At 44.8% G+C, this 72,089-nt stretch overlaps 3 protein-coding genes and 2 long non-coding RNA genes across 7 annotated transcripts; 3 read left to right on the top strand and 2 right to left on the bottom strand.

The window, feature by feature from the left end:
• The first annotated feature begins 1,557 nt into the window (after positions 1-1,557).
• LOC125535425 (acyl-[acyl-carrier-protein] desaturase 7, chloroplastic-like) lies at positions 1,558-3,157 on the top strand. Its single transcript, XM_048698479.2, has 2 exons — positions 1,558-1,688; positions 1,801-3,157. The coding sequence occupies exons 1-2, from the start codon at positions 1,579-1,581 to the stop codon at positions 2,918-2,920; spliced, it is 1,230 nt and encodes a 409-aa protein (XP_048554436.2). The 5' UTR covers positions 1,558-1,578; the 3' UTR covers positions 2,921-3,157.
• Positions 3,158-26,491: 23,334 nt separating this feature from the next.
• Positions 26,492-29,814, bottom strand: LOC147983536 (uncharacterized). 2 transcript variants are annotated; one of them, XR_015614984.1, is made up of 4 exons: positions 29,752-29,814; positions 28,086-28,136; positions 27,333-27,467; positions 26,492-26,741 (listed from the first exon to the last, which is right to left on the bottom strand). It is a non-coding gene; the product is annotated as an uncharacterized LOC147983536 (long non-coding RNA). The 2 variants fall into 2 exon arrangements; XR_015614985.1 differs by lacking the exon at positions 29,752-29,814 and adding an exon at positions 28,925-29,731.
• A 5,235-nt stretch (positions 29,815-35,049) lies between these two features.
• Positions 35,050-36,649, top strand: LOC147983535 (acyl-[acyl-carrier-protein] desaturase 7, chloroplastic-like). The gene is made up of 2 exons (XM_087543007.1): positions 35,050-35,180; positions 35,293-36,649. The coding sequence occupies exons 1-2, from the start codon at positions 35,071-35,073 to the stop codon at positions 36,410-36,412; spliced, it is 1,230 nt and encodes a 409-aa protein (XP_087399133.1). The 5' UTR covers positions 35,050-35,070; the 3' UTR covers positions 36,413-36,649.
• A 21,395-nt stretch (positions 36,650-58,044) lies between these two features.
• Positions 58,045-63,233, bottom strand: LOC147983534 (uncharacterized). Of its 2 annotated transcripts, none has more exons than XR_015614982.1 (4): positions 63,171-63,233; positions 61,505-61,555; positions 60,752-60,886; positions 58,045-60,160 (listed from the first exon to the last, which is right to left on the bottom strand). It is a non-coding gene; the product is annotated as an uncharacterized LOC147983534 (long non-coding RNA). The 2 variants fall into 2 exon arrangements; XR_015614983.1 differs by lacking the exon at positions 63,171-63,233 and adding an exon at positions 62,344-63,150.
• A 5,236-nt stretch (positions 63,234-68,469) lies between these two features.
• LOC147983533 (acyl-[acyl-carrier-protein] desaturase 7, chloroplastic-like) lies at positions 68,470-70,069 on the top strand. The gene is made up of 2 exons (XM_087543006.1): positions 68,470-68,600; positions 68,713-70,069. The coding sequence occupies exons 1-2, from the start codon at positions 68,491-68,493 to the stop codon at positions 69,830-69,832; spliced, it is 1,230 nt and encodes a 409-aa protein (XP_087399132.1). The 5' UTR covers positions 68,470-68,490; the 3' UTR covers positions 69,833-70,069.
• Positions 70,070-72,089: the final 2,020 nt, after the last annotated feature.

Here is a 72,089-nt window from a genome sequence, read left to right as displayed (position 1 = left end):
TCCATATTAATCCTACTCCATATCTAATACTAGCAGATGTTCTGAATCAACCCATATGTACCGTGCAGCCATGAATCACTTATGTGGAGTTGTGGACTATGCATTATTGCATTGCATATGCGACCGGGATTTAAAATTTTACCAAAACTTTGGCGGCAACAATTTTTTTCTCATTTGGTTAGATAATTTCAGTTGTACATAAATTCAAGGTAAGTTGAAAGATAAGTTTTTCAAACTATATATTTCCAGCCCACTGGCAGAATTGCTATCCCAAACTGAAAGATTCTTTCACTCACTTTGCCCTTTCTAATACTGGTACACAATCACACACAAAATTCAGGCACGTATACAAAATGTAGTCTGTGATCCAAATTAACTAACGCTACCTCAGGTCAACTTTAGTACAAAGTTGTACAATATATTGTTAATTGGTATGGATCAGCGGGAGGGCGAACAAAAGTTTGTTTGTCAATTTAAATGGTTATTCTCTGTGCTTGACTCATAGTGTGAAGCTGGTCTATAAATGTAGTCTCCGATCCAAATTAATTAACGCTACCTCAAATCAGCTTTAGTACAAAGTTGTACTAAAGTAGTGTTAATTGATATGGATCGGAGAGAGTACGGAGAAAAGTTTGTTTGCCAATTTAAATGGTTATTCTCGGCGATTGACTCGTAGTGTGAAGCTGGTCTATAAATCATTATTTTGAATCGCATTAGCTAAATGACAGTCAACTGAATTTCAAATTGGGGTCAATCGATTTTTGAGAGTTCGCGGAGGAAAGAAAAGAGAAGAAAGGGGCTCATCGGAGGGCTACCCCATTATCTATCTTAGGGTTTAGCATGGGGGCGATGGTGGGGCTTCGCCGGAGAAAAAACTTGACACCGGAGGGGGGAGGGGGGGAGAGAGTGGGGCTAGATGGGTGGCCGGGGGTGGTGGGGGGACAGTTCAGGGGAAGGCGGTCGCGGGTGGCGGGGGCCGGCGGTTCGACCGGCGGCCCCTTTGGCAGTCTGCTGAGGAGGAGGAAGAAGGGTTATGCGCCGTAGGATCTTTGTCCAAATATAAAAGTCACATGACTTGCATGTCGCCATTCCCTTTTTACTCCCGGCACTTACTCATGGTGGAGTGAAGCTGTAGGCACTTACTAATGGAAGAGTGAAGCTAGCTGCTCTATAAACTAGATGATGCCCCGCGCGTTGCTGCGGGAATTGGTTGCAATATATTTCAATAAGATTAGATTGTGTGAAATATAAATTTTTAGATTAACAACACATGAACCAAAATTAAACATGCATATGACTTATTATATGTGATAAAATATTTATTGAATTTAAGTTGAACAATAGAATGATAATTATTCTCCCATGCATGGTTGCATGTGGTGGTGGGTCTTTATCATGCATGGTTGTATGTTATGGTGGGCCTTATCCCATCTATAATTGTATGGTGATGTGGCATGCTTGCATGTTAAGATAAATAGGTTAGTGGGGATCAATCTCTTAGGTATATAAGATATGTGCCAACCACGCAAAAGAAGATGTACTCCGCTTCCATCTTGGTGGAGTAGAGCAGAGCGCGGTATGGCGGCCTCATGGCTCCTCAAACATCCTTGTCCACCAGCAAGGCCATGGACAAGAACAAGGAATGCTACGGGTCTCCGTCTCCAGCAGGTGACCACCATCACTTACCGGTACGTACATACATACTGTATGTCCTTCACTTCAGGCGAATCTGTGATGAATTAAGTGTACGTAGGACTGTATAAATGCATGCAATTCAATAGATCGCTGGATTTTTCGCAGGCGAACCACGTGCACTGGCCGCAGCGCCGCCGTTGCGGTTAAGCACGAGGAGGAGGAGGGCGCTGACCAAGAGTGGCTGGCGTACCTGGAGCCGGCCAAGCTAGAGGTGTTCGACCAGCTGGAGCCCTGGGCCGAGGCGAACGTGGTGCCGCTCCTTAAGCCCGCGCAGGTGGCGTGGCAGCCGACGGACTTGCTGCCGGACCCGGCGTCGCTGGGCGCCGACGGCTTCCACGCGGCGTGCTCCGACATCAGCGCGCGCGCGGCCGGCCTGCCCGACGCGCACCTCGTGTGCCTCGTGGGGAACATGGTCACGGAGGAGGCGCTGCCGACGTACCAGAGCATACCCAACCGCTTCGAGGCCGTGCGCGACCTCACCGGCTCCAGCGGCACTGCCTGGGCGCGCTGGATCCGCGGCTGGTCTGCCGAGGAGAACCGGCACGGCGACGTGCTCAACAGGTACCTCTTCCTCTCCGGCCGCGTCGACATGCGGCAGGTCGAGAGGACCATCCACAACCTCATCCAGTCCGGCATGGTCATGAACGCTGCGCGGAGCCCCTACCACGGCTTCATCTACGTCGCCTTCCAGGAGCGTGCCACCTCCATCTCGCACGGCAACACAGCCCGTCACGCCAAGGAGCATGGCGACCTGGTGCTGGCCCGCATATGCGGCGCCATCGCCGCCGACGAGAAGCGCCACGAGCTGGCCTACACGCGCATCGTGGGGAAGCTGTTCGAGATCGACCCGGACGGCGCCGTGCGCGCGCTGGCGTATATGATGCGCCGCCGGATCGTCATGCCGGCGTCCCTCATGACAGACAGCCGCGATGGTGACCTCTTCGCGCACTACGCGGCCGTGGCGCAGCAGACCGGCATTTACACCGCCTCCGACTACCGTAGCATCTTGGAGCACCTGATGAAGCAGTGGGGGGTGGAAGAGCTGGCGGCGGCGGAACTCTCCGACGACGGGAGGCGTGCGCGGGAGTACGTGTGCGCCTTGCCCCACAAGATCCGCAGGTTGGAGGAAAAGGCTCACGAGCGCAGCGGCCAGAAAGCCCAGCCTGCAACATCGGCCCCGTTTAGCTGGATCTTTGATAAGCCTCTCAACAACAGCATGGGGTAATCAAATTATTACTTTCATATACCCTAAATATCGTTTAAATCATTATTTTTCGATCCAGCCTTTGAGATGAAGTATTCTTCATCTCTACTTTGCCACTGTCGGCGCCACTATGAGTACTTTTTTTCTGATCAGGTTGAAGTTATGAGTATGGTATTGTACTACTATATTTTCGTAAGTTGTTTTATCACATTCTAAAAATAAATATAATACAAGGAGAGTGAAAGTTGTATTCGTGTATGTCTATTTATCAATGTAACATCCTAATTCTTTTTTTCTTTGGCTGCAAAATGTAACATCGTAATTCTAACTGAGAGTCATCCAAAGTCCAAACTAACTGAAATTAATAAGTGATCCTACGTCCATCCTGCAAAAAGAATTTATCATCCTTTCTTTCTTCACTAAGAAGCGACTAGGGTAAGCATCAAACCATTTCCCGCCATCCACCACCGTGGGCAATGAGTTTCTGGGCTCCCCTCCTGTGCAAGCCTCTTCAGCATGTGAGGTGCAGGAATCTCGGTGCCAGCTCGTAGATATGTTAGGGTTAGGGTTCCACAGTGGCACATCATTGATGGTCGCACCAATAACATGTTGAATTAGTTTACCATGAGCTTTTTCTCCAGTTTGACAGTGGCGTCCAGGGCTCATGAGCGTAGATTCCTGTAGTCCTTTCTAGAAGATGGGGCTGGAGTTTCCGTGGTATGTCGACGCACTAGCGCCAACAACTTTTCACTGCTGTTTGGTCCTCTGGCTGCATCCCTATCACGTTGTTTCATCCTCGGGGACCGGCAAGATGCTCATGAGATATAACCCAAGTCTGGCTCTTGAATTTGCGACTCTTCCAATTGTGACGGCTTCTTTTCCATTGCACTAGTATGGCTGAACCGTGAATACCATCCGCATCAACAACTTTAGGTTGGCTCTATTGATGGAGTTGCATGCGGGCGCCGGGGGGAGGGGGGGGGATGGATGTAGGTCTCATCATGGATTTTTGATGTAATTTTATTTGTTTTCTTGAGTTACTTGCACTTCTAGTCTAGTTAATCCAAGTTTTTATTTTTAAAAAAATCCCAAGTTCATACAAAATAAACTACTAGTGAAAAATAATAATTTGCAAAAAAAAAACTAAGCTTCACCTCGCATGTTAGAATATCAAAAATAATTTCACAAGAAAGTGTATGTAAATACAAACATAAGCAAGATTTTTTTTTATAGAGAAAAGATGTGAGCCCGACTTTATAAATAAAGCCACAAAGCAAGATCTGAAACACATAGATGTAACTATAGGAAGGATAGGTTCAAAGAGCTGCGCATGCAGTAGGGAATACAGTAGGAGAAATGCAGACCAATAACCTATGGACAATGACTAAAAGAAGGAAACAACATCACGAAAGCGTAAGGCCGACTGGGAGTCCCGATCTCGATTGATAAGTTCAGCCACCATAGCCTTCACACGATAAATCGGGAGCTCCATCACGTCCTTGTCCCCAGAGGCAGAGCGTGACACAAAATATAGGAGGGGCCGAAGGTTTACAGTGCCAAACAACGATATTCAAGTGCAAATAAATAACATGATCTTTCAGGCTTCGTAAGCGTAGAATAATTAGAGAAGTACCATACACTAGTATATACTCCCTCCGTCCAAAAATACTTGTCAGGAAAATTAATAAAAATGGATGTATCTAGAACTAAAATACGTCTAGATACCTCCATTTCTCAGACGAGCATTTCTGGACGGAGGGAGTACATATCTAAAGAGATAACGGGATGGAACCGAAGAGCTAAAGAGATATTTTAGGAGGGAAAATAATTGGAGATTTCTTTTAGAGTAAAAAGAATTTGAGAACTAGGTGGGATTTTTTATCCTGGGGATTGGAAATTCTTTACCTGGCAGATTGGAAAGATTTTTTTAGGCATGTCAGATTGGAAAGTGGTAGCTAGTAGGTACTTGTTGGTGCATTGCACTGCACGTTCGGCCACAGTGCACTGCCCACAACGCAGCAAAAATAGGCTAGGCCTAGTAAAAACAGCCGGATGGAATGGATCTAATGGGCCATATACACTGCTAATTGTATTTTGCATTTTTGGAAGGTCGGCCCATGGCCCTGTATGGTCCCAAGAGGATCCGCCTGTGCTTGTCCACAGCTTTAACCGACGGCTTCCACTGTTGTAAAAAGTTAAGTAATTTAAATAGACAATCAGCATGCATGATAGGCTCAGATATGTTCAATCTATATCTATATTTATATCTGTACCTATGTATATATATATATATATATATATATATGTATATATATAGTTACTATTCATCACCCAGGGTGCAGAATAAGTTATTCTTCATTCGAGATAATCTTACAATTGTTTCATAAATAAATTAAATTTCGAATACAAATAGTTATATTCATAGTGATTCCCTACATAAAATTTGGCATAAGAAAACAAAAATATAGGTCATAAGACAAGAAATATAGCATTTAATGTATATTTTACATTATGTTTTTACGGTGATTATATATTCTCTTACGTTCTCTTTTTACATTTGAAATAAGATAAAACTTATGGAACGTAAAATTATGGTGCATTGATGATAAAATAGAGGGAGGTGAAGAATAACTATTCCTCACACAGGATGACGAATAGTCAATCCCCTATAAATTTTACGTTTCGTAAATTTTGTCTTATTTTCGACGTAAAAATTGATCGTAAGAAAATATATAATCGTCGTAAAAAATATTTTTTATTATGTAATATTACAAACGTAAAAATATAATGTAAAATACACATAAACTGCAAATTTTCTTGTGTTTTGACCTATATTTTTTTTTGAATTCCAAACGTAATTTAATTATGAAATGATCGTAAGATTACATTGGGTGAAGAATAACTTATTCTGCACCCTGAGTGATGAATAGTATCTGCAGTAGCTATAGTCAATGCTATCCGCACCTTTTGTTTGCATCAAGATTAGCACCTTTGGCAGGAGGGGAAGCCATCGACCAAAGGGGAAGCCATGTGCACTGCTTTTCAAGTTGTTGGACGAAAAAGGAAGCTTAGACTCTGCATGGTCAGATTTATTTGTGGTTTGTTTGCAGCTGTTTTTTAACATTGAGACTAGCGCATGGAACATTTTTGGAAAGCTATTACGTAGGCTTTGTTTACTTGCTATGCTCAAAGGGTTCCATTTTTTTTAGCAAAATGACAGGCCATCATCCGTCTATAGAGTAAAGGTTCAGAACTTTTGAATGATGTGGCTGAAAAGAATCGTGTGTCGAGCCTGAAAGACATCATCAATTGAAACCAAGTTTATCATAAAGGAAATGCATCTCCATTTACTTCTGTGTCTAGCTGCAATAACACGGTGATGGGCGTTGCTTGTGAAATTACCTTTTTCTTGCATTTTCAGTATACGCACGAATCGGGTCAATGCGCACAGCCAGGTCATTTCCCCCTTTTTTTTGCACCTTTTTGGTCTTTTTCTGCATGAAGCTCCTGTTTCCGATTTCTTTTTATTGGACAAAAACTGCTGAAAAGGTGACTACGTTGTTTCGAATGGTAGTATTAGAACGTCAAATCCTTCTATGCATGTCCGTGCGTACAGTGTCAGGTGAGTGTTCCTCCCATATACAGTATAATGTTGCTAGAAACAAATTACCATTTAGTGTGTGATGTAGCCTTGTCAAGATCTATATGACATCACTCACCCCTTCATCTCCTGCATCTACGTTTACATAGATCTTCAGAAGAAGGCAAGTGTGTTGTCGCTTAACATATTTGAAAAAAATGCTTTAATTTCATCGTTGCGACAGGGTAGGCTCGGACAAGCAGCTATGGAGCGACGTACATGAGGATTCAATATATATAGGGCAATACAATCCCGTCCATAGGATCAGTAACACTCTCTTCAAATCAGTTTTGCGTGTTTTCTATCGTTCAAGAATCGTTTAAGTACCACAAACTAGCTGTTGACCTGAACCTGATAACAATGAGCTTGAAAACAGTGCGTCATTTGATCTGCTTCAGTCGGAGACGGGTGCTGACGAAGATCAACGAGGGTACACACTTATAGCCCGTTTATTGGAGCGCAAGTATCGATTGGGAACCTCTTCACCACCATTGACGACAACCTCTTTCCATTATTTATACTCGACCAATGGATATAGAGAAGCCCTCCTGTGGGTCCACCCTGTTCATCACCAGTTTTTCAAAAGCGATTGGTCAACTTACTAACCCCAGCATGTGTGGTGCTCCGTGCAGTCACATGCCAACATGCCATGCACCCATGTGAGATACACTGTAGCGTCATCCTCTGACTACGCTTCCCGGCCCTCGGGTCAATCTCCATTGTCTATATACTTGTCCAATGGATATACACAGGCCCATATGCGTCCACCCTGTTTGTCACCAGTTTTATAAAAGTTACTGGTCAACTTACTAACACCAGCGTGCGTGGTGCTCGGTGCAATCACATGATGGTTGATGTAATGGTAGTTGGTTCTGAAAGTTTGAGTTAAACATCCTGCAGTATGTAGATTCTCTGCCGCTGGACTCGGCGTCGGCGTCAGCTGCTCTGGGCGCGTCGTCATTGTCTGAAGCGGAGGAGGATGAGGACGAGGTGATGATGCCCGCCATGCGACGGGCCTCGGGAACTGCTCCTCCTGGAGTCGTGCTGCTCTCTCCGCCGCTGTCGACCGCTGCCTTCTCATCTTTGCGGCGATGATGTCAGGCGTACATCTCTGTGGACGTGTACGAGAGGCGGATGGCGGTGCGGAGGTCCTTGTCGTCGTCACTAGCCGGGGGAAGTGGCTGTGGCGCGGATCTGCTCGATCCTCCCATGGATACGCGGTTGTTAGCTGCTTCCGCCGCCCACTTCTTTGCGAGCCGATACGCGCAGCCCACGGACTCCGGTTGCGGTTCCGCCGGCAACATCACCTAGCGGCACTCTGGAGGGGTTGGTGCGGGCGATGCTGAGTGCTACTTGGCAGGGGCCGGAAGGGAGCGCGACGGACGAGCGTGGGGTGCGGCAGACGTACTGCTCCCCACCCGGCCAGCCACCGACGCCCCAGAAGAGGAGCCACCGCCCCGATACATCAGCGAGCAGCGGAGGGCAATGCGGAGAGCTAGCTCCTCCTCGTCGGGTGTGGACGAGCCATCGGAATCCTTGGAGGCCTTGAGCCACTCCAGTAGGTCGGATTCACTGTCAGATATGGCGGGGGAGAGCTGAGGGCACCCATCAATTCCCCCCGTGTCGTCTCCTCTGGCGACTCGGGGGCAAGCCCTACCGCGCCGCCGCCGGCACCTCCCCCCACCCCTCCTCTGCTTCGCCGTTGCCGGAGGGGACGCGGGCTAAGCCGCGCGTGCCCCTGGGATGGTGGCGGCGAGGCTCTTGCGGCTGGGTTCACGCAGATCTGAGGCGGCTGACTCCCATCGTGGTGGCCCGTGTGCCGGCTGGCTCGGGCGTCCGGCGTCGGATCCAGGGCTGCTACCTCCCGTCGCGATGGCCGGTGTGCCGGCTGGCTCCTGTGGCCACGTCTTGCGGTGCAGGCAGGCCCATCGTGGGCGCTGGGGGCGGATCTGGGTCGCCCTGCGCGACGTGACGACACCGGGGGCGCGGTGCCGGCCTCCCGTGCTCTGGTGGTCTGTCCTGGGCGGGTGCGGCGACATCCTTCGTGTGGCCCCGCTGATCTGGATGTTTGCCGGTGGTGCGTTCCACTGGACTGGCTGGATCCGGTTGGATCGGCCCGTGGTTGTCCGGCTTGGGCAAAGGAGGGTGGTGGTGAGTACTGCTAGTGGAGGTGGTGGTGATGGGAGGTGGTGGCGGTGCTGCTGCAGCAGGTCTTGATCTCACTAACTTCTATTGGCGCCGCGGGCGCTTCGGGTCTGGTCTCCGACGGGTGCGCGGTGGCGCGTGTGGGGCGTGCCGCCGCACCTGATGTATGGCTCCAGCTCGGACCATGGTGGTTCCTGGCCTCGGGTAGTGCTCCTCTGCTCCTTGCCGGCATGGTGCACGGCAGGGCATGGCGGCCTGCGCTGCGTCCAGGGGCCTGCGTTCGATCGGCCGTTGATGGATCTGGCGCCTAGTGCTGACGTTTGGTGCCGGTGGTCTCCGCAGGGTGCGGTTGGCTCCGGTGGCTTGTCGTGCTTCTTCGTCTCTCGAAGGGTTCGATGGTGGTGGTGGTCAGGTGCTGTCTTGTTGTAGGGATGTGCTCAAACTCCGGATGAGAACCCTGCATCGACTATGTCGATGCCGGCGGCAACGACGTTTATGGATGTCGTTTTCCTTGCAGGAGGTGCCGTTGTGGAGCTCCAGCACCTACAACTTCTTCTTTGTGGTCTCCGGGTGAAAACCTAAGATCAGGCAATGCTGGATCGGATGGCGGTGTTGTGTCCTCGGCAACACTACCTCCTCGGAGGCATCATCTTGGAGACCCAAACGATGGCTTCTGTTGTTGCGTGTGGTTGAGGGTGGCCCGCGTGCTGGTGGAGCTGGGGCCTGCTCAGGACCGATGGTGGTGTGTTCTTCTTCATGTGTTTCTCTTTGGCTGCCCTACGTGTGGTCTCCGGCCTGGTTCTATGCATGCTCATGACCCTGTTCTGTTGAGGCGAGCCTCGGGCTCTTGGACTTGTCTTGGTTCATCTTTGCTCAATGACGACGCAATGACGCCTCCCCGACTTGCTAATCGTCTTGAACTTCCGTGGCGGAGCGCTCAGTCAAGGTTCGTGTTAAGTTTTGGCACAAGGTTCGTGTTAAGCTTTGGCACTCGCTGATTGTGGATGCTCCTCTGTTGTGCCGTGGGGTTTGATACGCACACCGGTGCGGTGCGTTAGGCTGTTTGTAGAGTCTTGGTATTGTGATCCCTTGACGCACCCTTCATCTACCTGATCCTGTTAGTATGCTAGCTAGGTCTTGCCTTATGTTGGGCGTCCTGCTCCTCTCCTTTCCTTGTAACACTTGTTACTTGTCTGGTTTTCGGCTCAGTTTTCCTCATAAACGGGGTCATTTTGTTAAGGTTTTCGATCCGGTTTTCCTTATAAACTGGATCACTCTCCTGGCATTATGGCCACTTTGAGCAATATATTCATGTGGAGGGACTCCTCCCCCGGTGATTCTCAAAAAAAAGATATGGCGGGGGAAGATGAAGTGGATATATTTCGGGGAGAAATGGAGAGGCCGGGAGTGTGCGGACTGAGTTTGATTAGGGTTTGCTCATCGGTCGTCATATATTTGTGGAGGCTGGATTTGGGTCATTGCGGGCCATAGAGGACTAGGCCGACGTGGCGGGCGCGCCCGGATGCCCCCATATCTGCCCCATATTTGGGCTGGATATGAGGGGCACCCGGTCAGCCCGGGCGTTTGAGGTCAGTTTGAGGCGCCCGTGTAGGTCAATTTTTTGTGACCGGTCAGTGACCGGGCGGGCCTCCCAGACGTTTGAGGAGGGTTTGGAACGCCCGGCTGTAGATGCTCTTAGATAGCCATGTCCTTCACAGGCTCAGCGTCATTTTGATCCAAGTTCACTCGTTCCCGGCTCTGGTTACATGGGCGGCAACTGCAACTCCGGTTGCTCTGCCTCGTCCTCCGCCTCTGTGTCAAGTTCGGCGAAAATCTCGTCGGCCCGCCCGTTCCTGCCGGATGAACTATCGGTTGGCCTTAAATAGGCCTTATCCTGGAGTACTCCATGATGGCGTGCTACTCCGCCATTTCCGCCGCTTGGGTGACTACAAACACCGCCATGGTGTCCTCCATGCTGAGACGCGTAGTCGGTGCCAACTCGTCTCTCATCCTCCTCCAGATCCGGCACCTCCATCCGAACCTGCTGCTGCTCCAGCTCCTCCTCCTGCTCCTCCTCGTCCGGCTCTCGCGAGTCCAGAGGCAGGCCGACTATGATGCGGGCGGTGCACCTCGCCTAGATCTCCTCCTCAAACTGGAACAGGCGCCCACAAGTGTAGGTGTTGCTCGCGGTCGACGTTCACCCCATAGTAAAACCGCATATAAGATTGGCCTGAAGTTAAAATTTGTAAAGTTTGACCAGCTTTATAGAGAGAAAAATCAACAGTTTTCTAAAAATCTAGATTTGCCCAAAAATCAAACATTGACAAGTACAAAATCCACAAAAAAATATTTTTTGTGAAGATAAGTTTCATATTATATTACTTTAGTATTGTTGATGTTGATTTTTGATAATGCAAATATCGTCAAAACATTACGGAGTTTGACTTCCGACAATTCTTATATGCAAAGGTGGAAAGGACGTAAGGAGTACATGAAATCTACTAGCATACAGAATTCGGATGATAAGTACTTGTTTGGGCCGTCAGGAAATCAAGTGTGGAGAACAAATTCTATCGTGTGAGCAACTGAGCATGTTGGGGAAATGATGGGTGGTGCACGAGGAATTTGTCTAAACTCTGACGAAAAAAGAATTCTGAACTCTGAAGTTGTTTCCCTAGTACTCCACGTCCTCTAAGTATGTATACGTTCTACTATCTACTAGCGGGATCCTTTCCTCGGTTTTGATAGGCGTAGAGGTTGGCCGGATCATGGTTATGCTGCGACTATTTATCCGGATATGTATTTGTGCTATGCCGAATTCTAACATATGTATGTCCGGATAATACAACTGTTTAGGCCGTTGAAAAATCACGTGCTGCAGTCAATGCTATCTACACTTTTTGTTTGCATCAAGATTAGCACCTTTGGGAGGATAAGGTTTCGATTTTGTGAATTATTGGTGTGCTCATTGACCAAAGAGGAAGCCATGTGCACTGCTTTTCAAGCTGTTGGACAAAAAAGAAATCCTAGACTCTGCATGGTCAGATTTATTTGTGGTTTCTTTGCAGCTGTTTTTCAACATTAAAACTAGCGCATGAAACATTTTTGGAAAGCTATTACGTAGGCTTTGTTTGCCTGCTATGCTCAAAGGGCTCCATCTTTTTTTTAGCAAAATGACAGGCCATCATCCGTCTATAGAGTAAAGGTTGGGAACTTTTGAATGATGTGGCGGCGTGGCCGAGGCGGCGCCGGAGCGGTGGGCGTCGCGGTTCCGGCGGGTCTGCATCTACTGCGGCAGCGCCAAGGGGTGCAAGGCCAGCTACCAGGACGCCGCTGGGAGAGAGAGAGGGAGCTAGCCATGGCCGCCGTTGCGCCTGGACTCAATCTGGAGCTCAGCCATGGTCAACATAAGTACTAATTTGTCAGCCATGGTCAGCCTGGGTCACTGTCAAATGGGCCCATGTGGTCAGTCTAAGTACTAATTGGTTTAGATTTAAGTCAGTGACTAAATTTTAAAAAAGTTTAAAAAATTGAGAATATTTATTGAGATTGACATGTGGGCCCTACATGTCATAGCGGTCAACATAACAGTCAATCTGACGGAGTTGGCCATTGTGCCACATCAACGCTTACGAATGGGCCCAACCTGTCAGAAAGGGGTTAGACGAGCCGAATCAGCCACTTTTCAAACATGGTAGTTTTTAGTTAAAAATTAGTCAAAAAATGGTAGTTTTCGGCACAAATTTGTAAAATGGTAGCTTGTAGGCACGGTTGCGCGAAATGTGTTAGTTTTTTGTTAAATACTACATGCATGCCGTGACTTCAAAGATGTCATGGCTGTCCGTGTGGCAGAAAATGACAATGTCGTCCGCATAGAGAGATATGCTCGAAGCCGCATGCTGAGTAGTAAGGCCCTCCACTATGTGTTCGGTGCCAGAAATTTAAAAAGTTTGCCATATACACTTCGATGCCAAATGTAAAAAGTTTAGCACCGGCACCACAACGTGAAGGATTTGGCACCCATCCACCTCTAGCCCACCTACGTATAAACTAGTAATATATCAGCTTAAAGCAGTGTCTCGCCGGTGGTGCCTCGCATGCAAAAGTACAGTAGCTGCCTAGTTTATTGCCTCAACGAAATATGGCGTCGAAGCAAGTAGAGGAATCGATGCCCTGAAATTTTTATTTGGCATCGGCTGGGCTATGTAGGGCACCGGTGCCAAATGTTCAAAAAGTGAATTTGGCATCGGTTTTGGCCTACATAGTGAAGGGCCTAAGGCGATGGAGGAGGCTGAGATCCACCGCGTGTAGCAGCATGGTGTTGAGGACGTCTACACAACCAATTCAAATCCCTCCCTCCTGGGCCTGGAACAGTTTAAGACATCTCAAATTGTAGTCTAGAATGTATTGAGGAGACATGTAAAACAAGCCACATGTATGTATATATATATATACATATATATATATCAAAGACAACCATTTTCTTGGTTCTAAATAGCATAATACCGGATGATAAGTACTTGTTTGGGCCGGAGGGAGTATGACTCAACTTTTCCAACATGGCATTGAACGTACTAGACGCAAAACAAAAAATTAGATAGTAGAGGCGGTGCTCAAGAATCGGACCTGGCAGCTCGTTCCTCGGCCGGCTAACTGCAACCTCATTGACTGCAAATGAGTTTTCAAGCTCAAATACCGTGCTGATGGTTCTGTTGATCGTCACAAGGCGCGGTTGGTCATAAAGGGGTTCAAGCAACGCCATGGAATCGATTATACAGAGATGTTCAGTCTAATCATTAAACACACAACTATTCGATTGATCTTATCCATTGCAGTTTCACACGGCTGGATGCTTCGTCAGTTAGACATGCAGAATGCGTTTCTCCATGGTATTCTCGAAGAAGATGTCTACATGAAACAATCCCCGGGGTATGTTGATCCACGGCTTCCGCGTCATGTGTGCAAACTGGACAAATCACTGTCTGGTCTCAAACAGTCTCCCCGCACTTGGTTCTCTCGCCTCAGCACAAAGCTTCTAGAGCTTGGTTTCCATCCATCTCTTGCTGATTCGTCTCTGTTTATTTATCAGCAAGGGGGGGTGTGCATCTACATGCTGATTTATGTCGACGATATCATCATCACCGGTTCGTCAAGCCAAGCTATAACTGTTGGGGAACGTAGTAATTTTAAAAAAATTCCTACGCACACGCAAGATCATGATGATGCATAGCAACGAAAGGGAGAGTGTGATCTATGTACCCTTGTAGACCGACAGCGGAAGCGTTAGCACAATGCGGTTGATGTAGTCGTACGTCTTCACAGCCCGACCGATCAAGTACCGAAACTACGGCACCTCCGAGTTTTAGCACACGTTCAGCTCGATGACGATCCCCGGACTCCGATCCAGCAAAGTCTCGGGGAAGAGTTCCGTCAGCACGACGGCGTGGTGACGATCTTGATGTTCTACCGTCGCAGGGCTTCGCCTAAGCACCGCTACAATATTATCGAGGATTATGGTGGAAGGGGGCACCGCACGGCTAAGAAAACGATCACGTGGATCAACTTGTGTGTCTACGGGTGCCCCCTGCCCCCGTATATAAAGGAGTAAGGGGAGGAGGCCGGCCGGCCCTATAGGCGCGCCAAGGAGGAGTCCTCCTCCTAGTAGGAGTAGGACTCCTACTAGGAGGGGGAAAGGAAGTGGGGAGGGAGAAGGAAAGGGGGGCGCCCCCCCCCTCTCCTAGTCCAATTCGGACCAGGGGGGAGGAGGCGCGCGGTCCACCCTGGCTGCCCTTCTCTCTCTCCACTAAGGCCCATATGGCCCATTACTTCTCCCGCGGGGGTTCCGGTAACCCTCTGGTACTCCGGTTTTCTTCGAAATCACCCGGAACACTTCCGGTGTCCGAATATAGTCATCCAATATATCAATCTTTATGTCTCGACCATTTCAAGACTCCTCGTTATGTCCGTGATCACATCCGGGACTCTGAACTAACTTCGGTACATCAAAACTCATAAAATCATAATATAACTGTCATCGAAACTTTAAGCGTGCGGACCCTACAGGTTCGAGAACAATGTAGACATGACCGAGACATGTCTCCGATCAATAACCAATAGCGGAACCTGGATGCTCCTATTGGCTCCCACATATTCTATGAAGATCTTTATCGGTCAGACCGCATAACAACATACGTTATTCACTTTGTCATCAGTATGTTACTTGCCCGAGATTCGATCGTTGGTATCTCAATACCTAGTTCAATCTCGTTACCGGCAAGTCTCTTTACTCGTTCTGTAATACATCATCTCGCAACTAACTCATTAGTTGCAATGCTTGCAATGCTTATGTGATGTGCATTACCGAGAGGGCCTAGAGTTACCTCTCCGACAATCGGAGTGACAAATCCTAATCTAGAAATACGCCAACCCAACATGTACCTTTGGAGACAACTGTAGAGCTCCTTTATAATCGCCCAGTTACGTTGTGACGTTTGGTAGCACACAAAGTGTTCCTCCAGCAAACGGAAGTTGCATAATCTCATAGTCATAGGAACATGTATAAGTCATGAAGAAAGCAATAGCAACATACTAAATGATCGGGTGCTAAGCTAATGGAATGGGTCATGTCAATCACATCATTCTTCTAATGATGTGATCCCGTTAATCAAATAACAACTCTTTTGTTCATGGTTAGGAAACATAACCATCTTCGATTAACGAGCTAGTCAAGTAGAGGCATACTAGTGATACTCTGTTTGTCTATGTATTCACACATGTATGATGTTTCCGGTTAATACAATTCTAGCATGAATGATAAACATTTATCATGATATAAGGAAATAAATAATAACTTTATTATTGCCTTTAGGGCATATTTCCTTCAGTCTCCCACTTGCACTTGAGTCAATAATCTAGTTCACATTGCCATGTGATTCAACATTAATAGTTCACATCACCATGTGATTAACACCCATAGTTCACATCGTCATGTGACCTACACCTAAAGGGTTTACTAGAGTCAGTAATCTAGTTCACATCGCTTATGTGATTAACACCCAATGAGTACTAAGGTGTGATCATGTTTTGCTTGTGAGATAATTTTAGTCAACGGGTCTGTCACATACAGATCCGTAAGTATTTTGCGAATCTCTATGTCTACAATGCTCTGCACGGAGCTACTCTAGCTAATTGCTCCCACTTTCAATATGTATCTAGATCGAGACTTAGAGTCATCCAGATTTGTGTCAAAACTTGCATCGACGTAACTTTTTACGACGTACCTTTTGTCATCTCCATAATCGAGAAATATTTCCTTATTCCACTAAGGATAATTTTGACCGATGTCCAGTGATCTACTCTTAGATCACTATTGTACTCCCTTGCTTAACACAGTGTAGGGTATACAATAGATCTGGTACACAGCATGGCATACTTTATAGAACCTATGGCTGAGGCATAGGGAATGACTTTCATTCTCTTTCTATCTTCTGCCGTGGTCGGGCTTTGAGTCTTACTCAATTTCACACCTTGTAACACAGCCAAGAACTTCTTTCTTTGACTGTTCCATTTTGAACTACTTCAAAATCTTGTCAAGGTATGTACTCATTGATAAAACTTATCAAGCGTCTTGATCTATCTCTATAGATTTTGATGCTTAATATGTAAGCAGCTTCACCGAGGTCTTTCTTTAAAAAAAACTCCTTTCAAACACTCCTTTATGTTTTGCAGAATAATTCTACATTATTCCCGATCAACAATATGGCATTCACATATATTTATCAGAAATGTTGTAGTGCTCCCACTCACTTTCTTGTAAATACAGACTTCACCGCAAGTGTGTATAAAACTATATGCTTTGATCTACTCATCAAAGCGTATATTCCAACTCTGAGATGCTTGCACCAGTCCATAGATGGATCGCTGGAGTTTGCACATTTTGTTAACACCTTTAGGATTGACAAAACCTTCTGGTTGCATCATATACAATAAATCCATTAAGGAATGCAGTTTTGTTTATCCATTTGCCAGATTTCATAAAATGCGGCAATTGCTAACATGATTCGGACAGACTTAAGCATAGATACGAGTGAGAAACTCTCATCGTAGTCAACACCTTGAACTCGTCGAAAACCTTTTGCGACAATCCTAGCTTTGTAGATAGTAACACTACTATCAGCGTCCGTCTTCCTCTTGAAGATCCATTTAATCTCAATGGCTTGCCGAACATCGGGCAAGTCAACCAAAGTCCATACTTTGTTCTCATACATGGATCCTATCTCAGATTTCATGGCCTCAAGCCATTTTGCGGAATTTGGGCTCATCATCGCTTCCTCATAGTTCGTAGGTTCGTCATGGTCAAGTAGAATGACCTCCAGAACAAGATTACTGTACCACTCTGGTACGGATCTCACTCTGGTTAACCTACGAGATTCGGTAGTAACTTGATCTGAAGTTACATGATCATCATCATTAGCTTCCTCACTAATTGGTGTAGTAGTCACAGGAACAGATTTCTGTGATGAACTACTTTCCAATAAGGGAGAAGGTACAATTACCTTATCAAGTTCTACTTTCCTCCCACTCACTTTTTTCAAGAGAAACTCCTTCTCTAGAAAGGATCCACTCTTAGCAACGAATGTCTTGCCTTCGGATCTGTGATAGAAGGTGTACCCAACAGTCTCCTTTGGGTATCCTATGAAGACATATTTCTCCGATTTGGGTTTGAGTTTATCAGGATGAAACTTTTTCATATAAGCATCACAATCCCAAACTTTAAGAAACGACAACTTTAGTTTCTTGCCAAACCATAGTTCAGATTGTGTCGTCTCAACGGACTTAGATGGTGCCCCTTTTTAACGTGAATACAGCTGTCTCTAATGCATGATCCCAAAACGATATTAGTAAATCGGTAAGAAACATTATAGATTATACTATATCCAATAAAGTATGGTTATGACGTTCGGACACACCATTATGTTGTGGTGTTCCAGGTGGCATGAGTTTGTGAAACTATTCCACATTGTTTTAATTGAAGACCAAACTCGTAACTCAAATATTCGTCTCTGCGATCAGATCGTAGAAACTTTATTTTCTTGTCACGATGATTTTCCACTTCACTCTGAAATACTTTGAACTTTTCAGACTTATGTTTCATCAAGTAGATATACTCATATCTGCTTAAATCATCTGTGAAGGTCAGAAAATAATGATACTTGTCGCGAGCTTTAATATTCATCGGACCACATACATTAGTATGTATGATTTCCAACAAATCTGTTGCTCACTCCATTGTTCCGGAGAATGGAGTCTTTAGTCATCTTGCCCATAAGGAATGGTTCGCAAGCACCAAGTAATTCATAATCAAGTGATTCCAAAATCCCATCAGCATGGAGTTTCTTCATGCGCTTTACACCAATATGACCTAAACGGTAGTGCCACAAATAAGTTGCACTATCATTATTAACTTTGCATCTTTTGGCTTCAATATTATGAATATGTGTATCACTACGTTGGAGATCCAATGAACCATTTTCATTGGGTGTGTAACCTATAAGGTTTTATTCATGTAAACAAAACAACAATTTATTCTCTTACTTAAATGAATAACCGTATTACAATAAACATGATCAAATCATATTCATGCTCAACGCAAACACCAAATAACACTTATTTAGGTTCAATACTAATCCCGAAAGTATAGGGAGTGTGCGATGATGATCATATCAATCTTGGAACCACTTCCAACACACATCGTCACTTCACCCTTAACTAGTCTTTGTTTATTCTGCAACTCCCGTCTCGAGTTACTAATCTTAGCAACTGAACTAGTATCTAATACTGAGGGGTTGCTATAAACACTAGTAAAGTACACATCAATAACATGTATATCAAATATACTTATGTTCACTTTGCCATCCTTCTTATCCGCCAATCACTTGGGTTAGTTCCGCTTCCAGTGACCAGTCCCTTTGTAGTAGAAGCACTTAGTCTCAGGCTTAGGACCATACTTGGGCTTCTTCACTTGAGCAGCAACTTGCTTGCTGTTTTTCTTGAAGTTCCCCTTTTTCCCTTTGCCCTTTTCTTGAAACTAGTGATCTTGTCAACCATCAACACTTGATGCTCTTTCTTGATTTCTACCTTCATCGATTTCATCATCATGAAAAGCTTGGGAGTCGTTTTTGTCATCCCTTGTATACTATAGTTCATCATGAAGTTCTACTAACTTGGTGATGGTGACTAGAGAATTCTGTCAATCACTATCTTATCTGAAAGATTAACTCCCACTTGATTCAAGCGATTGTAGTACCCAGACAATCTGAGCACATGCTCACTAGTTGAGCGATTCTCCTCCATCTTTTAGCTATAGAACTTGTTGGAGACTTCATATCTCTCAATTCGGGTATTTGCTTGAAATATTAACTTCAACTCCTGGAACATCTCATATGGTCCATGATGTTCAAAACGTCTTTGAAGTCCCGATTCTAAGCCATTAAGCATGGTGCACTAAACTATCAAGTAGTCATCATATTTAGCTAGCCAAACGTTCATAACGTCTGCATCTGCTCCTGCAATAGGTCTGTCACCTAGCGGTGCATCAAGGACATAATTCTTCTGTGCAGCAATGAGGATAAACCTCATATCACGGATCCAATCCGCATCATTGCTACTAACATCTTTCAACACAATTTTCTCTAGGAACATATCAAAATAAACACAGGGAAGCAACAACGCGAGCTATTGATCTACAACATAATTTGCAAAATACTACCAGAACTAAGTTCATGATAAATTTAAGTTCAATTAATCATATTACTTAAGAACTCCCACTTAGATAGACATCCCTCTAATCCTCTAAGTGATCACATGATCCAAATCAACTAAACCATGTCCGATCATCACATGAAATGGAGTAGTTTCATTGGTGAACATCACTATGTTGATCATATCTACTATATGATTCACGCTCGACCTTTCGGTCTCCGTGTTCCGAGGCCATATCTGCATATGCTTGGCTCGTCAAGTATAACCTGAGTATTCCGCGTGTGCAACTGTTTTGCACCCGTTGTATTTGAACGTAGAGCCTATCACACCCGATCATCACGTGGTGTCTCAGCACGAAGAACTTTCGCAACGGTGCATACTTAGGGAGAACACTTCTTGATAATTAGTGAGAGATCATCTTAAAATGCTACCGTCAATCAAAGCAAGATAAGATGCATAAAAGATAAACATCATATGCAATCAAAATATGTGACATGATATGGCCATCATCATCTTGCGCCTTTGATTTCCATCTCCAAAGTACTATCATGATCTCTATTGTCACCAGCATGACACCATGATCTCCATCATCTTGATCTATATCAATGTGTCGTCACGTGGTCGTCTCGCCAACAATTGCTCTTGCAACTATTGCTATCGCATAGCGATAAAGTAAAGCAATTATCGGGCGCTTGCATCTTATGCAATAGAGAGACAACCATAAGGATTTTGCCAGTTGCCCATAACTTCAACAAAACATGATCATCTCATACAACAACTTATATCTCATCATGTCTTGACCATATCACATCACAACATGCCCTACAAAAACAAGTTAGACGTCCTCTACTTTGTTGTTGCAAGTTTTACGTGGCTGCTACGGGCTTAGCAAGAACCGTTCTTACCTACGCATCAAAAACCACAACGATAGTTTGTCAAGTTGGTGCTGTTTTAACCTTCACAAGGACCGGGCGTAGCCACACTCGGTTCAACTAAAGTTGGAGAAACTGACACCCGCTAGCCACCTGTGTGCAAAGCACGTCGATAGAACCAGTCTCGCGTAAGCGTACGCGTAATGTCGGTCCGGGCCGCTTCATCCAACAATACCGCCGAACCAAAGTATGACATGCTGGTAAGCAGTATGACTTATATCGCCCACAACTCACTTGTGTTCTACTCGTGCATATGACATCTACGCATAAAACCTAGGCTCGGATGCCACTGTTGGGGAACGTAGTAATTTCAAAAAAATTCCTACGCACACGCAAGATCATGGTGATGCATAGCAACGAGAGGGGAGAGTGTGATCTACGTACCCTTGTAGACCGACAGCGGAAGCGTTAGCACAACGCGGTTGATGTAGTCGTACGTCTTCACGGCCCGACCGATCAAGTACCGAAACTACGGCACCTCTGAGTTTTAGCACACGTTCAGCTCGATGACGATCCCCGGACTTCGATCCAGCAAAGTGTCGGGGAAGAGTTCCGTCAGCACGACGGCGTGGTGACGATCTTGATGTTCTACCGTCGCAGGGCTTCGCCTAAGCACCGCTATAATATTATCGAGGATTATGGTGGAAGGGGGCACTGCACACGGCTAAGAAAATGATCACGTGGATCAACTTGTGTGTCTAGGGGTGCCCCCTGCCCCCGTATATAAAGGAGCAAGGGGAGGAGGCCGGCCGGCCCTATAGGCGCGCCAAGGAGGAGTCCTCCTCCTAGTAGGAGTAGGACTCCTACTAGGAAGGGGAAAGGAAGTGGGGAGGGAGAAGGAAAGGGGAGCGCCGCCCCCCTCTCCTAGTCCAATTCGGACCAGGGGGAGGAGGCGCGCGGCCCACCCTGGCTGCCCTTCTCTCTCTCCACTAAGGCCCATATGGCCCATTACTTCTCCCGGGGGGGTTCCAGTAACCCTCCGGTACTCCGGATTTCTCCGAAATCACCCTGAACACTTCCGGTGTCCGAATATAGTCATCCAATATATCGATCTTTATGTCTCGACCATTTCGAGACTCCTCGTTATGTCCGTGATCACATCCGGGACTCCGAACTAACTTCGGTACATCAAAACTCATAAACTCATAATATAACTGTCATCGAAACCTTAAGCGTGCGGACCCTACGGGTTCGAGAACAATGTAGACATGACCGAGACATGTCTCCGATCAATAACCAATAGCGGAACCTGGATGCTCATATTGGCTCCCACATATTCTACGAAGATCTTTATCGGTCAGACCGCATAACAACATACGTTGTTCCCTTTGTCATCAGTATGTTACTTGCCCAAGATTCGATCGTCGGTATCTTAATACCTAGTTCAATCTCGTTACCGGCAAGTCTCTTTACTCGTTCGGTAATACATCATCTCGCAACTAACTCATTAGTTGCAATGCTTGCAAGGCTTATGTGATGTGCATTACCGAGAGGGCCCAAAGTTACCTCTCCGACAATCGGAGTGACAAATCCTTATCTCGAAATGCGCCAACCCAGCATGTACCTTTGGAGACACCTGTAGAGCTCCTTTATAATCACCCAGTTACGTTGTGACGTTTGGTAGCACACAAAGTGTTCCTCCGGCAAACGGAAGTTGCATAATCTCATAGTCATAGGAACATGTATAAGTCATGAAGAAAGCAATAGCAACATACTAAACGATCGGGTGCTAAGCTAATGGAATGGGTCATGTCAATCACATCATTCTTCTAATGATGTGATCCCGTTAATCAAATAACAACTCTTTTGTTCATGGTTAGGAAACATAACCATCTTCGATTAACGAGCTAGTCAAGTAGAGGCATACTAGTAATACTCTGTTTGTCTATGTATTCACACATGTATGATGTTTCCGGTTAATACAATTCTAGCATGAATAATAAACATTTATCATGATATAAGGAAATAAATAATAACTTTATTATTGCCTCTAGGGCATATTTCCTTCAATAACATCACTTGTTAGTAGTCTGCATGAAGCTTTTGCTTTGAAGGACTTGGATGACCTTCATTATTTTCTAGGAATTTGAAGTGCATCACCAGGGGGAGTCTATACTGCTGAAACAGACCAAATACACATCCGATCTCTTGAGGAGAGCAGGTCTGGTTGACTGCAAACCGGTTACTTCGCCAATGTCTACTTCGGAGACTCTGTCCCGAGAAGGAGGACAACTTCTGTCATCAGAAGGAGCCACGAGATACAGGAGTATTGTGGGGGCATTGCAATATCTGACTTTGACTCGCCCGGACATCAGCTATGTCGTAAACAAAGTGTGCCAGTATCTTCACTCGCCAGCAGAGGAGCATTGGACAGCAGCGAAACGTATCTTGCGATATTTGAAGCACACAGCCGACATAGGATTGAAAATCAGCAAATCCACGTCCACCCTGCTAAGTGTTTTCTCTGATGCTGATTGGGCCGGGTCGACTGATGATCGGCGCTCTACCAGCGGTTTTGTGTTGTTCTTTGGCTCTAATCTGTGTCTTGGAGCGCGAGGAAACAGGCTACGGTGTCTCGGTCGACTACCGAAGCCGAGTACAAGGCGCTGGCAAATGCAACAGCAGAGTTGATTTGGCTTCAAACTCTACTTGGCGAGCTTGGCATTCGGCAATGGAGACCACCGGTGTTGTGGTGCGACAACATAGGAGCGACATACTTGTCTGCTAATCCGGTTTTCCATGCACGCACCAAACACATTGAGGTTGACTTCCATTTTGTTCGGGAACGAGTAGCGCGCAAGAGATTGGACATACGCTTCGTGTCATCTCAGGACCAGCTAGCTGATGGCTTCACCAAACCGATTGGCGCTGCACAGCTTCGACTTCTGCGTCACAATCCCAATCTCTCGGGAGCTAAGATTGAGGGGGAGTGTTAGCAGATATACATGATAGCTGTGATTAGTTAGTATCTAGTAGGTAGTTAGATATTGTTAGCTAACTTGTACTACACGTACATATCTATAACCGAGCATATCTTTCTGTTGTACATGATCGGTTATTGTACTCTGAATATAAATAGCAGCCTGCGCCATCTGTTTGGATGTGCGATCCAATCTATCGTGTGTGTTTACGGTGTAGTGTAACATCAAAATTTCGATTCCTCGGGCACCCCTACCCACATCACTATTCAATATTCATTTCAATCACATTGGGAAGCACGACAAGGCCTGCCATCATTTTACTATCTTGCACTTCAGCCAACTCTTTGCCGAATTGGACCGGCAGCTTTGCCGGGTTTTTTTTTCGTGAATACGTAAGGTTGCGTATCATTTTATTGATAGGTGGAAAGGAGAAGTACAGGGTAGCACTCACGGGGGCGTACGCTCAACGGCGTCCCCAGGAATGCGGCGCGAGCATGAAGGAGGATGCTCAGCCTTTATACACACGATCTAGGTTATAGGGATAATAGATGCTAAGCCTAGGGCGCCGGCTCTGGACCAAAGCCAGGCCTCCTCCTTGATGGTGTGAACAAGGACGTCGGTAGATGGTCGGAGGTCGTCGAAGAAAGCGGCATTGCGATGCTTCCAGATGCTCCAAGCGGTGAGAGCCACAAGGGAGTTGAGGCCTTTTCTCAGGCGAATAGTTTTCTGTTTGGCTTAAGCGGCACATTGGTTCGCCCATGCATTTAACAAATTCGGCCCTGATCGATATGCAAACCTAGCAGAGAGACTTCAGCAAATGTTTCCTTCCCGGCACGTTGGCTTGCATGCACATGGCGCAGTAATGTGTGTACCAAATCTAGAAGTAGTTGCCCATGTTAATTCCTAGCGGATATTCTTAACCTATCCGTATGAGCAGCCAAGAATCACTATGCATAATTGCATATATATGCAACCAGGATTCATAGGAAAACCGGGGTTCAAATTTTGATTGGATCCGTATGAGCATGACTCGGGCAGCAGAGATTGAGCTGCTGCGCACAAACGATTGTACCTACTATGTCAAGCAATGAAATATCTAGTTCACGAAAAGATAAATATGTTCAAACATGTCAATCAGGCCACGTCTACAATAACTTGCTTCTTCTTAATTGCTACTAGTGGTTGGGGCGCACCCTTGGTGTGCCGCGTGAGAGGAAGCTAGGGCGGTGCTAGGTAGGGTGCGCCCCTTTCACTGCTTATCTGAACCAAGTACTGTTATTGGACCAGACAAAACAATGCAAATGCAACATTCATAGAATGGTCTGGCACCAGGTTTCAGCTCCCTTTTTGGATCTGGATATGCAATTCTTGATAAACTTATTATATTGATGCATCACGTGAGAAAGAAACTAAAATGCCATCATAGACAAGGACATCAATATAATAGCATCGGTAGATGCCGTGTTGGCTCCAGCGGCGACATTGCCATATACTCTGACATTCGTACGCAGTCCGTATTGAAATCTCAAAAAAGTCTTATTTTTTTATTTCATTTGTAAGAAGTCGAACTGAAGAGGAGAATATCTCTTACATTACATATGTCTTCACCAAAGCGCTCTAACATGCAATGCAAGTAAGAGGTAGTTGATCTCCCTACACCAAAAGTTAACAAATCAATTTGCAAACAAAAAAGCTGAGATAAGTTCCAAATAATATGGTATAAATTTTTCTTAATTAACACAAGAATACAAAAAAGGGATATCCTCATGAACAACAGCAGAAGGGAAAGCCTAAAATGTTTTCTCGGAACTAATGACCCAAAGTACTGAAGTAACCTCTAAACTTCTTCTTGGACAACTGAACTGACATATCTTTTAACCGCAAAAAGAGAAATGACAGTACAAACTATATGCTATCAAATATGGCTAGGACCATACATCAACATTAAAATCCTGGGAGTGGGCACTCTCAAGATATTTGTTGCACAACACAAAACTGATTTTAATATCATAGCCGACTTATCTGGAAACCAGTATGTACAGAAGCTGTCATATACAAAACATTCAGAACAAACATAATAGCTATTGATCTCAAAACTTAATCGGCAAACACAAACACAGTAATGCTAGCTAGTACCTTTGAAATGCAGAGGGGGGTATTCAAGATGGGATGGGATTCATCATCAAATGGACCTATAAATGCATCATGGATGACCAACCATAATACTGAAGTAATCAATGCATATTTATGAACCACCTTGAAATTAAAACAATGATGTGTTGCAGAATGTATAGCCACTAAAGTAGCCAGGAAAACATATTAGCTCTTTCTAACAACATACATATATTATCAGGAAGCATCAAGCACATATTAAACTACTAAAGTCTCTTGCTGCAAAACATTCAAAGAAACATCTTCATTGCCCTGCTACTTTGTTGAACTGGATTCGCCAGCTACTTAGATGCTCGGTTTGAAAAAAAGTATTCATCAAATAGCAGCGACTATTATGTCCAAACAAACACTTGTCAAGACAATAAAAATGGCATATTGCATAAACAACAATAATAACTCATCCTGAAGTTGCTGACCAAAGTCTTAAAAGAACACCTAAATCACCATGATGTTTGAACTTCAAAAACGGCTGGTTTAATTGAGACCAAAATATCTTAAGCATGCAGGAATTAATAAAAAAATAGCATAAAGTGGGATGTGTTTATCGCAGTAATGGTAGGGATGTGATGGAACCAAATGGTCCAAATTGGAGCTTTGACTCTCCCAAGGCTCCTATCTAATGATTTACGCCACCAGAAACAATTCTGTATATCTATCTTGCCCAAAGAATCACCCATGGGGCTGTGGTTCCCTTGGTTTATTTTCTAGCATCAAAGCAGGCTTCAGCATGTATGTATGCAATTTTTTAGGGGAAGTAAAATACAGAATGGTCTACAAAAGACTGAAACCGTTGAGCTGCCGGTCACATTAACTAAGAAGGTCTGGCATCCATAAAGAAAACACAGGGGCAGACCTCAGACATTGAGCAGCAGAATACATTGACCAGCAAAACCACAATCGTAACCACAGTTGGAATAAAAACAAACACAAGACGTGCGAAGCATACATAGTAGCAAGTAAATACGCAAAGAACAACAGAAACCAAACTGTCAAACACACAGAAAAAAATTAAGAGGGTCAAGAGGAGTTAGTGTGATACCTCAACAGGAACCAAAGACTAAAGCCAAATTCCAAACGTGAGAATGATCAGTGCGGCACATGCAAGAATGCACAGAAATTGATCCTACTCCTGATCAACTACTTGGCCTTTGCGGTAACCGCTGAAATAGTTGCTGATGCTCCTTTTAGCCTAGTTATGGAATCATTAAGCTCGACAGTCCTTCTTGAGCCCTTCTCTCCATTGGCAGGTACGTTTTCAGCACCGCTAGGTCCTGCAATACAAAGAAATGCCACAGGAAAGGAAATCAAATGATGAAAAAATGAATCACCAAGAGGATTGACCTATGAAGCTAAATCTGTTTTCTAAATTCTGGCCCTCGTTAATGACTACATTTTCTATTCATATGACTCTGTGTACTTCACTGTTGTTAGATACCACAAAGCTCTCATCGGGCCATTCTTAACATGAAATATCTTCACCTTGATGTAAGCACAAAGTTGATTATGTTCTTAACCATTTCTACCACGAGGCATATGTTCAGAAGAACTGACACTCGCTTGCAAGTTAACAAACTGCATAGGCACACATGTTGTTCCCCTGAGTTGACAAAAAAATGGAATTAGCATGTCGGGGAAAACAACACAATTAAATGACAATGGATTTATTTTACCAAAAGCAAATTATATGCTTTTCCTGGGAATGTTGTTGTTGCTTAATATGTTTTAATGCTAGCTTTCATCCCATGATTGATAGGAATGAAAAAAATTGAAATAGGAAATTATTTGGTTAAGAAAAGATCGACATGCGTGAGTGTCCTTAGTTCTTAGGGAAACAGAGAGTTCTTAGGGCTCAATACTATTACCTAAGTGCTTTTACCAACAATTTCCCAAACACCACCATACTGGTTCATGCCCAGAACTGAAGCCACCTTGGAACTGCTATCTTCATGATGCATTATACCCTTGAGGGTCTCCAGGTTCGTTCGCTACAGCTCGTCCTGTGCGCCGTCGTCATCGAGGGGTGAAACAGAAATGCCAATCGATCAGACCTAAACCCAAACCCTAACAAACAAAACAAGGGAAATATGAAGCTCCTGTAGAAACACTCCCCATCTCCGATCACTGGTCTAAATTCTGAATAGCCATCAAGATTGTTCATCCCATTAGAAGAAACAATATAATGATTCCTTACTTCGGAGATGGGTTGTGTCTGCAACAACCACACAAATACGAGAATTGAAATTACAGAGTACAACATGGAAACAACATATCTAAAAATGTGATGGAAAGTTTGTTTTTATTCCAATTTTCGGTTTTTGAAACCACTATCATATATAATCCCATCACCGATATTGATTTGTTGCTGTTCAATAAGAAAAGAAGAGTATATATGTTATTGTCTAATAAACTCAACAACAGTACAAGTATGATTTAGATTCCATCAAACTATCACAACCAAGAGTTAACATACAATTTAGTATCCATAAAAGAGAAAATAGTCCTTCTGAACAGTTCATCGTACAGTTGAATCAAAGTATCTTGTGATCTAGGACTTTCATCCTTATATTTCACGCACTTAAAATTCGAACATCACATTAGGCAAAATGGAGACAAACCTGGTGCCGCACATGTCCCGAACATATTTGCCTTCCTTCTCTACAAAAAATCTATTTGACAAGAAATGAAGAAAACGAAGTTAAAAGTCCATATATCCTGCCAGTCTTACAATTGTACAGAATCAACAAGAAGTCGAGCATTTTCCTTTTCCCAGTAAAAAGAAACAAGAATGTAATAGCAAGACCACAAACGTTCAAGTCCAAAGCTCTTTATTTTCGGGAACTAATAAATGGAAGTGTAAATGAAATTAGATTCTGAGGTTTCTGAAAGAGTTCGAGGTACCAATCAACCAAATGCCGAAACTTCTCAACCAAATCCTGAAGTGGTCAGACATTTTGCATGTAAATGACAAATGATTTAGAGAAATTATGCTTGGTTATGCCGTCTTGAACTAATGTCTAGACTAAATCTTTTGATAGCAATATCTGTTTACAAAGGAAGTCGTACATTCGACTTCAGGCCCTGTTACAAAAATATTGCAGTAATCAGGACATGACCTCGTGATTTCCACAAATTTTACAGGGAAATTGCAACAAGATAGCCATGCGCTTCAATATACAATGCCAGATTTATGAAAGACCCACAATCAACAAGGATGTGTGTACTGCTGCCAACATTTGCCCAAGATTCCTCCTCTACTCTAGGACGCCACATGATGCACTAACCAAGATTCCTTGCCTTGATTAAACTAATATGTCCAGAATTAACATTAACAAGCAGAAATCAAGAATCCAATTCCAGTTTCTATGCACATAAAATAGTTAAGTACAGGAATGCTCATATGGTCATACTACCCAAGAATCACAAGTGCGAAGATTAAACAAGATTCAGGTCATACCCTGTTCTTGAGCCAACTCCAGGGCGATTTCCCCTTTTCAGGCCTGGGTCTCACCTCCTACTCCATGGAGTTAGCATCAGGATTCACACATTTTGTATTAGCAAGGTGAAAGGACTAACAAGATTGAAAAATGTGGATGTGTCCAAATCCTATATACTCTTGCCGATTTTTATATGAACTGAGCTTCGACTTTCGAGGCTTTGTAGTCAGATTCAAACGTTTAGGTAACAGATGGCCAAAGGCCCAAACTTCTCGACCAAACTCCAGGATGGAGTAAGAGACCAAAGGCTTTTGCATAAAAGTGGTCGAGGATCTAGACAATGTACGTCAAGTTAAGTAATACAGTGCAAGCATTCAGATTAACTTCTCCTATAATACGAGTCATTTACACTGAAAACTGATTCATTTTGAGTTAAGGATTTGTTGCAAAAGTATCACAACAACCATTGCCACGACATGATCCTCATATCTCCCCACATTCTCCACTTGCAGCAAAATATGTCATCACGCTGAGTAGGAGAATCAATTAGCACAAGACTGGAAACCTAAATCTTGAACAGTTTCCAATAATCACAACAAGATGCTCGTTTGTCTCTAAATTCACACTGCACCACAAGAAGAACCCCGAGTCATAATCATGAAATACCTAATCAAACGGTCCCCAACATTTGCCCAAGATTGCGCGTGTATTACTCTAAATCATCCCCAAGATTTCAACAAACTGAAGAGATCACACTTCCACACCCTGAACAAGAAAATCATCACAGTCCCATACTCCAAATCACAATTCAGCAAGCAAGAAGACCAGATTCAGATTCAGGCTATACCTTTTCCTTTCTCAGGAGCGCATCCTTGGCGTATGACGATTCCACCTGCTCGAGAAGAAACCAAGTAAGGCTCAAGAACGCACTCTAGTAACTCCAAGAAACAACATCGCGGAAGCCCGTCACCAGCTGCTCCTTGCCTTCCTCCATGATAACCGCCCGCTGCTGTCGCAGGATATGGTGGAACTCCAGTTCCTAGTCGAACGACCCTGTCACGTTCCTCTGCACCATCATCCTCATCCCCGCCGTGGAGATTGACCCAAGGCAAAGGCGAAGTCGGGGAAGCTGCTCGCGGAGCTTGGGGGAAAAGGTGCCGGAAAGGGAACGGCGGCAAGCCTGCCCTTCCTGTCGACCCACGCCGCGGCGGAGCTCGACCCATCGACGCCGCCTCCGAGGTAGTCGTGGGAGGGGGTGGAGGAGTTGCTGCTGCCCGCGGAGCTCGGAGGAGAAGGAATCATGACCAACTCCTTGCCCTTCCGAGGGTCCACCACCGTGGCGGGGCTCGACCATCGGTGCCGCCTCCGGCCTGCTCGAGGTGGAGGGGCGTCGCGCGGGGAGGTGGCTGGTGGCGGCGTGAGGAGAATAATCGAGGGAGAGGAGAGAAGGCGGCGGCGTCCTCAAGCGAGAAGGGGGTCGTGCGCAGACCCTTGGCTAGGTAGGTTTTGCCCGACTGCTTTCGATCTCGTAATTTTTTTCTACCGCTAATCTATACCACTGTATAGTGTACGAGTTTTGAATGAATCTAGAATAGCAATCCTGATCGTTGGTGCTCTCAATCTAACGGTTGGGAGCAGTGGGATTTGCATGAACAGTGGCTGCTTCAAATCCATGTCTGATATTTCTAAAATTCGCTGTGTGACCCACCATCTAACCATGCTCTGGATCTTTCCACTATGGGCTGGACTACACACTTGCTCCTTTAAATTATTTATTAATTCGTACTACCTGGCTACATGTATGCATCGACCGCTTCACGAGAGACTGGCATGTGAGCCTAGCATTGCAATGTTGTATACATGATGAACTTTTTGATTTTCTTATTATTTGAAACAAGTAGTAAGGTACCTAGGATAATTAGAATGAGAAAAAAATGTGCAAATAACCTATCAAATAGTACGTTTTGACTTTTTTACTTTCTTAGCCGACATGAGATAGAGATGGTGAAAATTTATAATTAATCACACTTCTTCTTTTCACATCATTTTTCTCCAAAAAGAAAGTTTAGTATGAGTCCAATAAACAGAAGGACTTCCTAAACAATTTTTATATATATAAAAGGGCAAAGATTATATCTAATGTTTCATACAAAGAAAATCATTGTACTATGTTTATTGGGGGAATAGTTGTTATCTGGCCTTGCCAAGCCCAAAAATGATTCCACAAATGTCTATTGGATATCTGCATTTGAAGCTTCTATGAAAATTTTATCATAGTATGCGTACTTTAGTTTTTTACACTAATTTAGTACCATGCTTATACGTAATCAGCTGACGTGCAAAGCACGTACAAATTACTAATACAGTAAAAGGACACGTGCACCGCGCGGTTACTGGCCCTTCGTGCACACCTTATTGTTTCTAATTTGTCCTGATGACCAGGAAGAGGAGCACCCGTCACCACGTCGGTGGGGCAGATCAATTATATTTTCCAAGAAAAAAAGGTGCGGTGTTAATCAATGTGCCGAAGGACTGATTAACAGTGCTGAGGAGGAATTAGCTCAGATGGAAGCTTGTATCTGGTACTACATGCGTAGTCCTGGGTCCTGCGTTGATCTACTTGTCTAACCCATACCTTTGTATAAATCTATCAACAGTTCTAAGATCAAGAAAATCTGTTGTAGGAAAACAACACGTTAGGATTGCTCTTAATTAATAGAGAATGAGAAAAATAACACAACTTATCTTGATGGCATGTTGCATGGATATAATTTCTATAGTGGTAGTTGGTCGGTTAGCAAGATTCCATTACTGGGACCAAGTTTACTTTTTTTTATTCGAAAATTGTTTTTTTGGAGGGTGCGGGAAATTCGGTTTCCAAAATATTTCGACAAATCCAGCTTTTTTGCATGAAATTTTGAAATGAATTTTGAATTCAAATGTTTCTTACATCTAAATATACTTAGTTTAACACAATGCATACACGAAGCGCTTCCGATTAAATTGGTCAAGCTGGCTTCCTTACCTATCCAAGATCACTAGTTTGACTAATTGCTACGGGCACCTAAATCAATTTTTTCAAAGCGTTGGATAAAGCAAAAAAAAAGTATTTCGCACTAGAGAGAATTGAAATCGCAACGTGACACTGGCAGGTTGCACACCCTACAACTGGGTAAAGTCATTTCATATGCAATGTATGTGCCCGACTCAAAAAAATATGTAATGTATGTATATGAAGCATATTGACACGGTTTCTATCGTTTAATTTCAAAAGAACTGGGCGGTAACCAAGTTTTCGGAGACCACTGAAATTTTTGGTTTCCAGTCTGTTATTGGCCGGAGAAAAACCAATCTGGGTACATCGTCAAAATTGCAATAACCACAAGTTATCGAATTCCATCTTAAAAGTGGCTTTACTCGGCAACAGGAAAGGTTACTAAATCCTAAATGATAACGCCCACACGTGTGGCACTTATTAACATGGCCGAAACACAATCGATGTCGTTCGATTCATTTGCACGAATATTACAGTAGTTGCCATCTGGATCAAGAGCCACGTAAGCAGCCAACGTCGTTTGGGCGTTATCATTTAGTGCCACATGTGTGGGCGCTCCTCGCCCGAATGGACACACGACGCTCGCCCCAACGTGTGGGTGAAACTCCTCTTCATCCACACGACGCTCGCACGGTGATAGATGGCAACTACAGTTGTGCATATGTGACAACTATAGTTGACCATGCATGGCAACTATGGTTTGACCACACGTGGCAACTAGTTAATCACACACGACAACTATGTTTGACCATACATGGCAACTATGGTTTGACCACACGTGACAACTCTAATTAGTTACACATGGTAACTATAATTAATGATGTATTGCAACTAATGTTAATCACATATGGCAACTATAGTAATTAAACATGACAACTATAGTTAATTACACATGGCAACTAAAGTTAATCACACATGCGTTCGCGCTCACGGGATAGGGGTGAGCAGTTGGCACACAGGGTTGTGTGGTCCATCGTAGCTGCACCCGAACGTGTGGGCAGTTTTAATGTTCGCCCACACAGGGCCGTGTCGGCTGGCTTCTGGATACAACCGGACGAGTCGTGTGGTCGGGTGTCCATTGTGCCATACGTGTGATAGTTATCGGCGTCCTACTAAATAACAACAAAATCTGTTGAGCAAAAAGCAAGCGATCTCATAACATGAAATTTTAGATTCCTCAGGAACCCCTGCACTATATCACTATTCAATATTCATTTCCGTACTCTGGGAAGGTGAACAAGTCTTGTGATCATAATTATCTTGATTGATACTTCCTAACTAAACATGGAGAGACATGCCCAATATATTTTCAGCCAACTATTTGCTGAATTAGACCGGCAGCGTTGCCCATATTTTGATGAATAGTTTTCAGTTTGGCTTGAGCGGCACAGTGGTTCGCCCATGCATTTGACCAGTTCGGCCCATGATCGATATGCAAACCTAACAGAGAGTTTAATTAGCAAATGTTTCCGCCCCGGCACGTCGGCTTGCATGCACATGGCGCAATAATGTGGGTGCCAAATCTAATACTGGTCCATATTAATCCTACTCCATATCTAATACTAGCAGATGTTCTGAATCAACCCATATGTACCGTGCAGCCATGAATCACTTATGTGGAGTTGTGGACTATGCATTATTGCATTGCATATGCGACCGGGATTTAAAATTTTACCAAAACTTTGGCGGCAACAATTTTTTTCTCATTTGGTTAGATAATTTCAGTTGTACATAAATTCAAGGTAAGTTGAAAGATAAGTTTTTCAAACTATATATTTCCAGCCCACTGGCAGAATTGCTATCCCAAACTGAAAGATTCTTTCACTCACTTTGCCCTTTCTAATACTGGTACACAATCACACACAAAATTCAGGCACGTATACAAAATGTAGTCTGTGATCCAAATTAACTAACGCTACCTCAGGTCAACTTTAGTACAAAGTTGTACAATATATTGTTAATTGGTATGGATCAGCGGGAGGGCGAACAAAAGTTTGTTTGTCAATTTAAATGGTTATTCTCTGTGCTTGACTCATAGTGTGAAGCTGGTCTATAAATGTAGTCTCCGATCCAAATTAATTAACGCTACCTCAAATCAGCTTTAGTACAAAGTTGTACTAAAGTAGTGTTAATTGATATGGATCGGAGAGAGTACGGAGAAAAGTTTGTTTGCCAATTTAAATGGTTATTCTCGGCGATTGACTCGTAGTGTGAAGCTGGTCTATAAATCATTATTTTGAATCGCATTAGCTAAATGACAGTCAACTGAATTTCAAATTGGGGTCAATCGATTTTTGAGAGTTCGCGGAGGAAAGAAAAGAGAAGAAAGGGGCTCATCGGAGGGCTACCCCATTATCTATCTTAGGGTTTAGCATGGGGGCGATGGTGGGGCTTCGCCGGAGAAAAAACTTGACACCGGAGGGGGGAGGGGGGGAGAGAGTGGGGCTAGATGGGTGGCCGGGGGTGGTGGGGGGACAGTTCAGGGGAAGGCGGTCGCGGGTGGCGGGGGCCGGCGGTTCGACCGGCGGCCCCTTTGGCAGTCTGCTGAGGAGGAGGAAGAAGGGTTATGCGCCGTAGGATCTTTGTCCAAATATAAAAGTCACATGACTTGCATGTCGCCATTCCCTTTTTACTCCCGGCACTTACTCATGGTGGAGTGAAGCTGTAGGCACTTACTAATGGAGGAGTGAAGCTAGCTGCTCTATAAACTAGATGATGCCCCGCGCGTTGCTGCGGGAATTGGTTGCAATATATTTCAATAAGATTAGATTGTGTGAAATATAAATTTTTAGATTAACAACACATGAACCAAAATTAAACATGCATATGACTTATTATATGTGATAAAATATTTATTGAATTTAAGTTGAACAATAGAATGATAATTATTCTCCCATGCATGGTTGCATGTGGTGGTGGGTCTTTATCATGCATGGTTGTATGTTATGGTGGGCCTTATCCCATCTATAATTGTATGGTGATGTGGCATGCTTGCATGTTAAGATAAATAGGTTAGTGGGGATCAATCTCTTAGGTATATAAGATATGTGCCAACCACGCAAAAGAAGATGTACTCCGCTTCCATCTTGGTGGAGTAGAGCAGAGCGCGGTATGGCGGCCTCATGGCTCCTCAAACATCCTTGTCCACCAGCAAGGCCATGGACAAGAACAAGGAATGCTACGGGTCTCCGTCTCCAGCAGGTGACCACCATCACTTACCGGTACGTACATACATACTGTATGTCCTTCACTTCAGGCGAATCTGTGATGAATTAAGTGTACGTAGGACTGTATAAATGCATGCAATTCAATAGATCGCTGGATTTTTCGCAGGCGAACCACGTGCACTGGCCGCAGCGCCGCCGTTGCGGTTAAGCACGAGGAGGAGGAGGGCGCTGACCAAGAGTGGCTGGCGTACCTGGAGCCGGCCAAGCTAGAGGTGTTCGACCAGCTGGAGCCCTGGGCCGAGGCGAACGTGGTGCCGCTCCTTAAGCCCGCGCAGGTGGCGTGGCAGCCGACGGACTTGCTGCCGGACCCGGCGTCGCTGGGCGCCGACGGCTTCCACGCGGCGTGCTCCGACATCAGCGCGCGCGCGGCCGGCCTGCCCGACGCGCACCTCGTGTGCCTCGTGGGGAACATGGTCACGGAGGAGGCGCTGCCGACGTACCAGAGCATACCCAACCGCTTCGAGGCCGTGCGCGACCTCACCGGCTCCAGCGGCACTGCCTGGGCGCGCTGGATCCGCGGCTGGTCTGCCGAGGAGAACCGGCACGGCGACGTGCTCAACAGGTACCTCTTCCTCTCCGGCCGCGTCGACATGCGGCAGGTCGAGAGGACCATCCACAACCTCATCCAGTCCGGCATGGTCATGAACGCTGCGCGGAGCCCCTACCACGGCTTCATCTACGTCGCCTTCCAGGAGCGTGCCACCTCCATCTCGCACGGCAACACAGCCCGTCACGCCAAGGAGCATGGCGACCTGGTGCTGGCCCGCATATGCGGCGCCATCGCCGCCGACGAGAAGCGCCACGAGCTGGCCTACACGCGCATCGTGGGGAAGCTGTTCGAGATCGACCCGGACGGCGCCGTGCGCGCGCTGGCGTATATGATGCGCCGCCGGATCGTCATGCCGGCGTCCCTCATGACAGACAGCCGCGATGGTGACCTCTTCGCGCACTACGCGGCCGTGGCGCAGCAGACCGGCATTTACACCGCCTCCGACTACCGTAGCATCTTGGAGCACCTGATGAAGCAGTGGGGGGTGGAAGAGCTGGCGGCGGCGGAACTCTCCGACGACGGGAGGCGTGCGCGGGAGTACGTGTGCGCCTTGCCCCACAAGATCCGCAGGTTGGAGGAAAAGGCTCACGAGCGCAGCGGCCAGAAAGCCCAGCCTGCAACATCGGCCCCGTTTAGCTGGATCTTTGATAAGCCTCTCAACAACAGCATGGGGTAATCAAATTATTACTTTCATATACCCTAAATATCGTTTAAATCATTATTTTTCGATCCAGCCTTTGAGATGAAGTATTCTTCATCTCTACTTTGCCACTGTCGGCGCCACTATGAGTACTTTTTTTCTGATCAGGTTGAAGTTATGAGTATGGTATTGTACTACTATATTTTCGTAAGTTGTTTTATCACATTCTAAAAATAAATATAATACAAGGAGAGTGAAAGTTGTATTCGTGTATGTCTATTTATCAATGTAACATCCTAATTCTTTTTTTCTTTGGCTGCAAAATGTAACATCGTAATTCTAACTGAGAGTCATCCAAAGTCCAAACTAACTGAAATTAATAAGTGATCCTACGTCCATCCTGCAAAAAGAATTTATCATCCTTTCTTTCTTCACTAAGAAGCGACTAGGGTAAGCATCAAACCATTTCCCGCCATCCACCACCGTGGGCAATGAGTTTCTGGGCTCCCCTCCTGTGCAAGCCTCTTCAGCATGTGAGGTGCAGGAATCTCGGTGCCAGCTCGTAGATATGTTAGGGTTAGGGTTCCACAGTGGCACATCATTGATGGTCGCACCAATAACATGTTGAATTAGTTTACCATGAGCTTTTTCTCCAGTTTGACAGTGGCGTCCAGGGCTCATGAGCGTAGATTCCTGTAGTCCTTTCTAGAAGATGGGGCTGGAGTTTCCGTGGTATGTCGACGCACTAGCGCCAACAACTTTTCACTGCTGTTTGGTCCTCTGGCTGCATCCCTATCACGTTGTTTCATCCTCGTGGACCGGCAAGATGCTCATGAGATATAACCCAAGTCTGGCTCTTGAATTTGCGACTCTTCCAATTGTGACGGCTTCTTTTCCATTGCACTAGTATGGCTGAACCGTGAATACCATCCGCATCAACAACTTCAGGTTGGCTCTATTGATGGAGTTGCATGCGGGCGCCGGGGGGGGGGGGGGGGGATGGATGTAGGTCTCATCATGGATTTTTGATGTAATTTTATTTGTTTTCTTGAGTTGCTTGCACTTCTAGTCTAGTTAATCCAAGTTTTTATTTTAAAAAATCCCAAGTTCATACAAAATAAACTACTAGTGAAAAATAATAATTTGCAAAAATAAACTAAGCTTCACCTCGCATGTTAGACTATCAAAAATAATTTCACAAGAAAGTGTATGTAAACACAAACATAAGAAAGATTTTTTTATAGAGAAAAGGTGTGAGCCCGACTTTATAAATAAAGCCACAAGGCAAGATCCGAAACACATAGATGTAACTATAGGAAGGATAGGTTCAAATAGCTGCTCATGCAGTAGGGAATACAGTAGGAGAAATGCAGACCAATAACCTATGGACAATGACTAAGAGAAGGAAACAACATCACGAAAGCGTAAGGCCGACTGGGAGTCCCGATCTCGATTGATAAGTTCAGCCACCATAGCCTTCACACGATAAATCGGGAGCTCCGTCGCGTCCTTGTCCCCAGAGGCGGAGCGTGACACAAAATATAGGAGGGGCCGAAGGTTTACAGTGCCAAACAACGATATTCAAGTGCAAATAAATAACATGGTCTTTCAGGCTTTGTAAGCGTAGAATAATTAGAGAAGTACCATACACTAGTATATACTCCCTCCGTCCAAAAATACTTGTCAGGAAAATTAATAAAAATGGATGTATCTAGAATTAAAATACGTCTAGATACCTCCATTTCTCAGACGAGCATTTCTGGACGGAGGGAGTACATATCTAAAGAGATAACGGGATGGAACCGAAGAGCTAAAGAGATATTTTAGGAGGGAAAATAATTGGAGATTTCTTTTAGAGTAAAAAGAATTTGAGAACTAGGTGGGATTTTTTATCCTGAGGATTGGAAATTCTTTACCTGGCAGATTGGAAAGATTTTTTTAGGCATGTCAGATTGGAAAGTGGTAGCTAGTAGGTACTTGTTGGTGCATTGCACTGCACGTTCGGCCACAGTGCACTGCCCACAACGCAGCAAAAATAGGCTAGGCCTAGTAAAAACAGCCGGATGGAATGGATCTAATGGGCCATATACACTGCTAATTGTATTTTGCATTTTTGGAAGGTCGGCCCATGGCCCTGTATGGTCCCAAGAGGATCCGCCTGTGCTTGTCCACAGCTTTAACCGACGGCTTCCACTGTTGTAAAAAGTTAAGTAATTTAAATAGACAATCAGCATGCATGTATATATAGTTACTATTCATCACCCAGGGTGCAGAATAAGTTATTCTTCATTCGAGATAATCTTACAATTGTTTCATAAATAAATTAAATTTCGAATACAAGTAGTTATATTCATAGTGATTCCCTACATAAAATTTGGCATAAGAAAACAAAAATATAGATCATAAGACAAGAAATATAGCATTTAATGTATATTTTACATTATGTTTTTACGGTGATTATATATTCTCTTACGTTCTCTTTTTACATTTGAAATAAGATAAAACTTATGGAACGTAAAATTATGGTGCATTGATGATAAAATAGAGGGAGGTGAAGAATAACTATTCCTCACACAGGATGAAGAATAGTCAATCCCCCTATATATTTTATGTTCGTAAATTTTGTCTTATTTTTGACGTAAAAAGAGACCGTAAGAAAATATATAATCGTCGTAAAAAATATTTTTTATTATGTAATATTACAAACATAAAAATATAATGTAAATACACATAAACTGCAAATTTTCTTGTGTTTTGACCTATTTTTTTATTTTTTTTATTTGAATTCCAAGCGTAATTTAATTATGAAATGATCGTAAGATTACATCGGGTGAAGAATAACTTATTCTGCATCCTGAGTGATGAATAGTATCTGCAGTAGCTGCAGTCAATGCTATCCGCACCTTTTGTTTGCATCAAGATTAGCACCTTTGGCAGAAGGGGAAGCCATCGACCAAAGGGGAAGCCATGTGCACTGCTTTTCAAGCTGTTGGACGAAAAAGGAAGCCTAGACTCTGCATGGTCAGATTTATTTGTGGTTTGTTTGCAGCTGTTTTTCAACATTGAGACTAGCGCATGGAACATTTTTGGAAAGCTATTACGTAGGCTTTGTTTACTTGCTATGCTCAAAGGGTTCCATTTTTTTTAGCAAAATGACAGGCCATCATCCGTCTATAGAGTAAAGGTTCAGAACTTTTGAATGATGTGGCTGAAAAGAATCGTGTGTCGAGCCTGAAAGACATCATCAATTGAAACCAAGTTTATCATAAAGGAAATGCATCTCCATTTACTTCTGTGTCTAGCTGCAATAACACGGTGATGGGCGTTGCTTGTGAAATTACCTTTTTCTTGCATTTTCAGTATACGCACGAATCGGGTCAATGCGCACAGCCAGGTCATTTCCCCCTTTTTTTTGCACCTTTTTGGTCTTTTTCTGCATGAAGCTCCTGTTTCCGATTTCTTTTTATTGGACAAAAACTGCTGAAAAGGTGACTACGTTGTTTCGAATGGTAGTATTAGAACGTCAAATCCTTCTATGCATGTCCGTGCGTACAGTGTCAGGTGAGTGTTCCTCCCATATACAGTATAATGTTGCTAGAAACAAATTACCATTTAGTGTGTGATGTAGCCTTGTCAAGATCTATATGACATCACTCACCCCTTCATCTCCTGCATCTACGTTTACATAGATCTTCAGAAGAAGGCAAGTGTGTTGTCGCTTAACATATTTGAAAAAAATGCTTTAATTTCATCGTTGCGACAGGGTAGGCTCGGACAAGCAGCTATGGAGCGACGTACATGAGGATTCAATATATATAGGGCAATACAATCCCGTCCATAGGATCAGTAACACTCTCTTCAAATCAGTTTTGCGTGTTTTCTATCGTTCAAGAATCGTTTAAGTACCACAAACTAGCTGTTGACCTGAACCTGATAACAATGAGCTTGAAAACAGTGCGTCATTTGATCTGCTTCAGTCGGAGACGGGTGCTGACGAAGATCAACGAGGGTACACACTTATAGCCCGTTTATTGGAGCGCAAGTATCGATTGGGAACCTCTTCACCACCATTGACGACAACCTCTTTCCATTATTTATACTCGACCAATGGATATAGAGAAGCCCTCCTGTGGGTCCACCCTGTTCATCACCAGTTTTTCAAAAGCGATTGGTCAACTTACTAACCCCAGCATGTGTGGTGCTCCGTGCAGTCACATGCCAACATGCCATGCACCCATATGAGATACACTGTAGCGTCATCCTCTGACTACGCTTCCCGGCCCTCGGGTCAATCTCCATTGTCTATATACTTGTCCAATGGATATACACAGGCCCATATGCGTCCACCCTGTTTGTCACCAGTTTTATAAAAGTTACTGGTCAACTTACTAACACCAGCGTGCGTGGTGCTCGGTGCAATCACATGATGGTTGATGTAATGGTAGTTGGTTCTGAAAGTTTGAGTTAAACATCCTGCAGTATGTAGATTCTCTGCCGCTGGACTCGGCGTCGGCGTCAGCTGCTCTGGGCGCGTCGTCATTGTCTGAAGCGGAGGAGGATGAGGACGAGGTGATGATGCCCGCCATGCGACGGGCCTCGGGAACTGCTCCTCCTGGAGTCGTGCTGCTCTCTCCGCCGCTGTCGACCGCTGCCTTCTCATCTTTGCGGCGATGATGTCAGGCGTACATCTCTGTGGACGTGTACGAGAGGCGGATGGCGGTGCGGAGGTCCTTGTCGTCGTCACTAGCCGGGGGAAGTGGCTGTGGCGCGGATCTGCTCGATCCTCCCATGGATACGCGGTTGTTAGCTGCTTCCGCCGCCCGCTTCTTTGCGAGCCGATACGCGCAGCCCACGGACTCCGGTTGCGGTTCCGCCGGCAACATCACCTAGCGGCACTCTGGAGGGGTTGGTGCGGGCGATGCTGAGTGCTACTTGGCAGGGGCCGGAAGGGAGCGCGACGGACGAGCGTGGGGTGCGGCAGACGTACTGCTCCCCACCCGGCCAGCCACCGACGCCCCAGAAGAGGAGCCACCGCCCCGATACATCAGCGAGCAGCGGAGGGCAATGCGGAGAGCTAGCTCCTCCTCGTCGGGTGTGGACGAGCCATCGGAATCCTTGGAGGCCTTGAGCCACTCCAGTAGGTCGGATTCACTGTCAGATATGGCGGGGGAGAGCTGAGGGCACCCATCAATTCCCCCCGTGTCGTCTCCTCTGGCGACTCGGGGGCAAGCCCTACCGCGCCGCCGCCGGCACCTCCCCCCACCCCTCCTCTGCTTCGCCGTTGCCGGAGGGGACGCGGGCTAAGCCGCGCGTGCCCCTGGGATGGTGGCGGCGAGGCTCTCGCGGCTGGGTTCACGCAGATCTGAGGCGGCTGACTCCCATCGTGGTGGCCCGTGTGCCGGCTGGCTCGGGCGTCCGGCGTCGGATCCAGGGCTGCTACCTCCCGTCGCGATGGCCGGTGTGCCGGCTGGCTCCTGTGGCCATGTCTTGCGGTGCAGGCAGGCCCATCGTGGGCGCTGGGGGCGGATCTGGGTCGCCCTGCGCGACGTGACGACGCCGGGGGCGCGGTGCCGGCCTCCCGTGCTCTGGTGGTCTGTCCTGGGCGGGTGCGGCGACATCCTTCGTGTGGCCCCGCTGATCTGGATGTTTGCCGGTGGTGCGTTCCGCTGGACTGGCTGGATCCGGTTGGATCGGCCCGTGGTTGTCCGGCTTGGGCAAAGGAGGGTGGTGGTGAGTACTGCTAGTGGAGGTGGTGGTGATGGGAGGTGGTGGCGGTGCTGCTGCAGCAGGTCTTGATCTCACTAACTTCTATTGGCGCCGCGGGCGCTTCGGGTCTGGTCTCCGACGGGTGCGCGGTGGCGCGTGTGGGGCGTGCCGCCGCACCTGATGTATGGCTCCAGCTCGGACCATGGTGGTTCCTGGCCTCGGGTAGTGCTCCTCTGCTCCTTGCCGGCATGGTGCACGGCAGGGCATGGCGGCCTGCGCTGCGTCCAGGGGCCTGCGTTCGATCGGCCGTTGATGGATCTGGCGCCTAGTGCTGACGTTTGGTGCCGGTGGTCTCCGCAGGGTGCGGTTGGCTCCGGTGGCTTGTCGTGCTTCTTCGTCTCTCGAAGGGTTCGATGGTGGTGGTGGTCAGGTGCTGTCTTGTTGTAGGGATGTGCTCAAACTCCGGATGAGAACCCTGCATCGACTATGTCGATGCCGGCGGCAACGACGTTTATGGATGTCGTTTTCCTTGCAGGAGGTGCCGTTGTGGAGCTCCAGCACCTACAACTTCTTCTTTGTGGTCTCCGGGTGAAAACCTAAGATCAGGCAATGCTGGATCGGATGGCGGTGTTGTGTCCTCGGCAACACTACCTCCTCGGAGGCATCATCTTGGAGACCCAAACGATGGCTTCTGTTGTTGCGTGTGGTTGAGGGTGGCCCGCGTGCTGGTGGAGCTGGGGCCTGCTCAGGACCGATGGTGGTGTGTTCTTCTTCATGTGTTTCTCTTTGGCTGCCCTACGTGTGGTCTCCGGCCTGGTTCTATGCATGCTCATGACCCTGTTCTGTTGAGGCGAGCCTCGGGCTCTTGGACTTGTCTTGGTTCATCTTTGCTCAATGACGACGCAATGACGCCTCCCCGACTTGCTAATCGTCTTGAACTTCCGTGGCGGAGCGCTCAGTCAAGGTTCGTGTTAAGTTTTGGCACAAGGTTCGTGTTAAGCTTTGGCACTCGCTGATTGTGGATGCTCCTCTGTTGTGCCGTGGGGTTTGATACGCACACCGGTGCGGTGCGTTAGGCTGTTTGTAGAGTCTTGGTATTGTGATCCCTTGACGCACCCTTCATCTACCTGATCCTGTTAGTATGCTAGCTAGGTCTTGCCTTATGTTGGGCGTCCTGCTCCTCTCCTTTCCTTGTAACACTTGTTACTTGTCTGGTTTTCGGCTCGGTTTTCCTCATAAACGGGGTCATTTTGTTAAGGTTTTCGATCCGGTTTTCCTTATAAACTGGATCACTCTCCTGGCATTATGGCCACTTTGAGCAATATATTCATGTGGAGGGACTCCTCCCCCGGTGATTCTCAAAAAAAAGATATGGCGGGGGAAGATGAAGTGGATATATTTCGGGGAGAAATGGAGAGGCCGGGAGTGTGCGGACTGAGTTTGATTAGGGTTTGCTCATCGGTCGTCATATATTTGTGGAGGCTGGATTTGGGTCATTGCGGGCCATAGAGGACTAGGCCGACGTGGCGGGCGCGCCCGGATGCCCCCATATCTGCCCCATATTTGGGCTGGATATGAGGGGCACCCGGTCAGCCCGGGCGTTTGAGGTCAGTTTGAGGCGCCCGTGTAGGTCAATTTTTTGTGACCGGTCAGTGACCGGGCGGGCCTCCCAGACGTTTGAGGAGGGTTTGGAACGCCCGGCTGTAGATGCTCTTAGATAGCCATGTCCTTCACAGGCTCAGCGTCATTTTGATCCAAGTTCACTCGTTCCCGGCTCTGGTTACATGGGCGGCAACTGCAACTCCGGTTGCTCTGCCTCGTCCTCCGCCTCTGTGTCAAGTTCAGCGAAAATCTCGTCGGCCCGCCCGTTCCTGCCGGATGAACTATCGGTTGGCCTTAAATAGGCCTTATCCTGGAGTACTCCATGATGGCGTGCTACTCCGCCATTTCCGCCGCTTGGGTGACTACAAACACCGCCATGGTGTCCTCCATGCTGAGACGCGTAGTCGGTGCCAACTCGTCTCTCATCCTCCTCCAGATCCGGCACCTCCATCCGAACCTGCTGCTGCTCCAGCTCCTCCTCCTGCTCCTCCTCGTCCGGCTCTCGCGAGTCCAGAGGCAGGCCGACTATGATGCGGGCGGTGCACCTCGCCTAGATCTCCTCCTCAAACTGGAACAGGCGCCCACAAGTGTAGGTGTTGCTCGCGGTCGACGTTCACCCCATAGTAAAACCGCATATAAGATTGGCCTGAAGTTAAAATTTGTAAAGTTTGACCAGCTTTATAGAGAGAAAAATCAACAGTTTTCTAAAAATCTAGATTTGCCCAAAAATCAAACATTGACAAGTACAAAATCCACAAAAAAATATTTTTTGTGAAGATAAGTTTCATATTATATTACTTTAGTATTGTTGATGTTGATTTTTGATAATGCAAATATCGTCAAAACATTACGGAGTTTGACTTCCGACAATTCTTATATGCAAAGGTGGAAAGGACGTAAGGAGTACATGAAATCTACTAGCATACAGAATTCGGATGATAAGTACTTGTTTGGGCCGTCAGGAAATCAAGTGTGGAGAACAAATTCTATCGTGTGAGCAACTGAGCATGTTGGGGAAATGATGGGTGGTGCACGAGGAATTTGTCTAAACTCTGACGAAAAAAGAATTCTGAACTCTGAAGTTGTTTCCCTAGTACTCCACGTCCTCTAAGTATGTATACGTTCTACTATCTACTAGCGGGATCCTTTCCTCGGTTTTGATAGGCGTAGAGGTTGGCCGGATCATGGTTATGCTGCGACTATTTATCCGGATATGTATTTGTGCTATGCCGAATTCTAACATATGTATGTCCGGATAATACAACTGTTTAGGCCGTTGAAAAATCACGTGCTGCAGTCAATGCTATCTACACTTTTTGTTTGCATCAAGATTAGCACCTTTGGGAGGATAAGGTTTCGATTTTGTGAATTATTGGTGTGCTCATTGACCAAAGAGGAAGCCATGTGCACTGCTTTTCAAGCTGTTGGACAAAAAAGAAATCCTAGACTCTGCATGGTCAGATTTATTTGTGGTTTCTTTGCAGCTGTTTTTCAACATTAAAACTAGCGCATGAAACATTTTTGGAAAGCTATTACGTAGGCTTTGTTTGCCTGCTATGCTCAAAGGGCTCCATCTTTTTTTTAGCAAAATGACAGGCCATCATCCGTCTATAGAGTAAAGGTTGGGAACTTTTGAATGATGTGGCGGCGTGGCCGAGGCGGCGCCGGAGCGGTGGGCGTCGCGGTTCCGGCGGGTCTGCATCTACTGCGGCAGCGCCAAGGGGTGCAAGGCCAGCTACCAGGACGCCGCTGGGAGAGAGAGAGGGAGCTAGCCATGGCCGCCGTTGCGCCTGGACTCAATCTGGAGCTCAGCCATGGTCAACATAAGTACTAATTTGTCAGCCATGGTCAGCCTGGGTCACTGTCAAATGGGCCCATGTGGTCAGTCTAAGTACTAATTGGTTTAGATTTAAGTCAGTGACTAAATTTTAAAAAAGTTTAAAAAATTGAGAATATTTATTGAGATTGACATGTGGGCCCTACATGTCATAGCGGTCAACATAACAGTCAATCTGACGGAGTTGGCCATTGTGCCACATCAACGCTTACGAATGGGCCCAACCTGTCAGAAAGGGGTTAGACGAGCCGAATCAGCCACTTTTCAAACATGGTAGTTTTTAGTTAAAAATTAGTCAAAAAATGGTAGTTTTCGGCACAAATTTGTAAAATGGTAGCTTGTAGGCACGGTTGCGCGAAATGTGTTAGTTTTTTGTTAAATACTACATGCATGCCGTGACTTCAAAGATGTCATGGCTGTCCGTGTGGCAGAAAATGACAATGTCGTCCGCATAGAGAGATATGCTCGAAGCCGCATGCTGAGTAGTAAGGCCCTCCACTATGTGTTCGGTGCCAGAAATTTAAAAAGTTTGCCATATACACTTCGATGCCAAATGTAAAAAGTTTAGCACCGGCACCACAACGTGAAGGATTTGGCACCCATCCACCTCTAGCCCACCTACGTATAAACTAGTAATATATCAGCTTAAAGCAGTGTCTCGCCGGTGGTGCCTCGCATGCAAAAGTACAGTAGCTGCCTAGTTTATTGCCTCAACGAAATATGGCGTCGGAGCAAGTAGAGGAATCGATGCCCTGAAATTTTTATTTGGCATCGGCTGGGCTATGTAGGGCACCGGTGCCAAATGTTCAAAAAGTGAATTTGGCATCGGTTTTGGCCTACATAGTGAAGGGCCTAAGGCGATGGAGGAGGCTGAGATCCACCGCGTGTAGCAGCATGGTGTTGAGGACGTCTACACAACCAATTCAAATCCCTCCCTCCTGGGCCTGGAACAGTTTAAGACATCTCAAATTGTAGTCTAGAATGTATTGAGGAGACATGTAAAACAAGCCACATGTATGTATATATATATATATACATATATATATATCAAAGACAACCATTTTCTTGGTTCTAAATAGCATAATACCGGATGATAAGTACTTGTTTGGGCCGGAGGGAGTATGACTCAACTTTTCCAACATGGCATTGAACGTACTAGACGCAAAACAAAAAATTAGATAGTAGAGGCGGTGCTCAAGAATCGGACCTGGCAGCTCGTTCCTCGGCCGGCTAACTGCAACCTCATTGACTGCAAATGAGTTTTCAAGCTCAAATACCGTGCTGATGGTTCTGTTGATCGTCACAAGGCGCGGTTGGTCATAAAGGGGTTCAAGCAACGCCATGGAATCGATTATACAGAGATGTTCAGTCTAATCATTAAACACACAACTATTCGATTGATCTTATCCATTGCAGTTTCACACGGCTGGATGCTTCGTCAGTTAGACATGCAGAATGCGTTTCTCCATGGTATTCTCGAAGAAGATGTCTACATGAAACAATCCCCGGGGTATGTTGATCCACGGCTTCCGCGTCATGTGTGCAAACTGGACAAATCACTGTCTGGTCTCAAACAGTCTCCCCGCACTTGGTTCTCTCGCCTCAGCACAAAGCTTCTAGAGCTTGGTTTCCATCCATCTCTTGATGATTCGTCTCTGTTTATTTATCAGCAAGGGGGGGTGTGCATCTACATGCTGATTTATGTCGACGATATCATCATCACCGGTTCGTCAAGCCAAGCTATAACTGTTGGGGAACGTAGTAATTTTAAAAAAATTCCTACGCACACGCAAGATCATGATGATGCATAGCAACGAAAGGGAGAGTGTGATCTATGTACCCTTGTAGACCGACAGCGGAAGCGTTAGCACAATGCGGTTGATGTAGTCGTACGTCTTCACGGCCCGACCGATCAAGTACCGAAACTACGGCACCTCCGAGTTTTAGCACACGTTCAGCTCGATGACGATCCCCGGACTCCGATCCAGCAAAGTCTCGGGGAAGAGTTCCGTCAGCACGACGGCGTGGTGACGATCTTGATGTTCTACCGTCGCAGGGCTTCGCCTAAGCACCGCTACAATATTATCGAGGATTATGGTGGAAGGGGGCACCGCACGGCTAAGAAAACGATCACGTGGATCAACTTGTGTGTCTACGGGTGCCCCCTGCCCCCGTATATAAAGGAGTAAGGGGAGGAGGCCGGCCGGCCCTATAGGCGCGCCAAGGAGGAGTCCTCCTCCTAGTAGGAGTAGGACTCCTACTAGGAGGGGGAAAGGAAGTGGGGAGGGAGAAGGAAAGGGGGGCGCCCCCCCCCCTCTCCTAGTCCAATTCGGACCAGGGGGGAGGAGGCGCGCGGTCCACCCTGGCTGCCCTTCTCTCTCTCCACTAAGGCCCATATGGCCCATTACTTCTCCCGCGGGGGTTCCGGTAACCCTCTGGTACTCCGGTTTTCTTCGAAATCACCCGGAACACTTCCGGTGTCCGAATATAGTCATCCAATATATCAATCTTTATGTCTCGACCATTTCAAGACTCCTCGTTATGTCCGTGATCACATCCGGGACTCTGAACTAACTTCGGTACGTCAAAACTCATAAAATCATAATATAACTGTCATCGAAACTTTAAGCGTGCGGACCCTACAGGTTCGAGAACAATGTAGACATGACCGAGACATGTCTCCGATCAATAACCAATAGCGGAACCTGGATGCTCCTATTGGCTCCCACATATTCTATGAAGATCTTTATCGGTCAGACCGCATAACAACATACGTTATTCACTTTGTCATCAGTATGTTACTTGCCCGAGATTCGATCGTTGGTATCTCAATACCTAGTTCAATCTCGTTACCGGCAAGTCTCTTTACTCGTTCTGTAATACATCATCTCGCAACTAACTCATTAGTTGCAATGCTTGCAATGCTTATGTGATGTGCATTACCGAGAGGGCCTAGAGTTACCTCTCCGACAATCGGAGTGACAAATCCTAATCTAGAAATACGCCAACCCAACATGTACCTTTGGAGACAACTGTAGAGCTCCTTTATAATCGCCCAGTTACGTTGTGACGTTTGGTAGCACACAAAGTGTTCCTCCAGCAAACGGAAGTTGCATAATCTCATAGTCATAGGAACATGTATAAGTCATGAAGAAAGCAATAGCAACATACTAAATGATCGGGTGCTAAGCTAATGGAATGGGTCATGTCAATCACATCATTCTTCTAATGATGTGATCCCGTTAATCAAATAACAACTCTTTTGTTCATGGTTAGGAAACATAACCATCTTCGATTAACGAGCTAGTCAAGTAGAGGCATACTAGTGATACTCTGTTTGTCTATGTATTCACACATGTATGATATTTCCGGTTAATACAATTCTAGCATGAATGATAAACATTTATCATGATATAAGGAAATAAATAATAACTTTATTATTGCCTTTAGGGCATATTTCCTTCAGTCTCCCACTTGCACTTGAGTCAATAATCTAGTTCACATTGCCATGTGATTCAACATTAATAGTTCACATCACCATGTGATTAACACCCATAGTTCACATCGTCATGTGACCTACACCTAAAGGGTTTACTAGAGTCAGTAATCTAGTTCACATCGCTTATGTGATTAACACCCAATGAGTACTAAGGTGTGATCATGTTTTGCTTGTGAGATAATTTTAGTCAACGGGTCTGTCACATACAGATCCGTAAGTATTTTGCGAATCTCTATGTCTACAATGCTCTGCACGGAGCTACTCTAGCTAATTGCTCCCACTTTCAATATGTATCTAGATCGAGACTTAGAGTCATCCAGATTTGTGTCAAAACTTGCATCGACGTAACTTTTTACGACGTACCTTTTGTCATCTCCATAATCGAGAAATATTTCCTTATTCCACTAAGGATAATTTTGACCGATGTCCAGTGATCTACTCTTAGATCACTATTGTACTCCCTTGCTTAACACAGTGTAGGGTATACAATAGATCTGGTACACAGCATGGCATACTTTATAGAACCTATGGCTGAGGCATAGGGAATGACTTTCATTCTCTTTCTATCTTCTGCCGTGGTCGGGCTTTGAGTCTTACTCAATTTCACACCTTGTAACACAGCCAAGAACTTCTTTCTTTGACTGTTCCATTTTGAACTACTTCAAAATCTTGTCAAGGTATGTACTCATTGATAAAACTTATCAAGCGTCTTGATCTATCTCTATAGATTTTGATGCTTAATATGTAAGCAGCTTCACCGAGGTCTTTCTTTAAAAAAAACTCCTTTCAAACACTCCTTTATGTTTTGCAGAATAATTCTACATTATTCCCGATCAACAATATGGCATTCACATATATTTATCAGAAATGTTGTAGTGCTCCCACTCACTTTCTTGTAAATACAGACTTCACCGCAAGTGTGTATAAAACTATATGCTTTGATCTACTCATCAAAGCGTATATTCCAACTCTGAGATGCTTGCACCAGTCCATAGATGGATCGCTGGAGTTTGCACATTTTGTTAACACCTTTAGGATTGACAAAACCTTCTGGTTGCATCATATACAATAAATCCATTAAGGAATGCAGTTTTGTTTATCCATTTGCCAGATTTCATAAAATGCGGCAATTGCTAACATGATTCGGACAGACTTAAGCATAGATACGAGTGAGAAACTCTCATCGTAGTCAACACCTTGAACTCGTCGAAAACCTTTTGCGACAATCCTAGCTTTGTAGATAGTAACACTACTATCAGCGTCCGTCTTCCTCTTGAAGATCCATTTAATCTCAATGGCTTGCCGAACATCGGGCAAGTCAACCAAAGTCCATACTTTGTTCTCATACATGGATCCTATCTCAGATTTCATGGCCTCAAGCCATTTTGCGGAATTTGGGCTCATCATCGCTTCCTCATAGTTCGTAGGTTCGTCATGGTCAAGTAGAATGACCTCCAGAACAAGATTACTGTACCACTCTGGTACGGATCTCACTCTGGTTAACCTACGAGATTCAGTAGTAACTTGATCTGAAGTTACATGATCATCATCATTAGCTTCCTCACTAATTGGTGTAGTAGTCACAGGAACAGATTTCTGTGATGAACTACTTTCCAATAAGGGAGAAGGTACAATTACCTTATCAAGTTCTACTTTCCTCCCACTCACTTTTTTCAAGAGAAACTCCTTCTCTAGAAAGGATCCACTCTTAGCAACGAATGTCTTGCCTTCGGATCTGTGATAGAAGGTGTACCCAACAGTCTCCTTTGGGTATCCTATGAAGACATATTTCTCCGATTTGGGTTTGAGTTTATCAGGATGAAACTTTTTCATATAAGCATCACAATCCCAAACTTTAAGAAACGACAACTTTAGTTTCTTGCCAAACCATAGTTCAGATTGTGTCGTCTCAACGGACTTAGATGGTGCCCCTTTTTAACGTGAATACAGCTGTCTCTAATGCATGATCCCAAAACGATATTAGTAAATCGGTAAGAAACATTATAGATTATACTATATCCAATAAAGTATGGTTATGACGTTCGGACACACCATTATGTTGTGGTGTTCCAGGTGGCATGAGTTTGTGAAACTATTCCACATTGTTTTAATTGAAGACCAAACTCGTAACTCAAATATTCGTCTCTGCGATCAGATCGTAGAAACTTTATTTTCTTGTCACGATGATTTTCCACTTCACTCTGAAATACTTTGAACTTTTCAGACTTATGTTTCATCAAGTAGATATACTCATATCTGCTTAAATCATCTGTGAAGGTCAGAAAATAATGATACTTGTCGCGAGCTTTAATATTCATCGGACCACATACATTAGTATGTATGATTTCCAACAAATCTGTTGCTCACTCCATTGTTCCGGAGAATGGAGTCTTTAGTCATCTTGCCCATAAGGAATGGTTCGCAAGCACCAAGTAATTCATAATCAAGTGATTCCAAAATCCCATCAGCATGGAGTTTCTTCATGCGCTTTACACCAATATGACCTAAACGGTAGTGCCACAAATAAGTTGCACTATCATTATTAACTTTGCATCTTTTGGCTTCAATATTATGAATATGTGTATCACTACGTTGGAGATCCAATGAACCATTTTCATTGGGTGTGTAACCTATAAGGTTTTATTCATGTAAACAAAACAACAATTTATTCTCTTACTTAAATGAATAACCGTATTACAATAAACATGATCAAATCATATTCATGCTCAACGCAAACACCAAATAACACTTATTTAGGTTCAATACTAATCCCGAAAGTATAGGGAGTGTGCGATGATGATCATATCAATCTTGGAACCACTTCCAACACACATCGTCACTTCACCCTTAACTAGTCTTTGTTTATTCTGCAACTCCCGTCTCGAGTTACTAATCTTAGCAACTGAACTAGTATCTAATACTGAGGGGTTGCTATAAACACTAGTAAAGTACACATCAATAACATGTATATCAAATATACTTATGTTCACTTTGCCATCCTTCTTATCCGCCAATCACTTGGGTTAGTTCCGCTTCCAGTGACCAGTCCCTTTGTAGTAGAAGCACTTAGTCTCAGGCTTAGGACCATACTTGGGCTTCTTCACTTGAGCAGCAACTTGCTTGCTGTTTTTCTTGAAGTTCCCCTTTTTCCCTTTGCCCTTTTCTTGAAACTAGTGATCTTGTCAACCATCAACACTTGATGCTCTTTCTTGATTTCTACCTTCATCGATTTCATCATCATGAAAAGCTTGGGAGTCGTTTTTGTCATCCCTTGTATACTATAGTTCATCATGAAGTTCTACTAACTTGGTGATGGTGACTAGAGAATTCTGTCAATCACTATCTTATCTGAAAGATTAACTCCCACTTGATTCAAGCGATTGTAGTACCCAGACAATCTGAGCACATGCTCACTAGTTGAGCGATTCTCCTCCATCTTTTAGCTATAGAACTTGTTGGAGACTTCATATCTCTCAATTCGGGTATTTGCTTCAAATATTAACTTCAACTCCTGGAACATCTCATATGGTCCATGATGTTCAAAACGTCTTTGAAGTCCCGATTCTAAGCCATTAAGCATGGTGCACTAAACTATCAAGTAGTCATCATATTTAGCTAGCCAAACGTTCATAACGTCTGCATCTGCTCCTGCAATAGGTCTGTCACCTAGCGGTGCATCAAGGACATAATTCTTCTGTGCAGCAATGAGGATAAACCTCATATCACGGATCCAATCCGCATCATTGCTACTAACATCTTTCAACACAATTTTCTCTAGGAACATATCAAAATAAACACAGGGAAGCAACAACGCGAGCTATTGATCTACAACATAATTTGCAAAATACTACCAGAACTAAGTTCATGATAAATTTAAGTTCAATTAATCATATTACTTAAGAACTCCCACTTAGATAGACATCCCTCTAATCCTCTAAGTGATCACATGATCCAAATCAACTAAACCATGTCCGATCATCACATGAAATGGAGTAGTTTCATTGGTGAACATCACTATGTTGATCATATCTACTATATGATTCACGCTCGACCTTTCGGTCTCCGTGTTCCGAGGCCATATCTGCATATGCTTGGCTCGTCAAGTATAACCTGAGTATTCCGCGTGTGCAACTGTTTTGCACCCGTTGTATTTGAACGTAGAGCCTATCACACCCGATCATCACGTGGTGTCTCAGCACGAAGAACTTTCGCAACGGTGCATACTTAGGGAGAACACTTCTTGATAATTAGTGAGAGATCATCTTAAAATGCTACCGTCAATCAAAGCAAGATAAGATGCATAAAAGATAAACATCATATGCAATCAAAATATGTGACATGATATGGCCATCATCATCTTGCGCCTTTGATTTCCATCTCCAAAGTACTATCATGATCTCTATTGTCACCAGCATGACACCATGATCTCCATCATCTTGATCTATATCAATGTGTCGTCACGTGGTCGTCTCGCCAACAATTGCTCTTGCAACTATTGCTATCGCATAGCGATAAAGTAAAGCAATTATCGGGCGCTTGCATCTTATGCAATAGTGAGACAACCATAAGGATTTTGCCAGTTGCCCATAACTTCAACAAAACATGATCATCTCATACAACAACTTATATCTCATCATGTCTTGACCATATCACATCACAACATGCCCTACAAAAACAAGTTAGACGTCCTCTACTTTGTTGTTGCAAGTTTTACGTGGCTGCTACGGGCTTAGCAAGAACCGTTCTTACCTACGCATCAAAAACCACAACGATAGTTTGTCAAGTTGGTGCTGTTTTAACCTTCACAAGGACCGGGCGTAGACACACTCGGTTCAACTAAAGTTGGAGAAACTGACACCCGCTAGCCACCTGTGTGCAAAGCACGTCGATAGAACCAGTCTCGCGTAAGCGTACGCGTAATGTCGGTCCGGGCCGCTTCATCCAACAATACCGCCGAACCAAAGTATGACATGCTGGTAAGCAGTATGACTTATATCGCCCACAACTCACTTGTGTTCTACTCGTGCATATGACATCTACGCATAAAACCTAGGCTCGGATGCCACTGTTGGGGAACGTAGTAATTTCAAAAAAATTCCTACGCACACGCAAGATCATGGTGATGCATAGCAACGAGAGGGGAGAGTGTGATCTACGTACCCTTGTAGACCGACAGCGGAAGCGTTAGCACAACGCGGTTGATGTAGTCGTACGTCTTCACGGCCCGACCGATCAAGTACCGAAACTACGGCACCTCTGAGTTTTAGCACACGTTCAGCTCGATGACGATCCCCGGACTTCGATCCAGCAAAGTGTCGGGGAAGAGTTCCGTCAGCACGACGGCGTGGTGACGATCTTGATGTTCTACCGTCGCAGGGCTTCGCCTAAGCACCGCTATAATATTATCGAGGATTATGGTGGAAGGGGGCACTGCACACGGCTAAGAAAATGATCACGTGGATCAACTTGTGTGTCTAGGGGTGCCCCCTGCCCCCGTATATAAAGGAGCAAGGGGAGGAGGCCGGCCGGCCCTATAGGCGCGCCAAGGAGGAGTCCTCCTCCTAGTAGGAGTAGGACTCCTACTAGGAAGGGGAAAGGAAGTGGGGAGGGAGAAGGAAAGGGGAGCGCCGCCCCCCTCTCCTAGTCCAATTCGGACCAGGGGGAGGAGGCGCGCGGCCCACCCTGGCTGCCCTTCTCTCTCTCCACTAAGGCCCATATGGCCCATTACTTCTCCCGGGGGGGTTCCAGTCACCCTCCGGTACTCCGGATTTCTCCGAAATCACCCTGAACACTTCCGGTGTCCGAATATAGTCATCCAATATATCAATCTTTATGTCTCGACCATTTCGAGACTCCTCGTTATGTCCGTGATCACATCCGGGACTCCGAACTAACTTCGGTACATCAAAACTCATAAACTCATAATATAACTGTCATCGAAACCTTAAGCGTGCGGACCCTACGGGTTCGAGAACAATGTAGACATGACCGAGACATGTCTCCGATCAATAACCAATAGCGGAACCTGGATGCTCATATTGGCTCCCACATATTCTACGAAGATCTTTATCGGTCAGACCGCATAACAACATACGTTGTTCCCTTTGTCATCAGTATGTTACTTGCCCAAGATTCGATCGTCGGTATCTTAATACCTAGTTCAATCTCGTTACCGGCAAGTCTCTTTACTCGTTCGGTAATACATCATCTCGCAACTAACTCATTAGTTGCAATGCTTGCAAGGCTTATGTGATGTGCATTACCGAGAGGGCCCAAAGTTACCTCTCCGACAATCGGAGTGACAAATCCTTATCTCGAAATGCGCCAACCCAGCATGTACCTTTGGAGACACCTGTAGAGCTCCTTTATAATCACCCAGTTACGTTGTGACGTTTGGTAGCACACAAAGTGTTCCTCCGGCAAACGGAAGTTGCATAATCTCATAGTCATAGGAACATGTATAAGTCATGAAGAAAGCAATAGCAACATACTAAACGATCGGGTGCTAAGCTAATGGAATGGGTCATGTCAATCACATCATTCTTCTAATGATGTGATCCCGTTAATCAAATAACAACTCTTTTGTTCATGGTTAGGAAACATAACCATCTTCGATTAACGAGCTAGTCAAGTAGAGGCATACTAGTAATACTCTGTTTGTCTATGTATTCACACATGTATGATGTTTCCGGTTAATACAATTCTAGCATGAATAATAAACATTTATCATGATATAAGGAAATAAATAATAACTTTATTATTGCCTCCAGGGCATATTTCCTTCAATAACATCACTTGTTAGTAGTCTGCATGAAGCTTTTGCTTTGAAGGACTTGGATGACCTTCATTATTTTCTAGGAATTTGAAGTGCATCACCAGGGGGAGTCTATACTGCTGAAACAGACCAAATACACATCCGATCTCTTGAGGAGAGCAGGTCTGGTTGACTGCAAACCGGTTACTTCGCCAATGTCTACTTCGGAGACTCTGTCCCGAGAAGGAGGACAACTTCTGTCATCAGAAGGAGCCACGAGATACAGGAGTATTGTGGGGGCATTGCAATATCTGACTTTGACTCGCCCGGACATCAGCTATGTCGTAAACAAAGTGTGCCAGTATCTTCACTCGCCAGCAGAGGAGCATTGGACATCAGCGAAACGTATCTTGCGATATTTGAAGCACACAGCCGACATAGGATTGAAAATCAGCAAATCCACGTCCACCCTGCTAAGTGTTTTCTCTGATGCTGATTGGGCCGGGTCGACTGATGATCGGCGCTCTACCAGCGGTTTTGTGTTGTTCTTTGGCTCTAATCTGTGTCTTGGAGCGCGAGGAGACAGGCTACGGTGTCTCGGTCGACTACCGAAGCCGAGTACAAGGCGCTGGCAAATGCAACAGCAGAGTTGATTTGGCTTCAAACTCTACTTGGCGAGCTTGGCATTCGGCAATGGAGACCACCGGTGTTGTGGTGCGACAACATAGGAGCGACATACTTGTCTGCTAATCCGGTTTTCCATGCACGCACCAAACACATTGAGGTTGACTTCCATTTTGTTCGGGAACGAGTAGCGCGCAAGAGATTGGACATACGCTTCGTGTCATCTCAGGACCAGCTAGCTGATGGCTTCACCAAACCGATTGGCGCTGCACAGCTTCGACTTCTGCGTCACAATCCCAATCTCTCGGGAGCTAAGATTGAGGGGGAGTGTTAGCAGATATACATGATAGCTGTGATTAGTTAGTATCTAGTAGGTAGTTAGATATTGTTAGCTAACTTGTACTACACGTACATATCTATAACCGAGCATATCTTTCTGTTGTACATGATCGGTTATTGTACTCTGAATATAAATAGCAGCCTGCGCCATCTGTTTGGATGTGCGATCCAATCTATCGTGTGTGTTTACGGTGTAGTGTAACATCAAAATTTCGATTCCTCGGGCACCCCTACCCACATCACTATTCAATATTCATTTCAATCACATTGGGAAGCACGACAAGGCCTGCCATCATTTTACTATCTTGCACTTCAGCCAACTCTTTGCCGAATTGGACCGGCAGCTTTGCCGGGTTTTTTTTTCGTGAATACGTAAGGTTGCGTATCATTTTATTGATAGGTGGAAAGGAGAAGTACAGGGTAGCACTCACGGGGGCGTACGCTCAACGGCGTCCCCAGGAATGCGGCGCGAGCATGAAGGAGGATGCTCAGCCTTTATACACACGATCTAGGTTATAGGGATAATAGATGCTAAGCCTAGGGCGCCGGCTCTGGACCAAAGCCAGGCCTCCTCCTTGATGGTGTGAACAAGGACGTCGGTAGATGGTCGGAGGTCGTCGAAGAAAGCGGCATTGCGATGCTTCCAGATGCTCCAAGCGGTGAGAGCCACAAGGGAGTTGAGGCCTTTTCTCAGGCGAATAGTTTTCTGTTTGGCTTAAGCGGCACATTGGTTCGCCCATGCATTTAACAAATTCGGCCCTGATCGATATGCAAACCTAGCAGAGAGACTTCAGCAAATGTTTCCTTCCCGGCACGTTGGCTTGCATGCACATGGCGCAGTAATGTGTGTACCAAATCTAGAAGTAGTTGCCCATGTTAATTCCTAGCGGATATTCTTAACCTATCCGTATGAGCAGCCAAGAATCACTATGCATAATTGCATATATATGCAACCAGGATTCATAGGAAAACCGGGGTTCAAATTTTGATTGGATCCGTATGAGCATGACTCGGGCAGCAGAGATTGAGCTGCTGCGCACAAACGATTGTACCTACTATGTCAAGCAATGAAATATCTAGTTCACGAAAAGATAAATATGTTCAAACATGTCAATCAGGCCACGTCTACAATAACTTGCTTCTTCTTAATTGCTACTAGTGGTTGGGGCGCACCCTTGGTGTGCCGCGTGAGAGGAAGCTAGGGCGGTGCTAGGTAGGGTGCGCCCCTTTCACTGCTTATCTGAACCAAGTACTGTTATTGGACCAGACAAAACAATGCAAATGCAACATTCATAGAATGGTCTGGCACCAGGTTTCAGCTCCCTTTTTGGATCTGGATATGCAATTCTTGATAAACTTATTATATTGATGCATCACGTGAGAAAGAAACTAAAATGCCATCATAGACAAGGACATCAATATAATAGCATCGGTAGATGCCGTGTTGGCTCCAGCGGCGACATTGCCATATACTCTGACATTCGTACGCAGTCCGTATTGAAATCTCAAAAAAGTCTTATTTTTTTATTTCATTTGTAAGAAGTCGAACTGAAGAGGAGAATATCTCTTACATTACATATGTCTTCACCAAAGCGCTCTAACATGCAATGCAAGTAAGAGGTAGTTGATCTCCCTACACCAAAAGTTAACAAATCAATTTGCAAACAAAAAAGCTGAGATAAGTTCCAAATAATATGGTATAAATTTTTCTTAATTAACACAAGAATACAAAAAAGGGATATCCTCATGAACAACAGCAGAAGGGAAAGCCTAAAATGTTTTCTCGGAACTAATGACCCAAAGTACTGAAGTAACCTCTAAACTTCTTCTTGGACAACTGAACTGACATATCTTTTAACCGCAAAAAGAGAAATGACAGTACAAACTATATGCTATCAAATATGGCTAGGACCATACATCAACATTAAAATCCTGGGAGTGGGCACTCTCAAGATATTTGTTGCACAACACAAAACTGATTTTAATATCATAGCCGACTTATCTGGAAACCAGTATGTACAGAAGCTGTCATATACAAAACATTCAGAACAAACATAATAGCTATTGATCTCAAAACTTAATCGGCAAACACAAACACAGTAATGCTAGCTAGTACCTTTGAAATGCAGAGGGGGGTATTCAAGATGGGATGGGATTCATCATCAAATGGACCTATAAATGCATCATGGATGACCAACCATAATACTGAAGTAATCAATGCATATTTATGAACCACCTTGAAATTAAAACAATGATGTGTTGCAGAATGTATAGCCACTAAAGTAGCCAGGAAAACATATTAGCTCTTTCTAACAACATACATATATTATCAGGAAGCATCAAGCACATATTAAACTACTAAAGTCTCTTGCTGCAAAACATTCAAAGAAACATCTTCATTGCCCTGCTACTTTGTTGAACTGGATTCGCCAGCTACTTAGATGCTCGGTTTGAAAAAAAGTATTCATCAAATAGCAGCGACTATTATGTCCAAACAAACACTTGTCAAGACAATAAAAATGGCATATTGCATAAACAACAATAATAACTCATCCTGAAGTTGCTGACCAAAGTCTTAAAAGAACACCTAAATCACCATGATGTTTGAACTTCAAAAACGGCTGGTTTAATTGAGACCAAAATATCTTAAGCATGCAGGAATTAATAAAAAAATAGCATAAAGTGGGATGTGTTTATCGCAGTAATGGTAGGGATGTGATGGAACCAAATGGTCCAAATTGGAGCTTTGACTCTCCCAAGGCTCCTATCTAATGATTTACGCCACCAGAAACAATTCTGTATATCTATCTTGCCCAAAGAATCACCCATGGGGCTGTGGTTCCCTTGGTTTATTTTCTAGCATCAAAGCAGGCTTCAGCATGTATGTATGCAATTTTTTAGGGGAAGTAAAATACAGAATGGTCTACAAAAGACTGAAACCGTTGAGCTGCCGGTCACATTAACTAAGAAGGTCTGGCATCCATAAAGAAAACACAGGGGCAGACCTCAGACATTGAGCAGCAGAATACATTGACCAGCAAAACCACAATCGTAACCACAGTTGGAATAAAAACAAACACAAGACGTGCGAAGCATACATAGTAGCAAGTAAATACGCAAAGAACAACAGAGACCAAACTGTCAAACACACAGAAAAAAATTAAGAGGGTCAAGAGGAGTTAGTGTGATACCTCAACAGGAACCAAAGACTAAAGCCAAATTCCAAACGTGAGAATGATCAGTGCGGCACATGCAAGAATGCACAGAAATTGATCCTACTCCTGATCAACTACTTGGCCTTTGCGGTAACCGCTGAAATAGTTGCTGATGCTCCTTTTAGCCTAGTTATGGAATCATTAAGCTCGACAGTCCTTCTTGAGCCCTTCTCTCCATTGGCAGGTACGTTTTCAGCACCGCTAGGTCCTGCAATACAAAGAAATGCCACAGGAAAGGAAATCAAATGATGAAAAAATGAATCACCAAGAGGATTGACCTATGAAGCTAAATCTGTTTTCTAAATTCTGGCCCTCGTTAATGACTACATTTTCTATTCATATGACTCTGTGTACTTCACTGTTGTTAGATACCACAAAGCTCTCATCGGGCCATTCTTAACATGAAATATCTTCACCTTGATGTAAGAACAAAGTTGATTATGTTCTTAACCATTTCTACCACGAGGCATATGTTCAGAAGAACTGACACTCGCTTGCAAGTTAACAAACTGCATAGGCACACATGTTGTTCCCCTGAGTTGACAAAAAAATGGAATTAGCATGTCGGGGAAAACAACACAATTAAATGACAATGGATTTATTTTACCAAAAGCAAATTATATGCTTTTCCTGGGAATGTTGTTGTTGCTTAATATGTTTTAATGCTAGCTTTCATCCCATGATTGATAGGAATGAAAAAAATTGAAATAGGAAATTATTTGGTTAAGAAAAGATCGACATGCGTGAGTGTCCTTAGTTCTTAGGGAAACAGAGAGTTCTTAGGGCTCAATACTATTACCTAAGTGCTTTTACCAACAATTTCCCAAACACCACCATACTGGTTCATGCCCAGAACTGAAGCCACCTTGGAACTGCTATCTTCATGATGCATTATACCCTTGAGGGTCTCCAGGTTCGTTCGCTACAGCTCGTCCTGTGCGCCGTCGTCATCGAGGGGTGAAACAGAAATGCCAATCGATCAGACCTAAACCCAAACCCTAACAAACAAAACAAGGGAAATATGAAGCTCCTGTAGAAACACTCCCCATCTCCGATCACTGGTCTAAATTCTGAATAGCCATCAAGATTGTTCATCCCATTAGAAGAAACAATATAATGATTCCTTACTTCGGAGATGGGTTGTGTCTGCAACAACCACACAAATACGAGAATTGAAATTACAGAGTACAACATGGAAACAACATATCTAAAAATGTGATGGAAAGTTTGTTTTTATTCCAATTTTCGGTTTTTGAAACCACTATCATATATAATCCCATCACCGATATTGATTTGTTGCTGTTCAATAAGAAAAGAAGAGTATATATGTTATTGTCTAATAAACTCAACAACAGTACAAGTATGATTTAGATTCCATCAAACTATCACAACCAAGAGTTAACATACAATTTAGTATCCATAAAAGAGAAAATAGTCCTTCTGAACAGTTCATCGTACAGTTGAATCAAAGTATCTTGTGATCTAGGACTTTCATCCTTATATTTCACGCACTTAAAATTCGAACATCACATTAGGCAAAATGGAGACAAACCTGGTGCCGCACATGTCCCGAACATATTTGCCTTCCTTCTCTACAAAAAATCTATTTGACAAGAAATGAAGAAAACGAAGTTAAAAGTCCATATATCCTGCCAGTCTTACAATTGTACAGAATCAACAAGAAGTCGAGCATTTTCCTTTTCCCAGTAAAAAGAAACAAGAATGTAATAGCAAGACCACAAACGTTCAAGTCCAAAGCTCTTTATTTTCGGGAACTAATAAATGGAAGTGTAAATGAAATTAGATTCTGAGGTTTCTGAAAGAGTTCGAGGTACCAATCAACCAAATGCCGAAACTTCTCAACCAAATCCTGAAGTGGTCAGACATTTTGCATGTAAATGACAAATGATTTAGAGAAATTATGCTTGGTTATGCCGTCTTGAACTAATGTCTAGACTAAATCTTTTGATAGCAATATCTGTTTACAAAGGAAGTCGTACATTCGACTTCAGGCCCTGTTACAAAAATATTGCAGTAATCAGGACATGACCTCGTGATTTCCACAAATTTTACAGGGAAATTGCAACAAGATAGCCATGCGCTTCAATATACAATGCCAGATTTATGAAAGACCCACAATCAACAAGGATGTGTGTACTGCTGCCAACATTTGCCCAAGATTCCTCCTCTACTCTAGGACGCCACATGATGCACTAACCAAGATTCCTTGCCTTGATTAAACTAATATGTCCAGAATTAACATTAACAAGCAGAAATCAAGAATCCAATTCCAGTTTCTATGCACATAAAATAGTTAAGTACAGGAATGCTCATATGGTCATACTACCCAAGAATCACAAGTGCGAAGATTAAACAAGATTCAGGTCATACCCTGTTCTTGAGCCAACTCCAGGGCGATTTCCCCTTTTCAGGCCTGGGTCTCACCTCCTACTCCATGGAGTTAGCATCAGGATTCACACATTTTGTATTAGCAAGGTGAAAGGACTAACAAGATTGAAAAATGTGGATGTGTCCAAATCCTATATACTCTTGCCGATTTTTATATGAACTGAGCTTCGACTTTCGAGGCTTTGTAGTCAGATTCAAACGTTTAGGTAACAGATGGCCAAAGGCCCAAACTTCTCGACCAAACTCCAGGATGGAGTAAGAGACCAAAGGCTTTTGCATAAAAGTGGTCGAGGATCTAGACAATGTACGTCAAGTTAAGTAATACAGTGCAAGCATTCAGATTAACTTCTCCTATAATACGAGTCATTTACACTGAAAACTGATTCATTTTGAGTTAAGGATTTGTTGCAAAAGTATCACAACAACCATTGCCACGACATGATCCTCATATCTCCCCACATTCTCCACTTGCAGCAAAATATGTCATCACGCTGAGTAGGAGAATCAATTAGCACAAGACTGGAAACCTAAATCTTGAACAGTTTCCAATAATCACAACAAGATGCTCGTTTGTCTCTAAATTCACACTGCACCACAAGAAGAACCCCGAGTCATAATCATGAAATACCTAATCAAACGGTCCCCAACATTTGCCCAAGATTGCGCGTGTATTACTCTAAATCATCCCCAAGATTTCAACAAACTGAAGAGATCACACTTCCACACCCTGAACAAGAAAATCATCACAGTCCCATACTCCAAATCACAATTCAGCAAGCAAGAAGACCAGATTCAGATTCAGGCTATACCTTTTCCTTTCTCAGGAGCGCATCCTTGGCGTATGACGATTCCACCTGCTCGAGAAGAAACCAAGTAAGGCTCAAGAACGCACTCTAGTAACTCCAAGAAACAACATCGCGGAAGCCCGTCACCAGCTGCTCCTTGCCTTCCTCCATGATAACCGCCCGCTGCTGTCGCAGGATATGGTGGAACTCCAGTTCCTAGTCGAACGACCCTGTCACGTTCCTCTGCACCATCATCCTCATCCCCGCCGTGGAGATTGACCCAAGGCAAAGGCGAAGTCGGGGAAGCTGCTCGCGGAGCTTGGGGGAAAAGGTGCCGGAAAGGGAACGGCGGCAAGCCTGCCCTTCCTGTCGACCCACGCCGCGGCGGAGCTCGACCCATCGACGCCGCCTCCGAGGTAGTCGTGGGAGGGGGTGGAGGAGTTGCTGCTGCCCGCGGAGCTCGGAGGAGAAGGAATCATGACCAACTCCTTGCCCTTCCGAGGGTCCACCACCGTGGCGGGGCTCGACCATCGGTGCCGCCTCCGGCCTGCTCGAGGTGGAGGGGCGTCGCGCGGGGAGGTGGCTGGTGGCGGCGTGAGGAGAATAATCGAGGGAGAGGAGAGAAGGCGGCGGCGTCCTCAAGCGAGAAGGGGGTCGTGCGCAGACCCTTGGCTAGGTAGGTTTTGCCCGACTGCTTTCGATCTCGTAATTTTTTTCTACCGCTAATCTATACCACTGTATAGTGTACGAGTTTTGAATGAATCTAGAATAGCAATCCTGATCGTTGGTGCTCTCAATCTAACGGTTGGGAGCAGTGGGATTTGCATGAACAGTGGCTGCTTCAAATCCATGTCTGATATTTCTAAAATTCGCTGTGTGACCCACCATCTAACCATGCTCTGGATCTTTCCACTATGGGCTGGACTACACACTTGCTCCTTTAAATTATTTATTAATTCGTACTACCTGGCTACATGTATGCATCGACCGCTTCACGAGAGACTGGCATGTGAGCCTAGCATTGCAATGTTGTATACATGATGAACTTTTTGATTTTCTTATTATTTGAAACAAGTAGTAAGGTACCTAGGATAATTAGAATGAGAAAAAAAATGTGCAAATAACCTATCAAATAGTACGTTTTGACTTTTTTACTTTCTTAGCCGACATGAGATAGAGATGGTGAAAATTTATAATTAATCACACTTCTTCTTTTCACATCATTTTTCTCCAAAAAGAAAGTTTAGTATGAGTCCAATAAACAGAAGGACTTCCTAAACAATTTTTATATATATAAAAGGGCAAAGATTATATCTAATGTTTCATACAAAGAAAATCATTGTACTATGTTTATTGGGGGAATAGTTGTTATCTGGCCTTGCCAAGCCCAAAAATGATTCCACAAATGTCTATTGGATATCTGCATTTGAAGCTTCTATGAAAATTTTATCATAGTATGCGTACTTTAGTTTTTTACACTAATTTAGTACCATGCTTATACGTAATCAGCTGACGTGCAAAGCACGTACAAATTACTAATACAGTAAAAGGACACGTGCACCGCGCGGTTACTGGCCCTTCGTGCACACCTTATTGTTTCTAATTTGTCCTGATGACCAGGAAGAGGAGCACCCGTCACCACGTCGGTGGGGCAGATCAATTATATTTTCCAAGAAAAAAAGGTGCGGTGTTAATCAATGTGCCGAAGGACTGATTAACAGTGCTGAGGAGGAATTAGCTCAGATGGAAGCTTGTATCTGGTACTACATGCGTAGTCCTGGGTCCTGCGTTGATCTACTTGTCTAACCCATACCTTTGTATAAATCTATCAACAGTTCTAAGATCAAGAAAATCTGTTGTAGGAAAACAACACGTTAGGATTGCTCTTAATTAATAGAGAATGAGAAAAATAACACAACTTATCTTGATGGCATGTTGCATGGATATAATTTCTATAGTGGTAGTTGGTCGGTTAGCAAGATTCCATTACTGGGACCAAGTTTACTTTTTTTTATTCAAAAATTGTTTTTTTGGAGGGTGCGGGAAATTCGGTTTCCAAAATATTTCGACAAATCCAGCTTTTTTGCATGAAATTTTGAAATGAATTTTGAATTCAAATGTTTCTTACATCTAAATATACTTAGTTTAACACAATGCATACACGAAGCGCTTCCGATTAAATTGGTCAAGCTGGCTTCCTTACCTATCCAAGATCACTAGTTTGACTAATTGCTACGGGCACCTAAATCAATTTTTTCAAAGCGTTGGATAAAGCAAAAAAAAAGTATTTCGCACTAGAGAGAATTGAAATCGCAACGTGACACTGGCAGGTTGCACACCCTACAACTGGGTAAAGTCATTTCATATGCAATGTATGTGCCCGACTCAAAAAAATATGTAATGTATGTATATGAAGCATATTGACACGGTTTCTATCGTTTAATTTCAAAAGAACTGGGCGGTAACCAAGTTTTCGGAGACCACTGAAATTTTTGGTTTCCAGTCTGTTATTGGCCGGAGAAAAACCAATCTGGGTACATCGTCAAAATTGCAATAACCACAAGTTATCGAATTCCATCTTAAAAGTGGCTTTACTCGGCAACAGGAAAGGTTACTAAATCCTAAATGATAACGCCCACACGTGTGGCACTTATTAACATGGCCGAAACACAATCGATGTCGTTCGATTCATTTGCACGAATATTACAGTAGTTGCCATCTGGATCAAGAGCCACGTAAGCAGCCAACGTCGTTTGGGCGTTATCATTTAGTGCCACATGTGTGGGCGCTCCTCGCCCGAATGGACACACGACGCTCGCCCCAACGTGTGGGTGAAACTCCTCTTCATCCACACGACGCTCGCACGGTGATAGATGGCAACTACAGTTGTGCATATGTGACAACTATAGTTGACCATGCATGGCAACTATGGTTTGAGCACACGTGGCAACTAGTTAATCACACACGACAACTATGTTTGACCATACATGGCAACTATGGTTTGACCACACGTGACAACTCTAATTAGTTACACATGGTAACTATAATTAATGATGTATTGCAACTAATGTTAATCACATATGGCAACTATAGTAATTAAACATGACAACTATAGTTAATTACACATGGCAACTAAAGTTAATCACACATGCGTTCGCGCTCACGGGATAGGGGTGAGCAGTTGGCACACAGGGTTGTGTGGTCCATCGTAGCTGCACCCGAACGTGTGGGCAGTTTTAATGTTCGCCCACACAGGGCCGTGTCGGCTGGCTTCTGGATACAACCGGACGAGTCGTGTGGTCGGGTGTCCATTGTGCCATACGTGTGATAGTTATCGGCGTCCTACTAAATAACAACAAAATCTGTTGAGCAAAAAGCAAGCGATCTCATAACATGAAATTTTAGATTCCTCAGGAACCCCTGCACTATATCACTATTCAATATTCATTTCCGTACTCTGGGAAGGTGAACAAGTCTTGTGATCATAATTATCTTGATTGATACTTCCTAACTAAACATGGAGAGACATGCCCAATATATTTTCAGCCAACTATTTGCTGAATTAGACCGGCAGCGTTGCCCATATTTTGATGAATAGTTTTCAGTTTGGCTTGAGCGGCAGAGTGGTTCGCCCATGCATTTGACCAGTTCGGCCCATGATCGATATGCAAACCTAACAGAGAGTTTAATTAGCAAATGTTTCCGCCCCGGCACGTCGGCTTGCATGCACATGGCGCAATAATGTGGGTGCCAAATCTAATACTGGTCCATATTAATCCTACTCCATATCTAATACTAGCAGATGTTCTGAATCAACCCATATGTACCGTGCAGCCATGAATCACTTATGTGGAGTTGTGGACTATGCATTATTGCATTGCATATGCGACCGGGATTTAAAATTTTACCAAAACTTTGGCGGCAACAATTTTTTTCTCATTTGGTTAGATAATTTCAGTTGTACATAAATTCAAGGTAAGTTGAAAGATAAGTTTTTCAAACTATATATTTCCAGCCCACTGGCAGAATTGCTATCCCAAACTGAAAGATTCTTTCACTCACTTTGCCCTTTCTAATACTGGTACACAATCACACACAAAATTCAGGCACGTATACAAAATGTAGTCTGTGATCCAAATTAACTAACGCTACCTCAGGTCAACTTTAGTACAAAGTTGTACAATATATTGTTAATTGGTATGGATCAGCGGGAGGGCGAACAAAAGTTTGTTTGTCAATTTAAATGGTTATTCTCTGTGCTTGACTCATAGTGTGAAGCTGGTCTATAAATGTAGTCTCCGATCCAAATTAATTAACGCTACCTCAAATCAGCTTTAGTACAAAGTTGTACTAAAGTAGTGTTAATTGATATGGATCGGAGAGAGTACGGAGAAAAGTTTGTTTGCCAATTTAAATGGTTATTCTCGGCGATTGACTCGTAGTGTGAAGCTGGTCTATAAATCATTATTTTGAATCGCATTAGCTAAATGACAGTCAACTGAATTTCAAATTGGGGTCAATCGATTTTTGAGAGTTCGCGGAGGAAAGAAAAGAGAAGAAAGGGGCTCATCGGAGGGCTACCCCATTATCTATCTTAGGGTTTAGCATGGGGGCGATGGTGGGGCTTCGCCGGAGAAAAAACTTGACACCGGAGGGGGGAGGGGGGGAGAGAGTGGGGCTAGATGGGTGGCCGGGGGTGGTGGGGGGACAGTTCAGGGGAAGGCGGTCGCGGGTGGCGGGGGCCGGCGGTTCGACCGGCGGCCCCTTTGGCAGTCTGCTGAGGAGGAGGAAGAAGGGTTATGCGCCGTAGGATCTTTGTCCAAATATAAAAGTCACATGACTTGCATGTCGCCATTCCCTTTTTACTCCCGGCACTTACTCATGGTGGAGTGAAGCTGTAGGCACTTACTAATGGAAGAGTGAAGCTAGCTGCTCTATAAACTAGATGATGCCCCGCGCGTTGCTGCGGGAATTGGTTGCAATATATTTCAATAAGATTAGATTGTGTGAAATATAAATTTTTAGATTAACAACACATGAACCAAAATTAAACATGCATATGACTTATTATATGTGATAAAATATTTATTGAATTTAAGTTGAACAATAGAATGATAATTATTCTCCCATGCATGGTTGCATGTGGTGGTGGGTCTTTATCATGCATGGTTGTATGTTATGGTGGGCCTTATCCCATCTATAATTGTATGGTGATGTGGCATGCTTGCATGTTAAGATAAATAGGTTAGTGGGGATCAATCTCTTAGGTATATAAGATATGTGCCAACCACGCAAAAGAAGATGTACTCCGCTTCCATCTTGGTGGAGTAGAGCAGAGCGCGGTATGGCGGCCTCATGGCTCCTCAAACATCCTTGTCCACCAGCAAGGCCATGGACAAGAACAAGGAATGCTACGGGTCTCCGTCTCCAGCAGGTGACCACCATCACTTACCGGTACGTACATACATACTGTATGTCCTTCACTTCAGGCGAATCTGTGATGAATTAAGTGTACGTAGGACTGTATAAATGCATGCAATTCAATAGATCGCTGGATTTTTCGCAGGCGAACCACGTGCACTGGCCGCAGCGCCGCCGTTGCGGTTAAGCACGAGGAGGAGGAGGGCGCTGACCAAGAGTGGCTGGCGTACCTGGAGCCGGCCAAGCTAGAGGTGTTCGACCAGCTGGAGCCCTGGGCCGAGGCGAACGTGGTGCCGCTCCTTAAGCCCGCGCAGGTGGCGTGGCAGCCGACGGACTTGCTGCCGGACCCGGCGTCGCTGGGCGCCGACGGCTTCCACGCGGCGTGCTCCGACATCAGCGCGCGCGCGGCCGGCCTGCCCGACGCGCACCTCGTGTGCCTCGTGGGGAACATGGTCACGGAGGAGGCGCTGCCGACGTACCAGAGCATACCCAACCGCTTCGAGGCCGTGCGCGACCTCACCGGCTCCAGCGGCACTGCCTGGGCGCGCTGGATCCGCGGCTGGTCTGCCGAGGAGAACCGGCACGGCGACGTGCTCAACAGGTACCTCTTCCTCTCCGGCCGCGTCGACATGCGGCAGGTCGAGAGGACCATCCACAACCTCATCCAGTCCGGCATGGTCATGAACGCTGCGCGGAGCCCCTACCACGGCTTCATCTACGTCGCCTTCCAGGAGCGTGCCACCTCCATCTCGCACGGCAACACAGCCCGTCACGCCAAGGAGCATGGCGACCTGGTGCTGGCCCGCATATGCGGCGCCATCGCCGCCGACGAGAAGCGCCACGAGCTGGCCTACACGCGCATCGTGGGGAAGCTGTTCGAGATCGACCCGGACGGCGCCGTGCGCGCGCTGGCGTATATGATGCGCCGCCGGATCGTCATGCCGGCGTCCCTCATGACAGACAGCCGCGATGGTGACCTCTTCGCGCACTACGCGGCCGTGGCGCAGCAGACCGGCATTTACACCGCCTCCGACTACCGTAGCATCTTGGAGCACCTGATGAAGCAGTGGGGGGTGGAAGAGCTGGCGGCGGCGGAACTCTCCGACGACGGGAGGCGTGCGCGGGAGTACGTGTGCGCCTTGCCCCACAAGATCCGCAGGTTGGAGGAAAAGGCTCACGAGCGCAGCGGCCAGAAAGCCCAGCCTGCAACATCGGCCCCGTTTAGCTGGATCTTTGATAAGCCTCTCAACAACAGCATGGGGTAATCAAATTATTACTTTCATATACCCTAAATATCGTTTAAATCATTATTTTTCGATCCAGCCTTTGAGATGAAGTATTCTTCATCTCTACTTTGCCACTGTCGGCGCCACTATGAGTACTTTTTTTCTGATCAGGTTGAAGTTATGAGTATGGTATTGTACTACTATATTTTCGTAAGTTGTTTTATCACATTCTAAAAATAAATATAATACAAGGAGAGTGAAAGTTGTATTCGTGTATGTCTATTTATCAATGTAACATCCTAATTCTTTTTTTCTTTGGCTGCAAAATGTAACATCGTAATTCTAACTGAGAGTCATCCAAAGTCCAAACTAACTGAAATTAATAAGTGATCCTACGTCCATCCTGCAAAAAGAATTTATCATCCTTTCTTTCTTCACTAAGAAGCGACTAGGGTAAGCATCAAACCATTTCCCGCCATCCACCACCGTGGGCAATGAGTTTCTGGGCTCCCCTCCTGTGCAAGCCTCTTCAGCATGTGAGGTGCAGGAATCTCGGTGCCAGCTCGTAGATATGTTAGGGTTAGGGTTCCACAGTGGCACATCATTGATGGTCGCACCAATAACATGTTGAATTAGTTTACCATGAGCTTTTTCTCCAGTTTGACAGTGGCGTCCAGGGCTCATGAGCGTAGATTCCTGTAGTCCTTTCTAGAAGATGGGGCTGGAGTTTCCGTGGTATGTCGACGCACTAGCGCCAACAACTTTTCACTGCTGTTTGGTCCTCTGGCTGCATCCCTATCACGTTGTTTCATCCTCGGGGACCGGCAAGATGCTCATGAGATATAACCCAAGTCTGGCTCTTGAATTTGCGACTCTTCCAATTGTGACGGCTTCTTTTCCATTGCACTAGTATGGCTGAACCGTGAATACCATCCGCATCAACAACTTTAGGTTGGCTCTATTGATGGAGTTGCATGCGGGCGCCGGGGGGAGGGGGGGGGATGGATGTAGGTCTCATCATGGATTTTTGATGTAATTTTATTTGTTTTCTTGAGTTACTTGCACTTCTAGTCTAGTTAATCCAAGTTTTTATTTTTAAAAAAATCCCAAGTTCATACAAAATAAACTACTAGTGAAAAATAATAATTTGCAAAAAAAAAACTAAGCTTCACCTCGCATGTTAGAATATCAAAAATAATTTCACAAGAAAGTGTATGTAAATACAAACATAAGCAAGATTTTTTTTTATAGAGAAAAGATGTGAGCCCGACTTTATAAATAAAGCCACAAAGCAAGATCTGAAACACATAGATGTAACTATAGGAAGGATAGGTTCAAAGAGCTGCGCATGCAGTAGGGAATACAGTAGGAGAAATGCAGACCAATAACCTATGGACAATGACTAAAAGAAGGAAACAACATCACGAAAGCGTAAGGCCGACTGGGAGTCCCGATCTCGATTGATAAGTTCAGCCACCATAGCCTTCACACGATAAATCGGGAGCTCCATCACGTCCTTGTCCCCAGAGGCAGAGCGTGACACAAAATATAGGAGGGGCCGAAGGTTTACAGTGCCAAACAACGATATTCAAGTGCAAATAAATAACATGATCTTTCAGGCTTCGTAAGCGTAGAATAATTAGAGAAGTACCATACACTAGTATATACTCCCTCCGTCCAAAAATACTTGTCAGGAAAATTAATAAAAATGGATGTATCTAGAACTAAAATACGTCTAGATACCTCCATTTCTCAGACGAGCATTTCTGGACGGAGGGAGTACATATCTAAAGAGATAACGGGATGGAACCGAAGAGCTAAAGAGATATTTTAGGAGGGAAAATAATTGGAGATTTCTTTTAGAGTAAAAAGAATTTGAGAACTAGGTGGGATTTTTTATCCTGGGGATTGGAAATTCTTTACCTGGCAGATTGGAAAGATTTTTTTAGGCATGTCAGATTGGAAAGTGGTAGCTAGTAGGTACTTGTTGGTGCATTGCACTGCACGTTCGGCCACAGTGCACTGCCCACAACGCAGCAAAAATAGGCTAGGCCTAGTAAAAACAGCCGGATGGAATGGATCTAATGGGCCATATACACTGCTAATTGTATTTTGCATTTTTGGAAGGTCGGCCCATGGCCCTGTATGGTCCCAAGAGGATCCGCCTGTGCTTGTCCACAGCTTTAACCGACGGCTTCCACTGTTGTAAAAAGTTAAGTAATTTAAATAGACAATCAGCATGCATGATAGGCTCAGATATGTTCAATCTATATCTATATTTATATCTGTACCTATG

Source organism: Triticum urartu, chromosome 2A (genome assembly GCF_056163025.1).
Source record: "Triticum urartu cultivar PI428250 chromosome 2A, HENAU_Tu73, whole genome shotgun sequence".
Classification (NCBI taxonomy): Eukaryota; Viridiplantae; Streptophyta; class Magnoliopsida; order Poales; family Poaceae; genus Triticum; species Triticum urartu.
This window is presented reverse-complemented; position numbering and strand designations above follow the sequence as displayed.

Coding starts and splice junctions, on each gene's coding strand:
- LOC147983533 (XM_087543006.1), top strand. CDS start 68,491: ATGGCGGCCTCATGGCTCCTCAAACATCCTTGTCCACCAGCAAGGCCA. Junction 68,601..68,712: donor GTGACCACCATCACTTACCG/GTACGTACATAC, acceptor GATTTTTCGCAG/GCGAACCACGTGCACTGGCC.
- LOC125535425 (XM_048698479.2), top strand. CDS start 1,579: ATGGCGGCCTCATGGCTCCTCAAACATCCTTGTCCACCAGCAAGGCCA. Junction 1,689..1,800: donor GTGACCACCATCACTTACCG/GTACGTACATAC, acceptor GATTTTTCGCAG/GCGAACCACGTGCACTGGCC.
- LOC147983535 (XM_087543007.1), top strand. CDS start 35,071: ATGGCGGCCTCATGGCTCCTCAAACATCCTTGTCCACCAGCAAGGCCA. Junction 35,181..35,292: donor GTGACCACCATCACTTACCG/GTACGTACATAC, acceptor GATTTTTCGCAG/GCGAACCACGTGCACTGGCC.